The 72,089-nt window shown below is 44.5% G+C and overlaps 1 protein-coding gene across 1 annotated transcript; it reads right to left on the bottom strand.

Annotated features, from left to right (window-relative positions):
* Nucleotides 1-24,812: 24,812 nt before the first annotated feature.
* Nucleotides 24,813-69,591, bottom strand: BRDT (bromodomain testis associated). Its single transcript, XM_066595001.1, has 13 exons — nt 69,403-69,591; nt 53,472-53,609; nt 52,893-53,037; nt 51,867-51,872; nt 51,167-51,300; nt 44,719-44,766; nt 42,415-42,774; nt 40,138-40,266; nt 39,280-39,456; nt 35,251-35,447; nt 34,785-35,065; nt 34,585-34,701; nt 24,813-24,946 (listed from the first exon to the last, which is right to left on the bottom strand). The coding sequence occupies exons 1-13, from the start codon at nt 69,589-69,591 to the stop codon at nt 24,813-24,815; spliced, it is 2,055 nt and encodes a 684-aa protein (XP_066451098.1).
* Nucleotides 69,592-72,089: the final 2,498 nt, after the last annotated feature.

Below are 72,089 nucleotides of genomic sequence, written 5' to 3'. Positions count from 1 at the left end.
TTAATCCTTCCTTACTTCGGATAAAACCACCTTCCGGTCTTTCCTTTCCCAACGTAGGTTGTAGACGAGGGACATGGAATGAAGGGTCTTTTGGGTGGTCTGATTGCTGGCAGTCCCTGGTTTTTGTCCGCTGCCTTCTCTAGCAGGCGATCCAGGTCTGGTCCAAAGATGCGTGGACCCCGAAAGGGCAGGGCGCACAACTTGTTCTTGGAGGTTATGTCTCCAGACCACTCCTTTACCCAAACTGCTCTTCTTGCAGTATTTGATAGGGCTACCATGCGGGCTCCAAAGTGGACCGTCTCCAAAGAAGCATCCACCAAAAATCCCGTTGCCATCTGGAGCAGAGGGATGCCACCCGCAATTTCTTCCCTGGAAGCTTTCTCGTTGATCAAGGAAGTAAGCTGATCCAGCCAGACAGCCATGGAGCGAGCCATCGAAGTGGCCGCAATGTTCAATTTTATGATAAGGCTGGCGTGGACCGAGCCTTGCGCATGGTCGTATCCACTTTGTTATCCATAGAGTCCTTTAAGTGGGACGTATCCCAACTTCTTAGACACCATGGAGATAGTGGCATCCAATTTTGGGGTCTCCTCAAAGTTCTGCGTACTGCTTTTAGTAGTTGATCCATGTTAGTGGTAGAAAAGAGGTAATCCCCCACCCCCCCTCCCGCGACACTTCATCAAGATCTTCGAACTCAAATTCATCCGCCATGTCAGAGTCAGACTCTGACACTGCCAGAGCAGACCTTCTTGTAACCCCCGAGGGTCCTGCATGGAGGTTTGAAAGGAAGGACTGCACTTCTTCCCAGACGACCGACCGAATCTCAGACATTAGGGAAGTTTTTTTCTTCCTGCAAGATTTTCACTAAACAGGAAGCGCATAAGGTTTTGGTATAGGAGTCGTCTAGTTTTGCTAAGCATACTGGACACTTCCTAGTTCTCCTCCTAGCCTCCCTAGGTTTTTGAGTATCCCAGTCCTGAAATGACAAGGGAGAACTCTGTTAGTAAGGAAGTGTATGTAGTGCAGGTGTCTGTAGGTTGGCCCACAGGACCACTTACAGTTAGAAGATTCTCTGGGTGCTCTCTGGCCAACATCCTGTGCTTGTGAGATGGAGTCCTGTCCTTTGGATCAATCTGCAGCGTGTAGAGAAGCACCAGCGTTTGCCCTGGTGCAGGGAGCTTTAAGCTTTTAGAATCTGGCGCCAGGCCACGCCCCCCGAGCGCTCCATCCGAGGCCATGCCCCCTCAAGAAGCGTCCTGATGTCACTGCTCAGTCGGGATACCCAGAGAAGGCGGCCGCCGCCCGGATGACGGCCGCGGTGGAGCCGAGAAGTTCGTCCTTGGACCCTGGCCCACGCAGTCCCTGGGTAGCCCCCAGATGAGGTCCTTCCCACTGGGGTAATCGGGCTGCCCGAAGAAGACGCCACTGCTGCACGCGGTAAGTATAAAAACCTCCGGCATGTGACAGCATCGCTGGAGCTCTGCCCTGCTGTCCTGTGAGGGACAGGAAAAGCACTGTTGTTAGTGGAGGGGAGGTGCCTTTTATGTTCTGCCTTTTCCTATCCCATCAGGTCAGCAGGGGAGCAACCTCCAAGTGTATGCTGTCATGATGTCGGAGGGAAAACCCCACTACTACTCACATCCCTTCTGCAAGCTTCTCCCCCACCACCGCCATTGCTTCAAACTGCAGCATGTGTCTGGCACATTCAAGAGAAAGGCGATTATAATATAGTATGTAAGGCCGAAAAAAGACACATGTCCATCAGGTTCAGCCTAATACCCCCCAATGTTGATCCAGAGGAAGGCAAAAAAAAACCCCCAAAAAACAAATTTAGAACTGGATTAAAAATTCATGAATGCAGACATGAAGAAAATATCCTATGCTTTTAAAAACACCATACATTGTATTCTTACTCATAGCATTGTGACAGAAAACACTAGGTAAGTAGTTGAATAAATGGCTTTAACCCTTTCCAATTCACTGTCTGACATCTAAAGACATTCTGATTGAAGGCTGTACAGCTCCGATGTCGGAAGACGTCCAGCAGGGTATTCTTACTGTAGATTACTGGCCGCTCTGTTGTCGGGGGCCTCTCCAGCATGTCATATACTGCAGTATTGGCTCTAGCCAGCAGATGGCACCATTGTATAATGGCAGAAAGAGAAAGCCCCCTAGGAAACTCTAAATCCAAAATTGGATTGCAAAGGGTTAAATACTCACCTGGTGTCTTCTGTTACACTGCAATGGAGTAAGAATAATATATACGCTGCTCGAAACGCATAAACCATTTCCATCATTTTAGCACAGAAGACAAACAGCAGGTAATATAACTGCCCCCTCCATCCCAGGACAAAATGTTGCTCCAAAATCAGAATGGTCATTTAAATGGGTTTTACCTAGCCACAAGATCTGGGCTAACTTGCTGATTGGCGGAGGTCTCACCACTGAAATCCCCACTGAGCATGCACAGTCAGCACTCCATTTGCTGTCAATGGGACTGCAGAGATACCAGAATGCCAACCGATCGGGTATTTTCGTCATTTATCTTCTATTTCCATTGCCCTGCTCGGAAAGTGCAGAACAATGAAACAATGGAAATCTAAGATAAATTATAGAAATGTGACCATCAGATAAAATAGTTAAAAAAAATAAACAGATCAATTTGAAATCATGAGATTGTGGCTCCAATGCAAACAGCAGACATCCAAAGTATTTCTGCCAGACATAATTAAAAAGTAAAATCAATACACCGATTACAATGACAAGGGCAGGCATAATTCACTAAAACAAAATTCTGCCGGCTGCAAAAAATCATTTTTTGTCAGATCATTAAAAAATTGCACCATGTACAGCCAAGCGTAGCAGGAAATACAGTATAGCAAACAAATTAAATTATAGTAGTATAAAAGGAGCTTGACATTGTAAATAGCTCACAATATAGTATGGACTGCAAGACATTAAACATTCCTTGGAAGGGACTACCACGCAAGCTAGAATGCCAGCAGAGGCGAAGATATGGAAGAGGTTGAAAGAAGTTGCAGCTGGCCTTTATTGCCTAAGGCTGGGTTTACACGGGGCGGATTTGCCGTGGAAATTCCGTGCGGAATTTCGCCGCGGCAAATCCGCATGCGGCTGCTAATCCCGGGATTAGCCAGCCATGTGGATGAGATTTCTCAGAAATCTCGTCCACATGGGACGGCAAATCCGCTGCGGCTAACTACTGCTTCAAAACCGCCACGGGTTTTGAAGCAGCAGTTCTCCCAGCAGTAATCCCCTTCCCCAGCAGGGATTACTGCTGGGGAAGGGGCTATAAACTTTGAATGTGATTACTGCAGGAGGGTTCTGGATTGGATAATTCTGCAGTGGAAAGGGATGAGTAAGAGCTAGATGTGATTATATTGGGGCAGGGAAAGGTCATAAAGCTCTGCTTATGATTATATTAGGGTGGCGATGGATGGTAAAGACCTGGATGTGATTATACTGCAGCAGGGGAGGGATGATAAAGCTCTAGATATGAATATACTGCAGCGGGGGAGGGATAATAAAGCTCTGGATCTGATTATACCACAGTGGGGGAGGGATAAGAAAGCTCTGCATGGGATTATACTGTGGTGGGAAGCTATGGTAAAGCTCTGTATGCAATTATACTATTGCAGGGACATATGGTGACGCTCTTTATATGATTATACTGTGATAGCGGCATATTTTTGGTTGTATTTTTGTAAAGAAATCATTTAGTAGGGGTTCTCCAAGGAAATATTGTTTTTCCTAGGGATCCCAAGGCTGAAAAGTTTGTGAAACACTACACTCTGCTAATCTTTCATCACTCATTTATCCCAAAACACAATCTACAGGAAAAATGATCATGCACACAACGCAGACAGGGCTAATTGAACTACAAAAATATCAGAGAGGGAAAAAAATGCGCATTTGTAATTACTGCCACCTAAAATGAGATAAGTAAGCAACATTAATCTCAAGAACTATTGGGATCCCAAAGTGGTAACAAATATCTCCAGAAAATCATAAAGCAGCAAGGATTAACGGTAGGATGATTATATAGTAGAAGTATCACACCTAAAAGCAATATAACTGCATATCCCTTTATCCCCACTAAGAAAAGCAACAGCTATATCAAAAGTAAGGACCATATGTGCCTGTTCATAGCCAGGCATATACCTCAAGGTCCTATCATTGTGAACAATGGTGGGGATATTAGTATACTATGACCCATATAAACACCGGCCAATAAAAATACTGCCTCCGTCATAATGCAGTTACTCCCCCCCCCGTTCTGCTAAGACTAACTAGCTGTGCAATTAACACAATCTTTCTGCTGCATTATTGATTACCACAGAGTATAAAAATTTAGCTGGCACTACATTACAATACAAGCTCTGTTCATCTCGCCGCTGTGGCTTCCCTTTACAAGAAAAGTCAAAACGCTCCGCCAGATCCATTTCATGACAGACCCCAGATGCGCTCAATGCACCCCAATGACTAAGGGCGGCTTCACTTGGGCGTATTTGTATACGCAATGCACATAGAATAGAGCCCATTGATGTCAATGGATTGATACACATATCCGTATTTTGTGCGCCCAAAAAAAACAAAGCAGCATGCTCCATGTTTGTGTGTATTTGGGCACTGACGGTCCTCATAGAAGTCTATGGGGAGTGTGCAAATCATATGCAAGCAGTGTAATTAAACTGGAAAACACATCTGGAACTCGAGACTAAGGCCGACTGCAGACGGCCGGCTCGGATCCCCTGTGAGAATTCTCGAGGCGGGATCCAACCTGCACCTCTGCAGGGACCAGTGCGGCTCTCACCTGCTCCCGCGGCTCTGGCTCTGGGATGTGCAGGCTGCCGCCCAGCCGATGCATGCGCAGAGCGGAGCCGATGCGCTGGGAGTGACATCTCTGTGTGGGCCTCTGCGAGACCCGCACAGAAATAGAGCATGCCGTGATTTGCTTTCCGAGTGTATTTTCACGCAGGCAAATTGCGGCCATCTGCATAGGATTGCGTTTTGTAATGCAATCCTATGCAGGCGGGCATGGGCGGAAATTCTGAGGGAAATCCCGCCGCGGAATTTCTGCCCGTGTGCAAGGGGCCTAAATAGCCATTTAAATCAGGGCGTGATTGCCAAGCACAAATTAATATGCCTTAAAGGTGCAAGTTGTACAGAAAAATAAGCTAATACACATGCAAAGAAACCCGTTCACAGCACAAATACATTGCACTTAGGTGTGCGCAATTGCGCATAAATACCGTGTGGAGTTCTTATAATGGGTTCTACCAAAGTGCTCATCATTTTATCAGGAAAGAAAAGAGAATTTGGCACAATTTTTCTAATTAAGTATCACAACACAAATGTGAACAAAATGTCATTGTCATAATGGTATGGTCACTAATTGGGCCAAAAATCATAATATTTCATTATTTACAGGGGTTTCCGGGACTTTTTAGATTTTATTTATTGATCACCTGTCCTCAGGGACAGCTTCTATTGAATTCAGCAGCACTGTAGTATTAACCTGGCCGCTGTGCTATGGTTAGCATAATCTGCTTGTTGCACTGTATGTAGTCATAGTGGCACCGGATGATCTCATAACCCTTGATGTTTGGAGGTACACGTTTTCCCCAAAAATAAGACCTAGCTAGACTACAATAAAAAAAAAAAAAAAATGAATACCTTACCTACCAGGTGTGGTTCGGGTCACTCCAGCTGGTCTGCAAAGTTCCATAGCTCCAACTGGCTTCCTGCACTCCTTGTCCAACAGATCACTTACTGGTTGCAGCATTCATAAATCCCGCATCCAGGAAGCGATGGCTCCGATTGGCCAGCGAACACTGCTCTCAGCCAATCACAGTCGTCACGTTGGTTCAGCGAGAGCTGCATTGATTGGCTGAGAGCAGCGCTCGCTGGCCAATTAGAGTCATCGCTTCCTGGAGGCGGGATTTATGAATGCTGCAACCCGTAAGTGATGTTCTGTCGGTGGCTGAGGAGTGCAGGAAGCCCGGCGGAGTTATGAAACTTTGCAGACCAGTGGGAAGGACCCAGAGCGCGGCTAGTAGGCAAGTATTAACAAGACATCACCCGAAAATAAGAACCTGTGCCTCTTAATAGAAGACAGGGTCTAATTTTCAGGGGAAAACTATGTACAAGTTGGATTGGGTTAATAATGAGTAAATACCACTGTGTGAATCGTTCCCAAGACTTAAACCTGGTGACAGATTGCCTTTAAGCATGCCAGATACAGCGCCACATGGAAACAATCAATTCACGCCTTAACACATAGTGACTATTAGTACGAATAATTATTTTTTCATTGCAATTAAGAAAAACCACCCTGACTGATTAGGTCTTTAATGCGTACATATATATCATTATAAATCCTTTCACACTTGCATCTTAGGTATATAAATCGCATTAGACGGTGCCTGCAGTCTCGCAGGCAGGTGGTGGCACAAATCCGCAAATGTTCTATTCTACATGAACAAATAAACGTAACATTTGCTATTTATTAGGCAAAAATATTCTCCCAGCTCCCATAATGACTGCGCCGCGCATCCGTCTATTCAGAATTAATTGCATTCCGGGGTAGACGTTTGCACAGCAGAAAACAAATAAATTATTCAATTTTAACCAAAACAGTTACAGAGTTTTGTGACATTTTAAAATAAGACTGCAATGCATTTTCCTCCAGCAAGCGGAGGTGCTGACAGCCTTCGTGATAAAGGAGAAAAACGAAAGCAGACACAGCGCAAATTAATAGGGTCAGGCTTGAAATAAATGAAGATGGGGAAATGGGAAAATGAATCAGCAATCATTTTTTATTATCTGTTTGTGCACAGACGTTTGAGAAGACACATTGGTTGCTTAATTAATGACAGTCTATATATGACTGCATTAGTTTTTACACCCTAAGAACACACATTGTTTTACTTTTTCACTCCCCCCACCCCTCCCCGCCCAAATCTTTTAGGGTGGAAAAATGTAAAAAGAGAACTGAAATATGGTTGCATAAATATACACACCCTAACACTAAGGGCTCATGTCCACGGGGAAAAGAAGAATTAAAATCCGCAGCGGATTTTAACTCTTCTCCCGCGCGCGGATCCGCACCCCATAGGGATGCATTGACCACCCGCGGGTAGATAAATACCCGCGGATCGTCAATAAAAGTGATTTAAAAAAAAATGGAGCATGAAAAAATCTGGACCATGCTCCATTTTCATGCGGGTCTCCCGCGGGGACGGCTCCCGCGGGCTTCTATTGAAGCCTATGGAAGCCGTCCGGATCCGCGGGACACAAAAAAAAAAAATCACATTTTACTTACCCGCTCCGGTTCTTCTCTTCGGCGCCGCGCCATCCTCTCTCAGCCGCGGCCGGATCATTTTGCTTCGGCCCGGCGCATGCGCGGGGCACGTCACCGACGTCATCGTGCACATCCGCCGAGCCGAAGAATGAAGATCCGGCCGCGACGAGAGAAGATGACGCCGCCGCGAAGAGAAGAAACGGAGCGGATCGGAGGCAAGTTTATTCTCATTTATTTGTATTTTCAGCGCTCATGTCCGCGGGGCAGGAGGGACCCGCTGCAGATTCTACATGTAGAATCCGTAGCGGGCCCGATTTTCCCCATGGACATGAGGCCTAATACTTTGTTGATGTACCCTTTGACTCTATGACAGAATTCAGCAGTCTTTTTGGCTAGGTGTCTATCAGCATGGCATATCTTGACTTGGCAAGCTTTTCCCATTCATCCTTGCAAAAGCGCTCCCAATCTGTCAGATTCCTTTTGAAATCCTACTGTAAAAGCCCAAACATAAACCCTAGTTGCATAAAGAAAGCAAAAAAAAAAACCCACATACATCACCTAAAAAGCGCTGTAAGCTCCACCCTGCCCTCTGCGAGGTCCCCGACACATCTTCAGACATCTCTTCCTGGTTAGGGATTTGAAAATCCCCGCCTCCGGGAAGTGCTGCTTCTCATTGGCTGAGTGACTCGGAGCTCAGCCAATCAGAGCCATCACTAGATGAACCTATCACAGCAATTCAATGAATGGCTGTTATGGGTTCATCGAGCGCTGGCACAATTAGCTAAACGTCTGTTTCACACGGGCGATATCGCGTCACCCATGTGAAACAGGCCTAAAAAGGGGATTTTTGATCTCTTTAACCACTTAGTCTAAATTATACACTGTGCTGTGTGTATGGAGCTCCTGAGCCAAGTTCGGACCATACCCGACAACTGTCTGCTGTTTTTAACCGCTGCAGTCAAAGCTGGCCATATGTCTAAGCAGGTACCTGGAGAGGGGTAACTCTTTGGTGTCCCATCAACCCACTGCAACACAATTGAGGGGTGACGATGGGTTAACATGGCAATCTGGGGCCTGGTGATGGCTCCCAGAGCTTTCATGATGCAACAGTGAAAGAAGTTTTAAATATTGCAGTATTAAAGGGGTTGTCCCGCGGCAGCAAGTGGGTCTATACACTTCTGTATGGCCATATTAATGCACTTTGTAATGTACATTGTGCATTAATTATGAGCCATACAGAAGTTATAAAAAGTTTTTCACTTACCTGCTCCGCTGCTGGCGTCCTCGTCTCCATGGTTGCCGTCTAATTTTCGCCGTCTAAAATGGTCGAATGGCCAAATTAGACGCGCTTGCGCAGTCCGGGTCTTCTGCTTTTCTGAATGGGGCTCCGTGTAGCTCCGCCCCGTCACGTGCCGATTCCAGCCAATCAGGAGGCTGGAATCGGCAATGGACCGCACAGAAGAGCTGCGGTCCACGGAGGAAGAAGATCCCGGCGGCCATCTTCACCGGTAAGTATAGAAGTCACCGGAGCGCGGGGATTCAGGTAAGCGCTGAGCGGTTTTTATTTTAAGTCCCTGCATCGGGGTTGTCTCGCGCCAAACGGTGGGGGGGGGGTGTTGAAAAAAAAAAACCCGTTTCGGCGCGGGACAATATAAGATACAAGCGATCATGAGTCCCACAGTGAGTAAAATTTGCTTAATCCGCAAGAAAAAATTAAAATTATTAGCTTAATCCCCGAATAATGGTTTGCATTTTTTAACTGGAAAAATTACAAATACCCACATAATTGGTATAGTTTCATCTGTAAAAGTCCAAACTATTAAACTATCACACTATATATTCCGGAATTGTTTTTTTGGGGGCATTCGCTTAATAAATAAATAGGGATCAAAGAGTTGTATGAACCCCAAAATGGTACTAATATAAACTACAGCCCCACCCATAAAAAAGAAGCCTTCTCACAGAACAGATGAAAAAAACTGGTCTTGTATAGGTCAAGAGAAGCTGTTCTCACACATGCGCTCAAGACACTGTGGCCAAAACCGTATTGTTTTCGGATGCATGTTACAGCATTTGAGAGCGTTTAACACACCCCATAATTGTGATGGGTGATGAGGTGCGTTAACAAGCTCTAAAACGCATGAAAATACTGCAGACAGCGTTCGAAAATCATGGCGCTAGAAATGCCGCATTCGAGCGCTGGTCTGCAAAGCCCCATTGAATTCCATTGAGGTGTTGTACCGCGATTAGTGTGGCATTTTAAACGCTGCACTAATCGTGGTAAAAAGTGGTTTGTATGAGAACAGCCAAAAGAAAGGTTTAAAAAAGTTTGTTTGTTTTTAAATAGTAAAACATACAAACTATAAAACTATATGAATTTCAGATCACCATAATCAGTGATCTGCAGAATAAAGGGCAGGTCATTTTTACTGCAATGTGAAAAGGGGCGTAGCTAAAGGCTCATGGGCCCGGGTGCAAAAGTTTATCTTGGGGCCCTCCAAACTTCTCTTAACCCCTTATTAGAGAGGTGCAACTTGAAGCTTCTGGGCCCCAATGCAAAACCTATAAAAGGGCGCCCAACTATGACGCTTTATTCATAGTACTGGGCTCCCTATATGGAGAAGAGAGGCCTTATGGGGCCCATAAGGCTTCTGGGCCCGGGTGCAACTGCATTCTCTATAGTTACACAAGTGCGGATACCAGAAAAAAAAAAATCCCACCAAAAAAAAACAAAAAACAAGCCCTCATACGGCTAGGTTGACGGGAAAATGAAAAAAAACAGTTATGGCTCTTGGAAGGCGGGGAGAAAAAAAAAAAAAGATATAAATCTCTGGCCTTGAAGGAATTAATGTTAAGAGATATTAAATATTGTTGACTGTAGATGAAGAACAATTGGAGTAACTGTGTCCCAATCCACCAATGAAAAAACATAACTAAAAAATCATATAGTCCATTGACTGCAAATAATGTACCTGCCTCTCTGGGATTTACACTTTAGGCCTTTCCTACTTTCATTTCTTAACCCTTTCCAATCCAGTTTGTATCCTGGTTTTCCTAGGGGGCTTACTCTTTTTCTGCCATTATACAACAGTGCTATCTGCTGGCTAAAGCCAGTACTGCATGAGGTGACACGTTGGATAGGCTCCGACAGCAGAGAGGCTGGCAATATACAGTAAGAGAACCCCGACAGATGTCTTCCAACATCGGAGCTGTACAGCCTTAAATCATAATGTCTTTAGACGTCAGACAGTGGATTGGAAAGGGTTAAAGGATTAAGCTCGAAGCTGCATCCACACAGGAGACTTCATCGCGTGATCTTGTTGCTATGCGACAGTGCTACAAAATCACATATATGTAGAGCCCATGCTTTCCTATGGGTACTTCCACATGAATGGTATTTTGTAGCCTGCAACATTACAAAATCAAGGCATGCTCTATACAGCCACAATTTGCGATTTTTTTTGTAGCCCATATTTCCCTATGGAGCCTTCCTTTCTAAAAATGCGTTTTTTGTGCAGTGCAACTTTTACAGTAGGAAATCCTACTGTAAAAGCCCTAAACTAAGCCCCAGCTGCATCAAAAAAAGAAAAAAACAAAAACTATCACCATCACTGCCTCCAGGAAGGGCTAGCTGTGATTGGTTCACGAGCGCTGTGGCTCAGCCAATCACAGCCCTTACTGGTGGCAGGGATTTTTATCCTCCAAACCAGGAAGGACTAGCAGAAACACTTCAGAGAAGAAGACGCACCGGAGATTACAGCACCTCTTAGATGATGTATTTTTTATGCAGGTAGGGCTTATATTTCAAGCCCCCCCCCCCCCCCCCAAAAAAAAAATCTTTACACATGGTGCTACACTTTGTAGCTACATAACATAGCGTTATCGCTGTGATATCGCTGTGATTTTCTCACACTGAAGTCGCATCACCTGTGTGGGTGCGGCCTTATTTTACATACAGAGTGAAATCTCTATAAGTGTGCGTTCACGTGTTGCCGATTTGCTACAGATTTTGGTGTGGATCTCACCACTTCAAATTCAAGGGGTGAAATCTGCTGCAGATCTGCACCAAAATCTACAGCAAGTCAGCAACGTGTAAATGCACCCTGATAGTCCTGCAGAACAGTTTCGCCTTGCCAAGGACACAAAATAAACGGAAATGGATGCAAGTCAGATCATCAGATTGCAGTTTTTAAGTCCTGTTCACATGGGGCGGATTTTCTGTGCAGAATTTCTGCAGCATTTAAAGTAATGAGTGGATAAGATTTTCAAAATCCCATCCACACGCTGCAGAAAAAAATGCACCAAATCAGTGTGCAAATGGATTGTCACCTTATGCTGCCCTAAAGGAGTATTTCCATCTCATAGTACCCCACTGATGTGCTATAGCATTCTGATAAGTTGTGGTCTGCACACTGGGACTCCTAATGATCCCAACTTATTTGGGGAATTATACTACAAGGAGACGCTCTAGTCCACCTACCGCGCAGGAAACTGCTGCACAGCTCCATTGAAGTGAAGCATGCGCCTATGTGGTGGGTGATTGGAAGCCTCGTTGTACAGGGAAAAATCAGTGATGGAGCTGCATCATTTAAAGGGGTGTTCCAGGCACAGACTAACATTCTAAAATCTAATGTACATCAACACAATAAGTCATTCTGTAATAGGTGCACTCTATCTGGCGTAGTTATTTTAATATTCTATGTCACATGACCCGCCACCTAAAAAATATCTCCACTTTCTCTGACATCCTGTCCGCATTTGCTACTTCCTCCCCCAGTGCATAGTCTCCAACATTCAATGGTCATTGCAGAGTGCTGGAAGGCCCTGTGTCTGCTTCGACAGCTCTCTGGCACGCTGAGTGAGAAGGAGGTCGTGGCTAATAAGTTGCAGGACCTGTAATCTGTGGGCGGAGCTACAGTGCTGACCAGTAAACAAGCTCTATGCATGCTGGAAGCCAACAGTCCGTTTCTGTGTTTACTGCAGAAGTGATACATGCAAAGACGGCAGCTGTGCGAGATGAAGAGGACGGTCCAGAGCAGCAGATTTAAAAAAAAAATTAAAAATTAAAAAAAACACAGTACAGGTTGCTGCTATTGAGCTAGACCTCAGATTTCAGTATTTTCAAAATTTCCATTTTTTGCCCGGAAAACCTCTTTAACCCCTTCTCACTCCAAAATGTACATGTACGTCCTGGAGCGTCAGGGTATTAACCCTTTAAATGCTGCTGTCGATTCTGACAGCAGCATTTAAATCCCCCGAACGATGTTCGGGGATCCCGTACGGCTCCCCCCTGAGATCGGGGTGGGGGTGGGGGTGTGAACGTGCAGTTGTCATGGCAGGTGGGGCCTTTAAAAAGGACCCAGGGCTGCCTTGGGAGACTGCCCATCAAGCCATCCGCTTGGAAATGAACCTGTCAATTTACAGGTTTTACCAGTATTTGTAAACATTGGGCTGATGGCAGAGACCGTGTATGGCTGCGAGAGTACTGCGCATCCCTGCATATCACACGCACACATTTATACGCAGTTTCATCTTTTTTTAAATACCCCACTCTGTTTTATAGCGGGGTTGCATATGAAAATGCCGCCCGTACGCAATGTATTGTGTATGGACAGCGTTTCATACGCTGCCCATACAAATATATAGTGTTCACGCTGCGTGGTGTGCAGAGAAATAGAGCATGTGTGTATCTACATGCACATGTTCATGCATCAAGTGAACGTCCTTTGACTTTCATTAACTTTATTCACCGCGTATCACATGCATAATACAGGATGAAAAAACGCCCCTGGACATGAGCCTTTAACCCATTAAGGACCAGACACAGTAAATTTACGGCGCCTCGTCCTAGGCTTAAAGCACCGTGGATAGTAAAATTACGGCGGCGCTTTAAGCCTCCTGTTCGTGACAGCTGATAACCCAGAGAAGACGACAGGATGGGTTATTATTAACCCTTTCTGCCTTCTGCTTACCCGAGTACACAGCACTCAATGAGCACTGTGTACTGAAAGTGAAAGTACATGTAACTGCCGGGGTTCCCTGATACAGCAGAGCTGGAGGGTCATACTAGACCCTGGCCAGCTCTACCAGTAACTAATGTCACTGCAGATGTTGCTTTCCCCTGTAACTGGGGCTCCTATGGATGCCCCAGCTACAGTGGGAAAGTGTCCAATAAAAAAAAATGAATGTCCCCCAGAGGTCTTATATGACGTCATGGGGGATATAGATAGTAAAAAACAATTACATACACAAGTAGAACAATATTACAGAATAAAACAACAATATGTACATAAGAAAGAAAATAACACAAAGCCGACACCAACAAAAACCGTCGCTGTATGCGACCTGTAAACCCAAACCATACATACTATATATCAAAACGTCCGAAATAAATAGAGGAACCCATTGCCATACTTTATTTTAGCACAAATATACTATATAAAAAAATCACTAATTGTTTAAAAAAAAAATCTTTTTTAGCATTTTATCCCCAATAAAATTTTAAAAAGTCAGTGAAAAAAAAAAAAAAAAAAAAAAAAAAAAAAATCGCCTTATATGTCACGGAAGAAAAAATACACAGTAAAAATAATTTAATAGGGCAGTAAAACCACCACATGGGTAAAATCCCTAAGAGGTGTCTGGTCCTTAAGGTACAAAACAGCTTGGTCCTTAAGGGGTTAATGTGCTACTTTATTTTAACCTTGCATCTATGGTGCTGGGCTTCTTAATTTAGCTTTTACCTTCACAATAATTAGTCTTACAAGTACAACGGAAGCTAAATTGGCTTTGAATTAAGATTTATATTACTATAAGGACTCCATCAGTGCTCTAGAAGGAGCCGTCAGTGATGGTCATCAGGAGGCTGGAGGAGGATAGTAATACTGACCGATGCATTAATTTTAGCATTAGATGTTGGCTTTCAAAAGATCTATAAATTAAAAAGCAGTTGTCCGAGATACTGAAGGATTTCACTGAGGGCAGGAAAGGTTATAGCACAAAGGGAGGTGTACTCACCAATTCGATCCCATACCGGTCCAGCTCCATTACTTCAGTCTTCCCACCAGGCTTTGCTTACATGATACACACACACACGGCCACTGTAGCCAATCACTAGCCTCAGTGGGTTATGGCATAAAATCATTATACTAGCCTGAAGGATAGCAAGTTAATACACTCTTTGAGTGGCAAAGTATTTAGAGAGCATGAAGAACATATGCAACTCCGTGTTCTTGTTCGATAACCATGGCGAACTAACTTTAGCCTTCCAATAGTTTCTAACTTAGAAATGCCTGATAACTAAGGAAAGGAGTGGATAACTGGAGGCCCATGGTCAGATATGGCATCCAATTCCCTACGTCTTCCTAAAAAAATAAGGATACGACTGATACCGTTCTAGTCTGTTGCTCACTGAGGCCGCATTCACACAGCTGTCATTCTCAAGTGAGCTCTGTCTATGTCCAAGATGGACAGATCTCGCACGGAAAAATCATGAGCGACTTTTCAATTGAAAAAGTTTCAAAAAAATCAGGGTTTCAAAAAAATTTGCTGCATGCCCTATTTTTTGTGCATGAGAATGAGACCTGTAATGCGTGGCGCCCGTGTGCTGTACAATGCTAGTTGGCACTAGAATCTTGGGCAAAACTCGCTCTTGGCTATGTGAATACCACCTTACTCTGAACAGTCTGCTGCCCAGCATGTGAAACATGCTTTCTTCAGAGACATTGGGGGTGGAACCAGGAAGAGAGGAGATGATAGGCTTGTGATATCTGTCATCAGGTACTTTAGGCAGAGCGAGAGGAGGCAATTATGTTGAGCGTACATACAGGTCACACAAGCGAAACCAAAAGCATGGTTATGCAACTGCTTGCGAGACTGGTTGCAGTGACGCTGTAGCTACAGATAGTACATTGGTAAGTGATGCATCATACCGCAGTTGAACCATGTGCACACTATTTTTTTAAAGCTGGAAAGCCCTTTGCATGCCTTTATGCTTTTAAATCTCCAGACACACACCAACACTGTCCCACTTTTCAAAAGGTAATTTTTTTATGCCTCAGTCAACTTCAAGACCACTTATTGTACAGTTCAAATATCTAGAAGCAAAAACAGCTCAGCTAAGCATGACCTGGTCTACAAGCTTAGAGCCAAGTGCTAAGGATCACCGTAGCGCATCCAAAATAATCTCTTCTTGCTTTTGGCATTCATTACAGAGTCGCTCTACAAACTGTCTTGGCACAAGAACTAGGGCTGCAGAGATTGGGTTTCCATAGCCAGGCAATCACGCACATACCTTAGCTTACTAGCCACTGGCAAATGAAATGGTGGATGCATAATATTTGGTGGATACAAGCAGAATACTTTTTGCCCAAATATGTAATGCCCATTGACATGCATGATAAATAATGGCCTGGAATTATTTTAAGATTTTTGGCTTGGTCTTCAAAACAGTACATTAAGATAAAGCTGATGTTACGAAATATACAAAAATTACAATCAAATTGACTTACAATGACGTTGTAAGAAGTTCAGAGGCGTGCCATTTCTTTCTGTATCACTGCCCTCTATGCAAGGTTCAAAAGGAAAAAGACTGCCCAATGGCGGTGCTGGACTTCAGGAGTGGATACGGCGCTCTCAGGTAGGACTAGTGCTCTAGAAAAAAATCTATCTTCAATAAAGTGATTCTTCAACACTATTTTGAACTATTTCCTGTGATTGTCTTATCCATTCCAGAGGTCCACCATGGCCATTCGGCAAGCTTTTTACTTTGACACTTACAATGAAATTGGATGAAGCTCTGGATACTATGTATTGCCTGGCTGCTTCACTTACACCTGTATCCCTATGCCTTTGTGAGAGTTGTGCCTTCCAAAGCACAACTGAACCAGGAGAGCAAGAGCTTGTCATCCTTTCCTTAGCTTGTGGATCACTACACATGATAGCGCCCCATCTCCCCTTTCGTTTTTGAGCCTCAATATATTGCCCCTTCTGCTAGAACCTGTTCTTGCCATTGTTTTCTATAAATGTCTACAAGTCCCTGACATCAGTTGGGTAACAAATTTTGCTACTCCTGCATGATGAATATTTTTCAGCTATGAAACATTCAGGGGAATTCACAAATCTACAGTCTTTGTTAAATACTTGTACATCATATAGATAGAATTTAGCTGGACTTTGACTTGGCCATGCAAAATGTACCCTCTATTTCCTTTTATCAGCCATTCCTTGTTGGAACTACTATTACAATTAGGATCAGAATCATCTAACAATCTGCACTTTTGGCTGAGCTTCATGGTCTGACATTATCCTCAAGCAGCTTCTGCTACAGTTCAAAGAGGAGTCTATGATGGCGAACGGTCTAGGCCCCGATGCAACAAAGCAGGTTCAGCCCATGGGATTTCAACCACTAGGCTTTACTGTTTGTGAAATGCTCTATTGTTATTTGCCAAACATATCTTTGCTACTGTGGCTAAATTTTTACTTTCTTCATCCTCTGCATACTGTTCTAGCCTTTCTCGTGTTCACGGACAAACATTAGGGCTCACTCCCATGGGTGTATGTTTGCAGCATTTTACACGTGTAATACGCAGTTCGCTGCATAGGCGCATGCAACATGTGTATGTGCGGCATAATTTTCAACTCCCATAGCCTACAAACAATGTAATACGCACCAAAATAGGATATTTTGCAGTTTTATTTCATGAGGTTGATACCCAATGTAAGTCAATGGACTTTTAACAGTGCATATTACATACACCTGTGTGAGTGAGCCCTCAGTCTTTCTGGATATTGTGATATGGACTGGTACTAGAAAATAAAACTACTTTACCTGCAAGTAAAGAGCAACTGCTCTAACTACCAGTTCATTTAACAAAAAGTGTAGTTATGCTGGAATTTATTAAATAAGAAGAGAGAGTCAGAAAACTAAAAAGAGTTAAGGTTGTTTAGGCACAGTCATAAATGAGTTAAGCTGTGACAAGCCCCTGGAGTGAGGTAAAAAGGTGAGGGTTCTGGTTCATTTTGTATTGCGCACTTAGAAATCGATAACAGTGTTAGAAGACGGAAGTAGGGAGTTCGACAGTGAAGAGGTCACTCGGAGGGGAGAGGGGCTGAGATGGACATGGAGGAAGCGGATAGCCATGCAAAGACCCAGCTTCTTCCTTCTTCTCTGTCCTGCTGTAATTAAAGATACGTTATGTAAACTTAACAAATCCTGTGTGGAGCTGCTCATAAATTACCCCAATGCTGCTAGAGACTGTTTGTTTTTTCCAAACTTGATGTCCGTTCAAGCCAGCACTGCTTTCTACTGGATGTCAACTTCAGACAAGAAGTAGAGAATCTTCATGGAAGCTTGCGAGTACTAAAGAAAACTTCTGCACAGTGTTTCAGAAATGGCAAAACTGTTAGTGGGGTTTATAAGGGGTATTTCTTGTTGGTTCTCTTTATAGCTCTTCCTTAGCTCAGATGCTGCTTCTTCAAAGTTTATCTGTGTATAAACAGTAAATGCAATTTCTAGAGCTTAATATTAATACAGACAACCACAGGTCTGAAAGTAAATGGTGTGCCTGTCATTTACCTACATACGTGTGTTAGTCTTATTTCACTACCAAGCACTATTAATCTGGGCATTGGCGTCCTGATCACCCAATTCCATTAGTCGTCCAGATCCTGTTATATACCTTCAATGGGGCACAAGATTACAAAGAGCGTGCTGCACTCATTGCCATTGTGACACGGCTCCTCAGCCACATCTTAGAAACCGCTCAGAAAGTGCAGGCCTCTTCATACATGTCGCTCATTGCATGGATACCAGAGGTTTTCCCCTGTCACACCTTTCATGCACATCTAATATATGGCTTTGTCTCTTGTGCAGACTTTACAGATAACTCAAGTTTTTCCACATCAAAGAGCCTTAGGCCTCCTTTACACGGGCTACAAAATCACCACTACAAAATGCATGTACATGAAGCTCATGGCTTCCAATGGGTTCTTTCACATGAGAGAGGTTTTGTAGCCGGAAAGAACCCATTGCAAACCATGGGCATCACATACATGCGTTTTGTAGTGAAATTTTGTAGCTCATGTGAAACAGGCCTTAACCTTAATCCCAAACTTTATTTTGGGATGAAATGACTGAAATTCAGACCCCCTACCGCCTATGATTATTGCCTACTCTCGCTAATGTTCTTGAAGATAAAATTGAAAAATGCAGCCATGGTGCATAACAGAGTGGAAAGTCTTAAAGGTTGGTGCTATAGCAGAAAAAGGTGAGGACTTCATATTAAAGGGTTTTGAGAAACCTGATACATGGGTACTGGACTTTTAATGCAATACCACTAATGCAGATTCTCAGCAATAGCTGACCGATCTATGGTCATGATAGATCCCAGAACGGGACTTGAATGGTTTATCTGCTTTCTTTGGTTTCAATAAAGTTTGTTGTTACTGAAAGCATACAAGTTGGCTCCTAGACCCTATGTGAGCTATCCCCGGAGCCACCATGCTACCGACACCCTCCCAGATCCCAGGGAAAACCCTGAGCCAGATACCAGGGCTCCCTCACCAAATGCATGGATGAGCCGAAGCTGCACATATGTAGCTACTCTCCATTCAGGCATATACAGGGGGTCTAGAGCAGGGGATGCACTTCTATTACAGCTATCCCTCGAACAGGGCTGGGGATGTTATCCTAAGATCCTTTTAGAGGATCTTTCTACTGACAAACAGAGCAGTCTTCGGGTTTTGATGCTGTAACCAAAGACTTTCTATAGACTTACTGTATGGTTCTGTGATAAAATCCATGGCTTACCTTTTCTCAGTTATTGCATGCTATTCTATGTCTGACCACACATGACCAATCATCTATACAGTCATACATTTTAAATCTCTATTCAAAATACAAGGCAATGTAATAGTAAAAACGTACAAGTAGTTCACTAGCAATTAAATTTTTTTATATATTTATTTTATATTATCTCTTTTCTTCCTATTTCTCCTAACAGTAATGCATGAAGGATGTGATCACCTTAAGTACAACAGATGTTAAAATGATGTCTCAAATCAGAGAATGTCACACGCACATTGAAAAGAAAATTAGCTAATAGCCCCATCTAGAGGCTTGATATGTCTACATCATGTATTGCAAATAGTTCTGCTGCGCAGTGCCTCAGACATTACCTATGGAAGTACCCCCTGCTGTATATTGGAATATTAAGGACATCATCAAGTTCAGTGACCATAAGACAAAGCTGCAGTGCCCATATACAGATGGCTGAATATACAATGCGCTCCAGGCTGTAGACTCTGAAATACTGGCCTAAACTACTTTTTGTATAATAGCGGCTGACATGAAGCGCCACTTTAGGGTACGTTCACAAGAAGACGATTTGCTGCAGATAAAATTTTACCCCTTCAATTTTAATTCAGGTATTTGAATCCAAATCTGGTACAAAATCCGCCAGGCGTGAATGCACCTCTTGTTTTAAAAGACTGTTGGAGTGTAATTTATGACGTTCTGCAGCAGCAGGTGAAACTTGTAGGAAATTCCAGGCTCACAGTAAAACTGAAAAGTAACATAAGCCTATATAATGTAACTTATTCCGTGGCAAATACCTTCCCTCGCACCTCATATCAGTCATTCAGTGACTAAACATTTGTTTGTTTTCTTTATTAGAGTTATTAATTGCAATGTGGGGACACTTATTTTGCAAGGGAACTAAACTGCACTTTATATACGGAAATGGCACTAAGTTTGCAATGGGAAGTACAGGGAAATGGCCCCATTCCTCTCAGGGGGCACAGTGCATGGCCCAACTACACTCAGGGGGCACAGTGCATGGCCCAACTACTCTCAGGGGGCACAGTGCATGGCCCTATTACTCTCAGGGGGCACAGTGCATGGCCCTATTACTCTCAGGGGGCACAGTGCATGGCCCTATTACTCTCAGGGGGCACAGTGCATGGCCCTATTACTCTCAGGGGGCACAGTGCATGGCCCTATTACTCTCAGGGGGCACAGTGCATGGCCCTATTACTCTCAGGGGGCACAGTGCATGGCCCTATTACTCTCAGGGGGCACAGTGCATGGCCCTATTACTCTCAGGGGGCACAGTGCATGGCCCTATTACTCTCAGGGGGCACAGTGCATGGCCCTATTACTCTCAGGGGGCACAGTGCATGGCCCTATTACTCTCAGGGGGCACAGTGCATGGCTCTATTACTCTCAGGGGGCATAGTGCATGGCACTTTTACTCTCAGGGGGCATAGTGCATGGCACTATTACTCTCAGGGGCCATAGTGTATGGCACTACTACTCTCAGGGGGCAGTACAGTGTATGTCATCGTTACTCTCAGGGGGTAGAGTGTATGGCAGTATGAGCAGCTAAAAACCCCTTGGTAGTAAACTTTGCAGGTATGAGCCAAGGCCAGAAGTCACCATGGCAGTCCAAACCAGAGAAGACATGGAAAAAGAACTAAAATCAGAGAAGCCTTCACCTGTGAGTCACTAGAAGAAAAGGTTTATTCTGCCTCTGGCTGCACTGGGATTGGTAATGTATTAGACCTGTATGCTCTGCAGAGAGATCATGGCTGGTATAATTCTTCTTTGTGAAACAACTTACAGGATTCATTTACCATCCATCAGGTCATACTGGGAGCTGTAGTTTCCCGTGGGACAAACGTAACTTACAAAGCTAGATTAACCCTCGTTATATGCTATGAGCTTGGTTCTGGTATCGTACACATGTAGTGAGCTTGGTCGTGGTTCGTGCTGCAGGCTACTCATACTGTATCTACAGATGTAGCAAAATTAACGCGCTAAGATAATTGTGTCACAATTTGCTAAGCCCTTCAATTGCTTTACAATGGCTTTTGTTCCGTTAAGAGAAAACATTTTTAATGGCTTAAAGGCAAATCATTGCCAAATAATAACCACTAAAAAAAACCAAAAACAACACACATTAATCCCACTGGGGTAGGGGTAGGTTTCTGCTGGAGCCTACGTCAGTTTTTGAGATACATTATAATAAACATTATGGGCCACATGTGGCTATGCGCCCAATGGTAGTAGATCTTGCTTACCTTTTTTTTACTCTAAGCAAGCGATTTGAGCCAGCCCATCATAAAAGCCCCTAAAAGCCACAATTTTGGCACGTGCACTAAAATTGCGACTTTTGTAGACCAGAAATCAGGTGATGTACAGGAAAAAATAAACATGCCACAATATTTTTATTTAAGCCCTTAGTGACATTGAAGGCAATGCGTGCATTCCCTATGATGAATGCATGTCCCATCTTTGCAGGCGGAAGCCTGCAAAACACGGACATGTGAACACACCATAGGGAATGCAGTGGTTGTAACAGGCGCATGCACGCACATAAACACACTCGTGTGAAGGCACCCTAAATGAGCAAAGGTGAGGTTTTGACGGTTTTAATATTTTAACTTTTTTTTAAATATACTTTAACTTTTTATTTTTGTCCTACTAAGGGACTTTATGTTCAGCATCTTTTATCATTCTTCTGATACACTACTTCAGTACAATAGTGCATTAAAAAGCCTATGAAGTTCAGCCTGAGCTTGAGCTTCATAGGCCACTGTAGCTGGCAGACCTGGGAGCTATATTCAAGCCTCCAAAGTGCCACAGCTACCCATCGGGACCCCGCGATAACACCGCAGGGTCCAATGGGTAACAGAGGGAGCCCCCCTCCCTTTGTCAGCCTTTTACCTGCTGCATGTAAAGGGTTACACACTGGGGCTCCAAGATATTTTCGGTACCCGGTGTTAGAGCAAGTGTGTGGCTGTCATCTAATAGCTGAGGATCGGCTTCTTCTGGCACAGTAGACCCATGCTGGGCTTCTATTGCAGCAGCGTCGAAAGATGTATGGGCCGTCATTAAGGGGTTAAAATGAACTTTTTGTGACGTTTAATAACTGTAACCACTGACTCTAAACCTGTATTTATCCTGATAAAACTCAGGAGATAATTTTACAACACTCTGCCAATACAAACCATGCTTGCAAGTGTTACAATTTACTTTACAGCCTATATAAATGTTTGAGAATCTAATATAATATAGTTGATATAGTGTAAACCAACAGCTAAAATGAAAGTAAGGACACCAATATGTTGATCATTTTTATTATTAAATGTAGTCACACAGGAAAGAGACCAACAATTAGTGATCAATGTTACGCACTTTCCTTCTACAGATCAACTTCAATTATAAACTAAAAACTAAAAAAAGAGGGAAAAAAATGGATAAATATTGGGAAAATGCAATCAAACCATAATTCATGCCTTGTAGCCGATCCATTGTGATTAGAGATGAGCGAGTATACTCGCTAAAGGCAATTGCTCGAGCGAGCATTGCCTTTAGCGAGTATCTCCCCGCTCGAGATGGAAGGTTCGGGTGCTGGCACGGGGGAGCGGTGAGTAACGGCAGTCAGCAGGAGGGAGCGGGGGCGAGAGAGGGAGAGAGGGATCTCCCCTCCATTCCGCCCCGCTCTCCCCCGCAGCTCCCTGCCGGCACCCGAACCTTCCGTCTGGAGCGGGGAGATACTCACTAAAGGCAATGTTCGCTCGAGCAATTGCCTTTAGCGAGTATACTCGCTCATCTCTAATTGTGATCTTTAAGGCATTTGCTTCCAGCCGGAGGTCACATGACAAATCCTGAGCCATATTAGGAATCATTGGTGCTGTATTGTGACCCATAGGCAATGCACAAATTGATTTTCACAGATATGGGGAAAGTTGGCTTCTACCTCATTGTTTGTTTTATTTTTTTTTCCTTCCTCTGGATCAAGATTGGGGGTAATAGGCTGATCCGGGTTGGACAAATGTCTTTTTTCGACCTTACAAACTAGGTTACTATAAGTAAACCGGATGCTTACCAGAATCTAATGTGGCAGTTGCAAGTCGGATAACCTAAAAAAAATGGGTAGGTTTTGCTGATGATCAAGGGGCAAAACCTTTTACTGTGCACCTGAGAGCTGTAGTTGTGCAAAATCCAGAGAGGCTTTATTTTCAAGGGTTGAGTCGCTCTCTAGCGGCAAGTCTAGAGTTGAGCGAACATACTCTGCCGAGCTTGATGCTCGTTCGAGTATTAGACCAGCGCGCGTCATTGGCAAATTTTTTGTCTGTCTGTCAAGAGAGAGAACGAACCAAGAAAAATAAAAAAAATAAAAAGCTTGGCACCCGGCGTCCCACATACAAAAATGCTCGAGTCTCCAATTGTAGTCAATGAGGTTCGTTACTCGAGTAGAGCTCTCGAATTTTAATAAAAGCTCGACTCGAATAACGCGGACCCGAGCATTTGGGTGCTCGCTCATCTCTAGTCAAGTTGTAAAAATTCTACTTTGCAAAAGTTCACAGTTTCTGATAAGGGATGACTGAATGGCCACCACTGGAGATGCACAATTGCACCCGGACTAATCCAGGGCAAATGTGCAAAACTGTGCAATGATACACACCCCACTTTATTACTTCTGCCATCTCATCGGATTTGTCAACATCTAAATTAGAGTAAAAAAAAAAAAACTAAATGGGAAAGGACATCTGAACTATAACAACTCGTGACTGTTACTTCAGGGTTAATACAGTGTAAGCACACTGGAGACCAGGATGACAACCATAACCTCTTATGGGCACTTATTTTCTGTGCTTCCTTTGGGTCTTTAGTAGAGATGAGCGAGCATACTCGGTTCGGGCGTTTTTGAACTCGAGCACCGCTTTTTCCAAGTAACTCACTACTCGGACGAAAGGATTCGGGGGGCAGGGGGCGGTGTGGTGGAGCGGGGGGTAGCGGGGGGGGGTAGCAGTGGGGAACAGGGGGAAGCTCCGCCCCCTCCCCTCTGCAACCCCCCCCCCCCCCCGGTCACCCCCGGCGCCCCCCGAATCTTTTCGTCCGAGTAGTGAGTTACTCGGAAAAAGCGCTGCTCGAGTTCAAAAACACCCGAACCGAGTATGCTCGCTCATCTCTACTAAAGACCCAAAGGAAGCACAGAAAATAAGTGCCCATAAGAGGTTATGGTTGTCATCCTGGTCTCCAGTGTGCTTACACTGTATTAACCCTGAAGCAGAGTAGATTCGCTCATCTCTAGTCTTTAGGTTTCTAGTTTCTGTTTTTGACCTGCAGAAATTAGATTTTGGTATCATTCAAGAGGTTCTCACCACTATCAGTGTTTCTTTGGCTTACCGTGAATTAAGATCAGTATCACAGTTCAACTAATGGCATCTAGCTTGTGTTGCTAGCAAAAAGCACAACTAAGCTGTAATGAGAAGAATCTGTCCAATATTCATTTACCCTCTGAGACGCCTAAGTTTAATTGAAAACCCAGACCGGCTTAGACAATAGCTGAGCGCTATGTGAATATACAACGATGCAGGTTTGTAACTCCAAACATCTTTAATTAAATGCAACATAAACTTTTTTTCACAAGTAAACCGAAAGTCTGTTACAGACCGGATTACAAAAAAAAAAAAAAAGCCAGGTCACCTAACCTGAGTCGGAATCACTGCTGTCAGAAGAGCTGGAGTCATTGCTGCTATCGGAGGTGGAGGAGGAGCTGCTGCTGCTTTCACTCAGGCGCGTTGCGCCACCAATCGGCTGCGGGATTGATGTCGACTCATCTGTAGAAAATGTCCAACATAGATAATTAATATTATAATGGACACAAACATGTCAGCAAGGTCTAATGGGTCTACACAAAGCCAGTAAATAGTAACTCTCCCTCACTGCAGTCCCATTGCAGACTAATTTCAAAGTATAGAGCAGGATTTCAAAATTTTCCCAGGGAATTGCTTGAATTCATGTAGCTGTCCAGCATAATCTTTAAACGTAACCTGTCATGTCAAACATGGAGTCTGGCCTCAAGCAGCATGTTCTAGAGCAGGAGGGACTGAGCAGATTGATATATGCTGTAGTTTGTGGGGAAAAATTCAGTATAACTTGTAATTTAGTCATTTAAATCCCAGCTTTTTCTAGACTTAGGAGTCCAATGGGTGGTCCCATCTGGGAATAGCAGTCTTCCCTCTATGAAGGTGCATAGAGAGATCGCTGTCAATCACTGATAGGACCGCCCACCCGACTTTTCAGTATAGAAGCAGCAGGGATTTAAATCCATTAAAAAGTAGTAATTAGTCTTCCTGGTAACTGGATTTCCAGAAGTCCATCATGAGAGTACACACAGGAGGAGGTTGTCTCCTTGAATTCTGAAGGGACAGGAAATACAGGATAAAAGGCCCCTCTTAGACCCATCCACCAGTATTTTTTCAATTACCAAACCAGATTAGATGCTTTTATGAATTAATTGTTTTTCTGGTGGCACATCACACACATAGTAGCTTGATTACCACACAAGACAAACACAGCTTGGTTCCTCCCACAGCAGTGACATCATCACAGGTCCTTCAGCCCACCGGATCTCTGTGGTGGAGGTAGACCAGTGTGTTCTGGCAGGACTGCTGAGTTGTGTCTGAGATAATAGCGGTTTAGTTGTATTCCCATTTTGTTATTTTTGTCCTCCCCTTTTCAAGAGCCCTAACTGTGTTGTTCTTCTGTCAGACTCTGTTTTATATATATATATATATATATATATATATATATATATATATATCTCACACACACACACACACACACACACACGTAGTCGTTTGATTAACGCTCAGCGGACTATGATTAATATATATCAAGAAATGAAAGGTCTAAAACAAAAACTATTTTAAAAAAACACCACAACAGCCACCTACGATTGTGAAGGGCTGTTTCCAACCACCTCACCATGTCCAGATATTATGTCAGTCAGTGGAATACCAGTCATCCAACCAAGATCCATATGTTGGGTACTTATATTCACAGACAGCGAAATGGTAGCCTAGCATTCCCAGGTCCACAGTGCTTATTAATTGTACATACATGGAATGGATACATGCAACATGCTTCGGGATGTAGCTTCACCCCTTTCTGAAGCTCATAATGGACTCCTAGAAAAACAATTACCAGTAAGACCAATTCCTACTTTATAGGTTGCTCCTCATGACAACACACACAGGAGTAGCACTAAGTCAGTAGAGTTCAGGGCCCTTTTCAACGGAGCCAACGATGACAGAGTAGTTTGCTCATTTAAACAGACTGCATTTTAAAGCAGTTTAATAAGTTGAATATCTCTCTTTACTAGATGTAGTCACTGTACCACCGAATAGGAACAACTGAACGATCACGGTTTAAACCAAATGTTTTGCAAATATACAATTGAACACTTTTAGGTTTGCATAAAATAAACGAGCAAGCAGCAAACAAATTATGTTCATTGTTCCATTGTTGGCAGTGTTTGCACTGAAGAATTCTAGAGTATCCAACAATTTTCTGAATGATCGTTCTGAGTAGAAGGGCCTTAGGAAGGGCCAATGGCCTGAAGAACTTTTTGCCCCAAGGTTAAATCCCAATTGGCCATTACATCTAGTCTAGGATGTTTAGAAATCATGTGAATGTTTCTCCAAGTAACAACCTTTTACATACCTGTTCTAACAAGGAGTCTGCCTTTCTTTCCTAGGATGAAGTTATAGCTCTTGTTTAATGGGCTTTGATTTGTAAGGGGGATTGAAGGCTTTACAATTTGCATGTCTCATCCATCTAGCAAGAGTGTTTTTTTTCTCAATAGGTTCAGGTCCTTAATTTAGGACAAGTAAATTAAGAAAACAATAGCACTTCTGACAACTGGTGTGCGATATATATAGTCCTTAGAAGTCTTTGAATTCGTAGAGAAAAAGAGTGAAGATTAATTACTTGACAAAGATGGATATGGTAGGAAACTCTCGGCAGAAACGTTGGATCCAGCTTTAGAAATTATTTTATCTTCCAAAATCTTCTGACTGATGTTATAGCTACTAAGAATATCATCTTAAGAGATCATTCCTATACTTGCTTCTGTAAATTGTTCAAATTACTCTCCACTTAGTACATTCAGGACTGTGTTCAATACCCATGGAGGAAGTGGCCTAATTCAAAGGGTTGCCGCTGTGAACCTTTTGACCCACCTATTTCCAATCAATGGACAGTCTAAACAGCTACTAAATGTGGATACTTAAACCTTTACGAAGTCCAGACTGAAGAAACTATTATTGGTATGTTTCTTCTTTAATCAAAGGGAACATAATTTTTTCCATATTTTGGAATAGATTGAGTTGGTGATGGGATTGCAGCTTTCTTGCAAGCTAGAACTTACCTTATCCGATAAAACCTTTCCTTTTTAGGATTATCCTGCGCTAAATGTTTTTGGAGAGGGAATCAACTGCACTTGGGCTAAAAGGGAACCATTAGTATTACTCTCAGGCTACATTTACTTGGGCGAGAATCGTGCAAGCTTTATGCGTTGCGAGACGCACAAACATGAATTCCATTCTTTTGAATGGACTCATTCACATGAGCAATTTTTTCCTCGCAGCCTATTCTATCTTTTAGAGTTTCCTCAGAATGCCTTGTCCATGGTTTACAATGGGACCTTTAAAGACATCGCATGGCACTCTCGTGCCGTACGATGTGCATGCAAGTGCAATGTGACGTTTCCCATTGAAATTAATGGGAAACACGATGCTCTGACATGCATGAAACACGCGCCTGAGGACCACATTTTCACAGAAGTGAAAAGTCTTTTTGAATGAAAAATGCATGTTGGCATGCGCGATATTCGGCCACGTTCCTCGGCCAAATATCGCACTTACCTATTTGAATGTAGCCTACCTTGAGACTCCTGAATATTCTTCTGGACTAGAAGGGGATTAATGGAAATGGTGGAAGTGCATAGGTCAGGGTCATCCCTCAAGGATGGGAGAGGGTATCTACCACCAAATTGTCCTTGTTGTTTAGAGCGAAGAAAGGTTTCAGTTTTAGGTTCTAAATAAGGGAGATGGAATAAATCCTCCACAGTGCCACCTATTGAAAGGCAGCATTCCTTCAAGCCAAAGTCAGACTTTTTATACAAGCCTTGTTACAATGACCAGGAAATAAAAGCAAAGCCAGACTCCATGCACAGACAGCTGTTTCAGGGTTTTTGCCCCTCATCAGTGTACAGTAGGAGTCTGGCTTTGCTAGTGAGAGGCCTGGGACGGGGGTCAAAACGCTATCTTTTCTCCTTAGGGAGAGCAACTCTACCAATAAAAGTTTTAGGTTCTGTCTTGTTGCAAATAAATCTACTTGAAGAGGATCCTGTTTGTGACAAAGTTGGAAGAACACTTACTAGTTTAACCCCTTAGTGACCAACCTATATTGTGCCTTAAAGACAAAGCGATTTTCATTGCCTTGTTGCAAGAGCCATAGCTCACTGTCACAGTCAAAAAAAGGGCTTTTTTTTTTTAAAGTGCACTGTATAACTTTTACTGCATTTTATTTTTAAAGGGGAAGGAGTAAGAGGGTGGGAGACAATGGGAAAGACGTCCAGAAATTCTGCCATGATTTGGGGGGTTTATTTTCAGAATTCAGTAGTTAGTAAAAATAAGTACAATAATTTTCTTATCTGGAATGATTACTGCAATACCAAGATAATATAGATTTGTTTTTTACTACTTTAGAACAATAAAACTCCTTTAAAAAAAAAACAAACGACTGAATCTGCATCATCGCATTCTAAGACTCATAACAGTTTTTTTTTCCAGGCAGCGGAGCCATGTGAAGGCTGTTTTTTTTCGGGATGAGCTGTTTTTATTGGTAGTTTTGAGGAACATATGACCTTTGGATTACTTTTTATTACATTTTTTTGGGAGGCAAACAAAGAAAATTAGAAATTCTGGCAATACTTTAACATTTTTACAGCGTTCACTATGTATAAAATATTTTCATTGTTTGTGTCGTTATGAACGTGGTAATGCCTATTATGTGTCGAATTTTTAAGATTTCTTTTGGCATTTTATCCCTTTAAAAAAATTTTTTTGGGGAAAAAATAGTGTTTTTCCTCAACTGGATTTTTTTTAAATTAAAAACTGAGTTTTTTTGGACAATATTTTTTAATCCCCGAAAAGCACTTGAGGAGGTGATCATTCGATTGCTAGGATAGTATACTGCGTTACTTTTGTGGTTCCTTCTACTAAACCCATTAGACTCTGTGGGAGATGGTGACTAATAGGCTGAGTTACATGGCAGGCATGGAGGCTTTTGTCTGCCTTCCTGCGGTCATAGGAAGCCATTGGTACCTTGAAAAGTGCACTGCGGGGTGGCATTGCTGACCGAAAGACCCCTCCCAGTTATCTGCTTAAAGGCTGCTTTTGCTGTTGAGTGTAGCAAGTAAGGGGATAAACTACCAGAATCCGAGGTTTATCCGTTTAGCCTGGAGATATAGGTCCTCGAATTGGACACCCCAACCTATATGACTTGCATCTGTCGTTTCGAGAATATGGGGAGACAAATTCTCAGAAAGTGGAATTTGGAAGGAATTCTTTACCAGTCTAGAGATCTTTTACCCAGTAAGGAATCCATAGGCTCACATTTAGGCAGCTATGATGAGGATCCCATTTGGAGAGGATAAGAAGTTGGAGTGGTCGAGAACAAAATTGTCTTAATTGAACTGACTAAACGCAGGAGGTTATCAGCCCTAAGATGCTCATGGCCTCTCTTAGAATATAAGCCTAACTTTTCTTCTTGTTGTTGAATTTTCTCTCCGACGGTGGGAGAAAAGACTTGCTGGAAGAATCTAGAAATACTCTTAAGAACCTTTTCCTCAAGTCTGGAATCAGATCAGATTTATAGTGATTTATTATCCAGCCTAAGTGCTCTGGAAGATTTAGAAAATAGTTTAGCTGCACCTGCAGCATCTCTGAAGAATCTGATGTTAAAATGTGATCATCCACATATACTATGAAGAGGGTTCATTGCTCTCTGGGGAGGACCATAATCCTGAATGGGAGGCACAGAAACTGACAAATGATGAAAAGAAAAATCTTAAAATTGGAAACCTGAGATATCTTGATACTTTGCATCAATCAGTATGCAATATGTCTTTTTCAGGTTGATGGACTCATTAACGCAATTGTTTCATCAGCGGTATCATAAATTGGATGGTCCGCATTTTTAATTTTCTGTAAGTTACTCACTTCTTGAGATTTATTATAGTAGAGAAAGTACCATTTGGTTTTCTCATCAGAAACAACTTTTAGTAATGACCCCAGAATAGTTCTGGCTTCAACACGGGTAAAATGACTCTCCATTGTAGTAGTTTATTGATGTATTGACTGGTAATTTGTTACTATCAGTTTTTCTTAGGAAGAGGATTCAAATTCTATTTTGGACCATTTCTTTGACCATTTGAAGAAGTCAAGGAATTTTTGTGTTAACCCTTCCAGAAACCCCTTCTTATCTGAACCTTTTCTAGTACTGGACCAAAGAAGTATTCTTCAAAATAAAGGGATGGAGCATAGTTTATTTTTGGGAAGGGTATCACCTCTGTCCATTACTTTAGCCAGAGTGCTCGTCTTGTGCAGTTGGTTAAGGCTCCATTTTTCGCTGTGAATCTGACTGTCTTAGCTGACGCGTGAGCAATAAACCTTGTCTTCCCATGGTGTTCCTTTATTCTAATTGATTCATCTACAGAAACAGAGATCTTGCTATGGAAGCTTCAACTATATTTGTGTTTATAATAATTCAAAAATATTCCTAGGCCTTTTATAAAGGCTATTGGCTTTGCGATCCATAGGTTACTATAACTGTAAGGAATCTTCAAAAGGAAATAGAGGTCTTTCCACAATTTAGTAAATTTGAATATGTAAAAGTTGTAACAATGCCTCCACAGTGCTACCTATTAGAAAGGTAGCATTCCTGCAAGTCGATGTCAGAACTTTCACTAGCCTTGTAACAATGATTAGAAGTGTGAGCCAAGGCTGGAATCTTCTCCAGAGGAAAAAGAAAACAATGCACAGACTGTTTTGGGGTTTTACCCTCAACAATGGTACTTGCTGGGTTTCAGCTGCAATCTGACAGGGGCGGGCACATTCAGCTTAGAACAGCCATTGACCCCAATTATGATCACAAAGTAATCTAGCAATTTTGCTTCGAATAAGTCCTCAAGTAGAGTGTAGGAGTCGGAATCAGAAACCGACTTGATCCTGGGTCTTTTCCTCTTAAGAGCTGAGGCAATATTTTGCGAGGTAGTCAGACCAGACTCTATGGTTTCAATCTCCTACGGTATCATTAATCTCAATTCCATAAGAAAAAAGGGTTTCTCTCACTTTAATAAGTATACAAGGGTGTACAAAAAAACCCTGGTGCTCCAGTGATTTGGTGTGCAATGGAAGAAAACGTAAGGAGACTTACTTTGTAGGGGTGTCAATGCCTGTGACACCCCTATAATCCTGGTAGACGTGTAGGATTACAGATGGAATACGTATTCATGACGTTCCAAAGGAGTGGTGTTTATTATAAAACATGCAACACGTTTCGGCTATTCAATAGCCTTCATCAAGCATATATAAAGTAACAATAATAGGTCATATTTATATAAGAAGAGAAATACCTTATGGCATGAGGTCAGCTTGTCAAAGAAGTCAGTGGAAGCGAAGCAGTCCCTTCCGGGTCACGTGTTCACTGTCAGTTGTATGAAAGGTATTTCTCTTCTTATATAAATATGACCTATTATTGTTACTTTATATATGCTTGATGAAGGCTATTGAATAGCCGAAACACGTTGCATGTTTTATAATAAACACCACTCCTTTGGAACTTCATGAATACGTATTCCATCTGTAATCCTACACGTCTACCAGGATTATAGGGGTGTCACAGGCATTGACACCCCTACGAAGTAAGTCTCCTTACGTTTTCTTCCATTGCACACCAAATCACTGGAGCACCAGGATTTTTTTGTACACCCTTGTATTCTGCCTTCTCTGGTATATTTTCTACCTAGAGTCACCCTGTGATGCTCTCCCACCTCGGGATGTCCTTCTGACCAGTCCTTTAGATCTACAGTTGATACCACCCGCTACCCAGGATCATTTGGACGATCACCCCCTTGCAGAGTACGGTTACATCTGGGGTGAGTTCTCACGCATCTTACTCCAGTATAGTGCTATTCTCTCCACCTCACATTGGAGCGCCACTAATCTCATTTATTCTATTATCACTTTAATAAGTGATATATACTCTTAATATAATTGATTTTTATAGGAGTCATTTAGTTTTTTTGTTTTTTTTTCAAGCAAAGTAGCACAATTTTCTGGCTCTTTTTTGGATGTCAGATAAGGACTCTTCACAAATTACTGGTATGAACAGAATAGTTACTGTATCAAGACCTGCTAGACTTATAACTCACAGTTTGGGGGAACTGTGTGTTAGTAAGCAGCAGAAACAGTATCGGGCTTCTGGGATGGACAAGCATCCCAGATGCTTGGTGTTCCCTGTTTGGTGCTGTCTTGCCAAACTAATCTGCTGTGTCACTGCTGTTTCTGTGTACATCGAAATCTCATGCCGAAAATGGTGGCACGCATGATGAGGACATGATCTGACTTCCTGTTCTGTGCAGTGACAGTTTCCTCTGCATGGACACTGTTGCAGAGTATGGCTACCAACTACTGTATCCTTCCACCATTCTTTGGCCACATCAAAGAGGACATCAACAGCTGCACCTGATGCAGGGTGGGTTCTCCATGCTGCTGGAACTGGTAAGAAACAGAGTCCAGTTCAATATGGGTTAGGGAACCCCTGTTTGAGAGGTGCTGGCTCTACCTGGAAGCAGGAAGAGAGGCCAATGAACCTCCAATCCATATACCAGCCTTCTATGTAGTTCTTTGTGAAAGAGACAGACTATGCATCCCCGTCTTTGAAAGGACAGGAAACCAATAGAGGGTGGGTGTAGGAGGGGCCCTTTAACCTCTCTGCATTTCCTGTCCCTTCTGGGCTCAAGGACAAAGCCTCCTGTGTTTGCCGTCATGAGGGATGACTTGGAAATACAAGTTAAACTAAATCTTCTCCCACAAAATCATCCATCAATCTGCTCAACCACTCCTGCTCTATACCATACTGACCACAGATGTCAGTTATTTTTAGTTATAACTGACTAACAATTAATATTACCACAGATTATAGGTTGGAGGACTTGACGGACCCAGTTATTTTTTCAACCATAACTATTTAAGGCTCATTGTAGACTGATTGATAGGGATCAAGAGCCCATTCACATCTGCTGTAGGGCTTTCATTTCGGTTGTGTTTTTGGAGCAGAGAAAATGAATTTAAACTAAAATCAGCGGGGGGGGGGGGGATCTGTTAATTTCAAAGGTTTTTTTAAAAAAAATAGCAGGAAGCAAAACTAAAAGCTTTCAGTTTGCTTTTGTTTGGTTCAGTTTTAACTGAACAGATAGCACTGCAGAATGTGTTATTTGTTCATTTAAAGAAAACAAAAACCTATTAGTTAACTTTTTGTTCTTTTGAAAACCCATTGAAATCAGTGGAGAAAAAATGGATAGTTTTAATTCAATTTCTCTACTCCAAAAATGTAACAGAGACAGGAAGCCCTAAGGCTAGGTTCACACCGGGCAGTTGTGGCGTGAAATGTCCGTGCGGAATTTCGCTGCGGCAAATCCGCCTGTGGCGCTTAATCCCGGTATTAGCCAGCCATGTGGTCGAGATTTAGCAAACATCTCGTCCACACGGGGCGGCCAATCAGCGTTGCGGCGCTGATTCAAAATATGCAGCATGTCATTTTTTCTTTTCGTTGCGGCCTCGCTCCTTTCAATGGGAAGAGAAAGGTGCAGTGGAATCCCGGCGGCCAAATCGCTCCAAAACCCACGGCGAAATGCCGCGGGTTTTGAAGCTGCGCTTTTCCAGCAGAATTTCCGCAGTTCTTCGGTGCGGCCAAACCATGGGAATTGCCCCGTGTGAACCCAGCCCAACAGAGCCGTAAAGCAGGTGTGAATGGGCCCTAACTTCTCACAGCAGTATACGCACTCAGCATTATATGCATATAGTATGTTACAGAGTATCACGTTCACTATATACTGTACAGTACATTCTACACATACTCATTATTGCAGTTTTACATTTGCCCAACTGCATGCTGTTGAGAAGATACTGTTTTCGTTGGGCATATTTGCTATTGAAACAGGATGCAACAAGACCCAAATTATACAGGTTCCTTTTTCTGCTCCACTTAACAGCAGTATGTAGATGGTTGGACATCGTGTTTTTAAAACACCCCTTTCTCTAATCTTGGCAAAATATAAATAGTACATTTGAACGTAATGCAGTCTTTTAAATGTCGGAAAGTTTCTTCTAAAAGTCATACCAACCTGCTATTTTAGGCTTCTTAGCAGAGTTAAGTTGCCCGCTGACATTTTGAAGTCTTCTCTCCAGCTCCAGTTTTTTCTCCTTATTTAACTGATCTTTTGATTTTGAGAGTTTTTCGGCTACAAATAAAGCATAAATTATTGTAAGGATTCCTGACTTCACAGAGAAGTCACCCATCAGAACAAGCCATACCAGCACATACCATTGGCTTTTTTGTTTTTCTTTCGCAGACTAGTCATGACATACTGTTGCAAGTGCCTCAAAGTTGACGGCTTCAGGGTCTCAAAATCTATTTCAATTTCTTGAGGGTTAGAATCTTTCAACGACGGCTCTCTGGACTGAATGATATGTACAACGCGACTAAGCTTTTCACCCGGAAGCTTGTTGATGTCCAAACTCAACTGTCTCTTTTCATCGTAAGACATAGGATTAGCCTGATCATCATCAGATACCTCCAGCTTCTTTTTCTTTTTTTTAGAATCCCTAGAAAGATAAACTCAATCGTTGTAAGGCAGCATTTTCTATGGGTCATGAGACAATACTTCAATAGGCCAGTATGTGTAGTATGTCCAGCATTTAAATGACAAGGACAATACCCATCCCTTATGTGTCGCAGCAGTGAATTCTGTAGTGTCATTTGTTGGATTGGACCAGAGATTGTGCCTTACTTGTCTACAGATTTCTTCTTCAGCTCTTTTTGTTTCATTTTCTTCTTCTTCTTCTTATTAAGGCCAGCTTTCTTCTTCATTTTTTTCTTCCCCTTCTCCTTCATTTTCTTTTTCTTTTCCTTGCCCGATTTCTTTTTCTTGGGCTTGGAGGTCGGGTCATCTGCTAAGGCTTTAAGTTGCTCATGTACAACTTTCAGCTTTAAAAAAAAAAAAAAAAAGGAAAACAGTTTAGGACTAGGACTGTTTAGGACTTTCATTTGTGAAAATCTTAGCAAATCACCAAAGTCATGTAAAAAACACAGAAATGGATAGGGCAAGCGAGGAGCAACATGCAGGGCTGCATTTCAGGCTCCGAGGTCTCACTATTAAGCCACAATAGTGGCAAGAGTGAGACCCCCCCCCCCACTGTCAGCATAAGGAACGTTCTCCTCTGCCACAGCTGTAACAACTGTGGCAGAGAATAACGATGTTAGCCCATTGAATTCAATGGAGTCGGCAATACAGCCGGCTCCATTGAAAGCAATTGGTGCCGGCGAGCGTGGGATGAATTTTCGGGAAGGGCTTAAAAATATAAGCCCTTACCTGAAAAAGAAAGATTTTAGTGTAAAAAAGAATAAAAATGCAGGCATTCTCTTCAATGGAGCCGCTGCTGCTGCCGGCGACTCCATTGAAGACAATGGTCTGCTGGCACACCTGAATTCTTTTTCAGGGAAGGGCTTTACATATAAGCCATTCCCTGGAAATGAATTAAAAGTGATTTAAAAAACAAAAAAAATAGATACTCCCCTCCCTTCAGCTGCCAGGGCACAGCTGCCTCTTCTCCTGCTGTCCCCTGCTCTGTGGTGCTGAACTGCTGTCATTCAGCTGAGAGCTGCGCTGAGCCAATCAGAGGCAGCATTCACTCACCCATTCATGAATGGGTGTGAGTGAGATCTGCCTCTGATTGGTCAGGCTGTGACCAATCAGAGGCAGCTCATTCAGCAGGCAGGGATTTAAAATCCCCGGCTGCTGAATACTACAGAGAGCAGTTCAGGATAACTGCCAGCTGGCCGCAGCTGAACTCCGTCTGCCAGGAGCAGGTGAGTATATTTTATTTATTTTTACACATTTCTGGATGAATTGCAGGGAAGGGCTTATATATTTAAGCCTTTCCCAAAAATTCATTGTGCGATCGCCGGCAGCCCATTGCTTTCAATGGAGCCGGCTGTATTGCCGGCTCCATTGAATTCAATGGGCTAACATCATTCTGCCGGGACAAGGTGAGTATATATATTTTTTTTTACTTTTTACACATTTTAGGATGCTTTTCAGGTAAGGGCTTATATTTTTAAGCCCTTCCCGAAAATTCATCCCGCGCTAGCCGGCAGCCCATTGCTTTCAATGGAGCCGGCTGTATTGCCGGCTCCATTGAATTCAATGGTCAGTGCTCGTTTAATCGAGACGAGCACCGCGTGGTGCTCGTCTCCAGTAACGAGCATCTCGAGCACCCTAATACTCGAACGAGCATCAAGCTCGGACGAGTATGCTCGCTCATCTCTATTTAGGACGTTCTTTTGGTGACAAACACTTCCAAACCAAAACTACAACCAATGCATTGAACAAATAGAAGTTTGGATGGTAAAAACGTACAATATAAAGACAAAAGGTTTTGAAAAACAGCAAGAGAAATCTAAGCAAGCAAGCCTGCACTTGTGAATGGGGCAGATATTTCCGATGTATCTAAAGGATGAGCCATAAATGTACAATGGAGTGGTGCTCCAAAGGTTGGAAACACATGGTCTGTCAGCTTGGCATGGCATGGCCACATGTGGCCAGTCACCACTAAATGTTTCCAGCCTAACACAATCAGGTGCCCACTGTGCTTAGTGGAGAGGCGACTAAGTATATAAAAGATTGCATGCTTGAAAGTCAAGGAGAGAGGCATTAAGCTTGCTTGTCTGTTTACTTATAGCTGATTCACTATAAAGGGAGAGTGATTGCTAACATGAAGCTACCTTCCTCTGGGATAATGACATGGGCATATCTGTATTCAGGTCAGAGCTAGTGCCAAGCGTATTCCCATTAATAAGATGTTCTATATCCAACTTGTAGTATTGGGAAAGAAATATAACATGGTTGCCCATTCATTTGAAAGGACACTATTCAATCCCTGATTGGATCAAGTTAAACAGAATAGGAGCTGCTCTTTGTTAAAAGGGTTTGTGCCAAGTTATAAAGTTTCCCCTCTCTGCAGGATAGGGGATGACTTTATGATCAGAGGGAGTCCAACCGTTGGGACCCCCACTGATCCCAAGTACAGGGCTCAAATAGGTCACCAAATGAATGGAGTGGAGGTCGCGTAGCCATGCCATCACTCCATTCACTTCAACGACAGTGCGAGAGATTACTAGGTTCGAGCACTTACACAGTAACTTTATAACTTGGCACAACCCCTTTAAGGAAGCACCACTTTTTTATCATTGACCTATGTTGTGAAAAATCCAGTTCTGTAGCTCATACCCTTCCCAGGCGGTGTATTCTGCACTTTTTCTTCCAGCCTCCAGGTCACACGACCAACACTCTAGTAACTCTGTGTCCTGCAGTTAATGGGCCAGACATATGACAACTGTCAAAGAAAAACTGTCTTTCTTCTTCATAGCAACCACAGAGGGCTTTTATTTTTATATTTTGCTCTTCAAAATAAAAGCTGCTCTGTGATTAGTTGCTACGAATAGGAAAGACAGTTTTGCTTTATGATTTAAGAATAAAGTTATGGCAGTTTTGCTTTACTGCGTATGCCGTACAAACAATACACCCCAAAGATGCTAAAATTGCATTTTTTCTTTCCATTTCACTCCACTTAGAAGCATCTATAGATTTCTCAGTATATTAACCCCTTAACAGAGGACGTAGAGTTACGTCTTGCACTTTCAGGGTATGTATGGAGAGGGAGTGCTGGTTGACCTTGCTCCATACAATGCGGGTGCCGACACTTGCCTGCAACAGCTCCAATAAGCTGCGCTGCTTAATAATTCTGACAGCAGCATTTAAATGCCCTGGCCGATGTTTGGGGGTCCCGTACAGTCCCCCCGTGATGAGATCGCGGGTTGCCATGTGGTAGTCATGGCAGCCAGGGACCTTCTGAAAGGGCCCCAGGGTAGCCATTGCAGAGTGCCTATCAAGCCATGGCATGGCTTGATAGAATGCCTGTCAGAATGCGGTATAATGTAATGCTATGACATTATATCATACTGTGGGAACGATCAAAGCATTCCAAGTTCTTGTCTTCTGGGGGGTTGAGGGAGGAGTAAAAAAAGATTTTAAAAAGATAATAGAAGGTAAAAAACCAAAATCCTTTTACCATATTCATAATAAAAGAACCCAAATAATAGTGTCTGCTAAACTCTGATCTATCAAAGTAGCGAATTATTTACCCCGCATGGTGAACGTCAGAAGATAAAATAAGCAACACAAGAATTGCGCTTTTTTGGTCACCATATCTCCAATAAAAAATGTATAAGAAAAGTGATCAAAAAGTGGTATGTAGTCAAAAATGGCACCATTAGAAACTACAGGACGTCCTGCAAAAAAATGAGCCCTCACACAACTCTGTGGACGGAAAAAAAGAAAAATTTATGGCTGTCAAGACAGCAGTAGAAAATGTGAAAAAACAAAAACAAAACACAACTACATTTGGTATGGTGGTAATCATACTGACCCATAGAAAATAGTTATGTCAAAAATACAATTTGTTCCGTAAAAAACAAAGTGGGGAGGGAAAACCCAAAAATCTTCAGAAAAAAAGGGCCTGCATCACTAAGGCATTAAGTAACCTCCTTTCAATAAATAGGTTTCCCCCTAGTCATCAACCGATCAGCGCCCATGTAATGCACAGTTGCACAGAGGGAGCGTTACATTTGCTTGAGTTCTCCACTTCGACTAACAGGGTTAGGTTTCCGATATGGGCAAAAACCCAACACATAAAGGTATAAGGAGGAGTTTTATGCTTAAGTAGGTATGAAAGTTTACTTTCCCAGAGTATAGACTCACCTGTTGTTGTAACAAGGCAAGCTGCCGGGCTCTGGCATCCTCCGAATCACTAGAGCTCTCGGAAGAGCTTGTACTGCTGCCGTCACTGGACGTTGACTTATATCTAGTCACATTTTGTGCATTCATAGCATCAACAGGTTCATCTGGGATTTTAGCAAACAGTAACTCAAAGACATCCTGAAATGTAAAAGACATAAAAAAGCACTAAAAACAAATTCCATCAGGTGACCACTAGCCATAAAATCAACCAAGTGTGCAGTTTTTCTCTAGAAAATGATTGTCTTTACGTAGTTCTATTGCAGAACAATGTAACAGGTAGCACAGATTAGGAGATTTTATATATATTTTTATAACTCCAAAGTCACCTACAACTTAAAGAGCCCATAAACGCTCAGGATGATCCGCTGTAACTCCGAGCTGATCACCATTAATTGACAGACAGAACCTGGACATGCTATTGAGTCCAGGTGCCACCCAGCAAATAGAGGTCATCCATATGCACTTAGCATGGACACCCGCAGCATCTATGGGCACCCTTGCAAAGGACTCAATTTTTTTTTTTTTTTTTAAAGAATGCACAAGCGGTGATATTAGGAGCTACTATTAAGAGCATACATAAGCCAGCATATTTGGGTTCAATAATAGAATTCAGAAATGAGGGTCAATATAGTCAGGAACTTCGTGCTTCCATTAAAATGGTATACTTACTCACTTACTGTTGCCACCACCCCTCATAGAAAAGGGTGGTCTGGACCCACTGAACATGCAGCATTGCAGTGGTAAGGAGCCCGGTCTGAAAACAAGACGTGGTCTCATATACTACAGGCATCGGAGTGCAGTGCCACAAGAACCACATACCTGCAACTTTCGTGCCAGGTTTACCACTTCGTTGTCAGGTGAATTGTGTTTATAGCAATTCATGAACATTAATCGAACATCAGAGGCAAATTCCCGTGTGTCCTTATACTGCCCATTCTCCATCTTATCCTGAAAATAGAAATAGAACACTTAGCAAAAGCCATAAACAAGTGTATTTCAATCTGAAAACTATGTACCTAACCTACCAAAAAATTCAGTCAGTCAGTCTTAGGCCCCCTATCCACAGCAGTGATTTCGCTGGCGGTAAAAATCGCTGGCGAATCACGCTGGCTGAAGCTTTCCGTAGCGTTGCTATGGAAAGCGCCGGCCCCGTGTCCACGAGCAGAGAATCATTGCGATTCTCTGCTCCGTCAGATAGGCTGACCTGCGGAGAAGAGTCTGCCGGCTTCTGCTCCCGCGGCTGAAATTCGCCGCGGGATACCGCAACCCCCACGGACAGGGGACCTTAGGCTATGTTCACACAAAACGCATACGCTGTGGAATTTCCGCAGGGGAGTTGATAAACCGCCCTGAAATCCGTAAGACAAAGTGGCTATTTGTTGCAGATTTCACGGGGTTTTTCTCAGCTTATGATGCTTTTTTTTTCTGCGCAGATTTTAGTGCGATTTTGATTAGTTTATGCAGCGTTTCCTTTGTTACTATGTTCTTCTATATTACCTCAATGTTAAATTCTGCTGCAGAAACATGCAGAAAAGGCTGCTTAAATGTGGCTTTTCTGCAACATTAAAATCAGCAGCGGATATTTTCTGCACCATTTAGATGAAAAAAAAAAAATCACAAACTCAATAATTTAGCCGGAATTTCAGAACGCTGCGGATTGTAATTCTGCAGCATACCCACCCATTAGGAACATTAAGAAAAAAAAAAAATTGTATAAACACCCCATTCATACTTCTGTATTGAAATATCTCCCAAATACAAAAATTCTGACCATTAGGTCTGTATTTAGCTTCATATTTGTAGAATTATTAGTTTCTCCACTACAATTTTTTACCCTTTCTGTGCCACACTGCAAATGCAAAAAGTGATGGCAAAAAAATTGCTACAACAGCGGGGATTGGTGAGCACACCAATTCCTGCTGTTAACACTTTACATGCCAGGATTAACGTCAATTGCGGCCTGTAAAGGACTCCGGAGGTTGGGCCCTCCACCATGTAAATCGTAAAGGGCCAATGAATTGCTATAGCAACCGAACACCAGACAATGGCCCTGAGTCTGCTATGGCCTGTGAAGTACTGCAATTATCAGAGTGATCACTGTTTCAAGTATCCTATAGGGCCATAAAAAGGTAATGAAAAAGAAAAAAATTAAAGAAAAAAAAAAAAAAGGTGAAAAAACAACACTTTTTGCACACATTCCCCTCATTGTTTTTTCTTTAAACAATAGGAAAAAAAATATTTAGTATCACCGCATCCGTAACAACCTGTACAATAAATTCAACACATTTGAACCTGCATGGCAAATGCTGTAAAAAAAGAAAACTAAACCAAAATGTATTCATTTCAGGCAGGGGCGTAACTAAAGGCTCAGGGGCCCTGATGCAAAATGTGAGCTGGGGCCCCCCCTCTATCTGTACCCGTACCCATACCTAAACAATGCTGCACAGAGGCGTAACTTGAAGCTCCTGGGCCCCAATGCAAAACCTAGAACGGGGCCCCCAACTATAATGCTTTATTCATAGTACTGGGCTCCCTATATGGAGAAGAGAGGCCTTATGGGCCCCCTAAGGCTCCTGGGTCCGGGTGCAACCACATCCCCTGCATCCTCTATAGTTACACCCCTGATTTCTGGCTATATTGATGTATTAAATATTGGGTCCGGCCACAGACGATCGTATTACCGCCACATTTCTGAGTCCCTAATACAGCCATGTGTATTACCGTGGGATTTACAGAGCTGAACTACCAGCATCATAGGGACCCATGATGCTGGTACTTACGGTCAGTAAACCCCACGGTTCGGCAGATTTAACACGCTCGTCTTTGGGCAGTCTAAAACTGAAGAAAAACTGAACTTCCCAATATTGAACATTTCAATTCAGTGATAATTTAAGAGTAAAACTGAACACTCATCATTACTTTATAGATAGAAGATAGGCCCTCAGAATCCGTTCCTCTGGTGGGCCCTAGGTACCCCAGTCTGACACTGAACATATCAATTTAAGTATTGTATGCTAGAGTGGAAATCTCCGTATTCTAATCTCCCAACAGCCCCCGCAGCAATCTTAGAACGCCCCGGTATCCTGCTGGACTTACTCGGATGGTTCCCAGGTCAATGGGACAGTTTAGAATGCCACTAAAGCCAGGCAAGTTGGCGCAAGCAGAGTCGTCCGGCTTGTAGAAAGGCCAGGCATAGCTAGTATGTTTTTTAGACATCATCTCATTAAGTATATTATGACAGTGCTTCAGCTGTTCAGATAGTGGATTATGAATATCTGCTTCAACTTGATGCTGAGAGTCGGGAAGATCTCTGATGGACGGGTCAGCTTGTGGCTTTTGAGAACTTGATGGTATCTGGATTGGTGTTGGTCCAGGTACCAAAGGAGAGGATTCACAGGAGGTAGAAATAAGAGAGACAGCAGGAGTTGTAGTATCGGCTTTCCGCTTTATGCCTCTCTTGGCCTAATAAAACACAGGAACACAAATTCAACTGAGTTAATGCAGCTAATACATTGTGTATATATCCAAGCAAAATAGATCCCATGCAAAGCAACTTGACCAAACCATATCACACAGTCCCAACATAGTACACTTATTTAATATCCATCCAGCCATCCGGGCTGAGCGATTTGACCAAAAATTAAAATCTCAATCTCATCCCGATTTTAATTTCCATTTGTTGTTTGTTGCTAAATAGAGATGAGCGAACGTACTCGTCCGAGCTTGATACTCATTCGAGTATTAGGGTGTTCGAGATGCTCGTTACTTGTAACGAGTACCACGCGATGTTCGAGTTACTTTCACTTTAATCTCTGAGACGCTAGCGCGCTTTTCTGGCCAATAGAAAGACAGGGAAGGCATTACAACTTCCCCCTGCGACGTTCAAGCCCTATACCACCCCCCTGCAGTGAGTGGCTGGCGAGATCAGGTGTCACCCGAGTATATAAATCGGCCCCTCCCGCGGCTCGCCACAGATGCATTCTGACAGAGATCAGGGAAAGTGCTGCTGATGCCGGAGCTGCTATAGGGAGAGTGTTAGGATTGATTTTAGGCTTCAAGAACCCCAACGGTCCTTCTTAGGGCCATATCTGACCGTGTGCAGTAGTGTGGAGGCTGCTTTTTGCAGTGTTGCACTTTTTTTTTTTTGTATATCGGCCGTGCAGAGCATTGCGTCCAGAGCATTGCGTCCTGCAGTAATTTTACATAGTCCAGGGCCAGTAGTGGTGAGGCAGGGACAGTGAAAGACATATACAGTCTATATAGGCAGTGGGCTTTTCCAAAAAAATTTGGGAAAAAAAATCTATTTGGGCTGCCTGTGACCATCCTCAGTGTACTGCGTCTCTGCTGGGGGTAGTTGTCCTTATTCATACGCAGCCAGCTAAGTGTTACAGCAGGCTTGCGCAAAATTCTTTCCTTGCTCTGCGTTGCCTCTTAGATCACCGCTGTATTCCTGTCCAGAGTGAAACAGTCTGCAGTAATTTTACATAGTCCAGGGCCAGTAGTGGTGAGGCAGGGACAGTGAAAGACATATCCAGTCTATATAGGCAGTGGGCTTTTCCAAAGAAAAAAATTGGGAAAAAAAATCTATTTGGGCTGCCTGTGACCATCCTCAGTGTACTGCGTCTCTGCTGGGGGTAGTTGTCCTAATTCATACGCAGGCTTGCGCAAAATTCTTTCTTGGCTCTGCTGTGCGTTCTGTAAGCGAAATCAGCCTCCAACCACAGGCCAATAAGCGGCACATTTAATTACAGCATTCTGTTTCTGCACTACTGGTAATACAGCATGCTGAGGGGTAGAGGGAAGGCCTAGAGGACGTGGACGCGGGCGAGGACGCGGAGGCCCAAGTCAGGGTGTGAACACAGGCCGAGCTCCTGATCCAGGTGTATCGCAGCCGACTGCTGCGGGATTAGGAGAGAGGCACGTTTCTGGCGTCCCCACATTCATCTCACAATTAATGGGTCCACGCGGTAGACCTTTATTAGAAAATGAGCAGTGTGAGCAGGTCCTGTCGTGGATGGCAGAAAGTGCATCCAGCAATCTATCGACCACCCAGAATTCTGCGCCGTCGAATGCTGCAACTCTGAATCCTCTGGCTGCTGCTCCTCCTTCCTCCCAGCCTCCTCACTCCATTACAATGACACATTCTGAGGAGCAGGCAGACTCTCAGGAACTGTGCTCGGGCCCCTGCCCAGAATGGGCAGCAATGGTTCCTCTCCCACCGGAGGAGTTTGTCGTGACCGATGCCCAACCTTTGGAAAGTTCCCGGGGTCCGGGGGATGAGGCTGGGGACTTCCGGCAAGTGTCTCAAGACCTTTCAGTGGGTGAGGACGATGACGATGAGACACAGTTGTCTATCAGTGAGGTAGTAGTAAGGGCAGTAAGTCCGAGGGAGGAGCGCACAGAGGATTCGGAGGAAGAGCAGCTGGACGATGAGGTGACTGACCCCACCTCTTTTGCTAAGCCTACTGAGGACAGGTCTTCAGAGAGGGAGGCAAGGGCAGCAGCAGGGCAGGTTGGAAGAGGCAGTGAGGTGGCCAGGGGTAGAGGCAGGGCCAGACCGAATAATCCACCAACTGTTTCCCAAAGCGCCCCCTCACGCCATGCCACCCTGCAGAGGCCGAGGTGCTGAAAGGTCTGGCAGTTTTTCACTGAGAGTGCAGACGACCGACGAACAGTGGTGTGCAACCTTTGTCGCGCCAAGATCAGCCGGGGAGCCACCACCACCAGCATGCGCAAGCATATGATGGCCAAGCACCCGACAAGGTGGGACGAAGGCCGTTCGGCGCCTCCGGTTTGCACCACTGCCTCTCCCCCTGTACCCCAACCTGCCACTGAGATCCAACCCCTCTCAGGACACAGGCACTACCGTCTCCTGGCCTGCACCCACACCCTCACCTCCGCTGTCCTCGGCCCCATCCACCAATGTCTGTCAGCGCACCGTCCAACCGTCGCTAGCGCAAGTGTTTGAGCACAAGCGCAAGTACGACGCCACACACCCGCACGCTCAAGCGTTAAACATGCACATAGCCAAATTTATCAGCCTGGAGATGCTGCCGTATAGGGTTGTGGAAACGGAGGCTTTCAAACACATGATGGCGGCGGCGGCCCCGCGCTACTCAGTTCCCAGTCACCACTACTTTTCCCCCATGTGCCATCCCATCCCAGCCCTGCACAACCACATGTCCCGCAACATTGTACGCGCCCTCACCAACGCGGTTACTGCCAAGGTCCACTTAACAACGGACACGTGGACAAGCACAGGCGGGCAGGGCCACTATATCTCCCTGACGGCACATTGGGTGAAATTAGTGGAGGCTGGGACCGAGTCAGAGCCTGGGACCGCTTACGTCCTACCCACCCCCAGAATTGCGGGCTCCAGCTTGGTGCTGGTATCTGCGGCGGTGTATGCTTCCTCCCCTAAACCACCCTCCTCCTCCTCCTCCAACGCAACCTCTGTCTCGCAATCAAGATGTGTCAGCAGCAGCAGCACGTTGCAAGCAGTCGGTGTCGCGCAGCACAGCGGTGGGCAAGCGCCAGCAGGCCGTGCTGAAACTACTCGGCTTAGGAGAGAAGAGGCACACGGCCCACGAACTGCTGCAGGGTCTGACAGAGCAGACCGACCGCAGGCTTGTGCCGCTGAGCCTCTAACTGGGCATGGTCGTGTGTGACAACGGCCGTAACCTGGTGGCGGCTTTGTAGCTCGGCAGCCTCACGCACGTGCCATGCCTGGCCCATGTCTTTAATTTGGTGGTTCAGCGCTTTCTGAAAAGCTACCCACACTTGTCAGACCTGCTCGGAAAGGTGCGCCGGGTCAGCGCACATTTCCGCAAGTCCAAGACGGACGCTGCCACCCTGCGGACCCTGCAACATCGGTTTAATCTGCCAGTGCACCAACTGCTGTGCGACGTGCCCACACGGTGGAACTCTACGCTCCACATGTTGGCCAGACTCTATGAGCAGCGTAGAGCTATAGTGGAATACCAACACCAACATGGGCGGCGTAGTGGGAGTCAGCCTCCTCAATCCTTTACAGAAGAGTGGGCCTGGTTGGCAGCCATCTGCCAGGTCCTTGGAAACTTTGAGGAGTCTACCCAGATGGTGAGCGGGGATGCTGCAATCATTAGCGTCACCATTCCTCTGCTATGCTAGGAGGAGGAGGAGGAGGAGGAGGAGGGGGAGGAGCATGAGGAGGAGGGGGAAGAGACAGCTTGGCCCACTGCTGAGGGTACCCATGCTGCTTGCCTGTCATCCTTTCAGCATGTATGGCCTGAGGAGGAGGAGGAGGAGGATCCTGAAAGTGATCTTCCTAGTGAGGACAGCCATGTGTTGCGTACAGGTACCCTGGCACACATGGCTGACTTCATGTTAGGATGCCTTTCTCGTGACCCTTGCAGTACATGCATTCTGGCCACTACGGATTACTGGGTGTACACACTGCTCGACCCACGGTATAAGGAGAACCTTTCCACTCTCATACCCGAAAAGGAAAGGGGTTCGAGAGTGATGCTATACCACAGGACCCTGGCGGACAAACTAATGGTAACATTCCCATCCGACAGTGCTAGAGGCAGAAGGCGCAGTTCCGAGGGCCAGGTAGCAGGGAAGGCGCGGAGATCAGGCAGCATGTACAGCGCAGGCAGGGGAACACTCTCCAAGGCCTTTGCCAGCTTTATGGCTCCCCAGCAAGACTGTGTCACTGCTCCCCAGTCAAGGCTGAGTGGGCCGGAGCACTGTAAAAGGATGGTGAGGGAGTACGTAGCCGATCGCACGACTGTCTTCGGTGACGCCTCTGCCCCCTACAACTACTGGGTGTCGAAGCTGGACACGTGACCTGAACTCGTGCTGTATGCCCTGGAGGTGCTTGCTTGTCCTGCGGCTAGCGTCTTGTCAGAGAGGGTGTTTAGTGCGGCTGGGGGAATCATCATGGATAAGCGTACCCGCCTGTCAACCGACAGTGCCGACAGGCTTACACTCATAAAGATAAACAAAGCCTGGATTTCCCCAGACTTCTCTTCTCCACCAGCGGACAGCAGCGATACCTAAACAATATGTAGGCTGCACCCGCGGATGGAAGCATCGTTCTCTATCACCATCAAAAACGGGGACCTTTTAGCTTCAATCAATCTGTGTATTATATTCATCCTCCTCCTCCTGAAACCTCACGTAATCACGCCGAACGGTCAATTTTTCTTAGGCCCATAAGGCTCAGTCATATAATTTTTGTAAACAATTTTTATACGTTTCAATGCTCATTAAAGCGTTGAAACTTGCACCTGAACCAATTTTAATTTTAAACTGGGCTGCCTCCAGGCCTAGTTACAAATTAAGCCACATTAACCAAAGCGATTAATGGGTTTCACCTGCCCTCTTGGTTGGGCATGGGCAATTTTTCTGAGGTACATTAGTACTGTTGGTACACCAATTTTTTTGGGCCCTCGCCTACAGTGTAATCCTATTAATTTTTAGCCCACCTGCATTAAACCTGACATTACCTCAGCTGTGCTGCGCACTGCAATGGGATATATTTATGTACCGCCAGTGGGTTCCAGGGAGCCACCCATGCTGTTGGTCCACACGGAGTTGTAACTGCATGTGTCCACTTCTAAAGAACCCCAGTCTGACTGGGGCATGCAGTGTGGGCCGAAGCCCACCTGCATTAAATATGACATTACCTCAGCTGTGCTGGGCACTGCAATGGGATATATTTATGTACCGCCGGTGGCTTCCTGGGACCCTCCCATGCTGTCGGTCCACACGGAGTTGTAACTGCATGTGTCCACTTCTAAAGAACCCCAGTCTGACTGGGGCATGCAGTGTGGGCCCAAGCCCACCTGTATTAAACCTGACATCAGCTTTGCTGTCCAGGGCACTGCAATGAGATATATTTATGTACCGCCAGCGGGTTCCAGGGAGCTACCCATGCTGTCGGTCCACACGGAGTTGTAACTGCATGTGTCCACTTCTAAAGAACCCCAGTCTGACTGGGGCATGCAGTGTGGGCCCAAGCCCACCTGTATTAAACCTGACATCAGCTTTGCTGTCCAGGGCACTGCAATGGGATACATTTATGTACAGCCGGTGGGTTCCAGGGAGCCACCCATGCTGTGGGTGCACACGGATTTCCCATTATGGAGTTGTACCTGCCTGTGACTATTTATAAAAAAACGCGGTCTGACTGGGGCATGCAGACACCTTGACAGAATGAATAGTGTGTGGCACATAGGTTCCCCATTGCTATGCCCACGTGTGCAGCTCCTGATGGAGGAGGCACAGGATTATATTTCTCATTGCTTCTGTACAGCATTGTGGGCTATCGCCCCGCCCCTTTTAAAGATGGTCGCTGCCTAGCCGTGCCAACCCTCTGCAGTGTGTGCCTGCGGTTCCTCCTCATGGCAGACGCACTTATAAATAGACATGAGGGTGGTGTGGCATGAGGGCAGCTTAAGGCTGCGCAGGGACACTTTGGTGTGCGCTGTGGACACTGCGTCGTGCGGGGGGGGGGGGGGGTGTTGGGCAGCATGTAACCCAGGAGAAGTGGCAGCGGAGTGTCATGCAGGCAGTGATTGTGCTTTGTTGGAGGTAGTGTGGTGCTTAGCTAAGGTATGCATTGCTAATGAGGGCTTTTCAGAAGTAAAAATTGTTGGGAGGGGGGGGCCCACTCTTGCCGCTATTGTGGCTTAATAGTGGGACCTGGGAACTTGAGATGCAGCCCAACATGTAGCCCCTCGCCTGCCCTATCAGTTGCTGTGTCGTTCCCATCACTTTCTTGAATTGCCCAGATTTTCACAAATGGAAACCTTAGCGAGCATCGGCGATATACAAAAATGCTCGGGTCGCCCATTGAGTTCAATGGGGTTCGTTACTCGAAACGAACCCTTGAGCATCGCGAAAATTTCGTCCCGAGTAACGAGCACCCGAGCATTTTGGTGCTCGCTCATCTCTATTGCTAAACAAAATTCTCATAAATCAGTACTTATCAAGTTCTATTTCTCCTTCCTGCTGGATCCACTTCTGGTTTTGGCTCAAAAACATCCACTGAAAGCAGCATGTTTTCCAGCCTTAAACATAAGATCTTGGAACTCCCCTCAGAGTCCTGAGCTACTCTACGACTGTAACACTATGGATTGATCTTAAAGGCGTTTTCTGGGACCAAGGTCATGGTGAACTATCCTCCGCTGATCAGCTGATTAAAGGTATGGCACTTTGCTACTTCAAAGGCTAGAGACACTTTTGGGGGGGGGGGGGGGGGGATGCTTTGTCCGCTCAAAATACATTCATTTTAAGTGAAGATCATTTTTGCAATATAGTTTTCATTCCAAAATTTTGCAGTTTCTAATATCACTGTATGTAGAAACTGTAATCGGCATCTCAATAGATCTCTCAGGAAAGCTGATCTGATTGCTTAGTTCTCTCAGCTCTTCCTCCTCCTGCACCTTCCTACCAGCTTATTTATAACCACAACATATTTTCCTTGTGGTAGTCATAAATTAGTTGATAGAAAGTGCAGGAGAGAAGAGAGAGGTGCTGAAAACCAAGCTGTCAGCCCAGCATTATTGACAGATCTCCTACGAAGACTGGGGGTACTTTTACATGCAGCGATAATACTTTGCCCAAGCGAATGATGTCACAGTTTGCTAGTTCATTCAGGTGGTCAGTTTAAACACAAAAGATGAAAGAAAAAAAAAAAATTAAAACAGGATAATTTAGTCATTCAGTCAGTCATTCTTATTTACTAGTACAGCGAACTGAATGGTTGGTGTTAATGATTTTCATTCTTCTATGAAAAGAACAAAGGGAGATAAGCAAACAAATGATCGTTTAATCATTAGCAGTGTTTACACTGAGCGATAATACTTTCAAATTCGAACAATTTTTTTAATAATTGATAATAATCATCAATTCGTGTAAAAGGATCTTTAAACTGCAGTGTGCATATACAGCAATATGTAGAAGCTGCAGAAGACCAAAACTGCAAAATTTGTAATCAAAACACATAGCAAAAATGATTAGCTCAAAATACATGCATTTAAGCAGAAAAAAAAATCTCCCTCCAAAAAAGTAACCATGGCCTTTAAGGCTGGGAGAATTCCTGTGCATGCTTTCTGCACGGACATACTGCCCGCGGCTTTTTATCCCGGGATTAGCCAGCAAAGGGGACAAGATTTGCAAAAGTCTCAACCACATGCTGCGGCAATGCCGCACTGAAATTGACATGTTGCGCGGAATTCAAAGACACAGCAAGTCAATTCTTTCCCCGTTTCCGCAGCTGCCTCTCTCCTCTCTATGGGGAGAGATGGCCACCACAGCAAAATACAGGTGGCAAAGCTGCTCCAAAATCCTGCGGAAATCTCGCCGTATTTCAGTGCGGTTATTCTGCAAGATTTCGGTCCCATGTGACCCCAGCCTTAGTGTATATTGCATTTTATAGAACATGATTCAGTGTAGCTTAAATGCTGCCAAGACTTGTAGAGAAAATCTGCAAGACCTAGTTCCCCTGGATATAGGAAAAGCTGTAACTCCCTGTGAGTGTGGCAGGAGCTGTAGGGCTTACGGGTCTTCTCTATGAGCAATGATATTTAAAACGGAATTAAACTATAGAAAACAAATATATCTGCACTCTCAGCAGCTTCCCCTCCATCCTATATTGCCTTCAGAAGAGCAGAGAAGACCAGAAAGACTCACTTTAAAAAAAACACAAACAGACTGCGTGACATGAAGATTATCTGTTTTATGCGATAGTTACAGCAACGCAAAAGGTTGTGTTAAGTTATGAAACAAAAAAAAAAAAAATGAAGCCATTGCTTACTTTGGTTACAGGGCTGGTGGGTGCAGTCTGTATAGGCTGGACAATAGATAAAGGAACAAGGGTAGTTTTCTGTGGCATTATTGCAATAACAGGCCGCGGAAATGGATTTCTGTGCAGTTTTTGAGAAGGTGCTTTTTTCTTGGGAACAGACGTGTGCTCTGTATCATCTTTGGACTCTGAAATAAACATAGAAGAGGATAATTATACCAAATCTTTCAGGCAGGGGACGTGTCGCATGCCTTCCATTCTGCCAGTATCTCACTGTCCTGCACTTACTTTCCCTCACTTCCCATTCTTTATTACTCTGTCTCTGGTCCAATGAGCAGGGAGAGAGTATCTGAATGCCCACCCTCCTGCTTTTCCAAGAGGATTGCAGAAGTCAGGCATTCAGACATTTTCTGGCCAAATAGTTATTAAACCCAATATAATTTGCACACAGACACACATGCAGTGGCCCAGAACACCATTCTGGTCCCCTCCATAAATGTCTTACATGTTTTGTCCTATGTAGATGCATTGTGCAAAGCTTGTCCTGTCATATCCAGTGTGAGTGTTGCACAGCTGCAACACTCACACTCAGGGCTTGAGAGGTTAATGTTAATAAAATCATGCCTGCATGCAAATGTAGCAGTTTGTCTTGTCATGTGGTATGACAGAAGGTATAAATAGGAGTGATTGAGAGTGGGAAGAGAGATCCATCTTGCCTGCTACAGAGTGCTAACACAAACCCACATGGAAGCACCTTCAGCTTCCATGTAGGTGAAGATGGAGGAAGAGGAGCGACATCCCGGGGGGAAAGAGAGAGAGAAACAAAGACCGAGACAGAGAGATCACTCAGTGACAGAGCGGAAAATATAAAGAAAAGGTGTACTGCGCACGACCACCTGTGTGAGTACATAGTCTAACCACATTAAATGCAAGGTTCTTGGTATATAATTCGATCGAATTACACTGGCAACCAAGCTCTGAAAGGAGGAAAGTTCTGGGAATTAGCTCCGCCCCATCCAGGAGCTTAGAGCACTGCTCCCGGCTCTTCCAGCCTTTTCCCCCCGCAGATGAGAGAAACCGTATATCGGTCGGCGTGAATACCCGGCCGATATACAGTCGTCTGAATGCACCCTAAAGTTTGTGCTTCCAGAATAAAGTAAACAGATGGAAATATATATTTTATCATAAATGTGTACAGTATGTTTGGACCTATTTGAGATATTGCAGTTCAAAATGTGAAAACTTTTTTTCTTTTAATTTTCCCAATTGTGGCGCTTTCAATAAATATGCACAAATTCTATTGGTCTGTTTTTACCACCTAAATGAAGTACCATATGGGGCAAAAAAAACAATGTCAGAATCACTTGGATATGCAAAACCTTTACAGAGTTATTCTATGTTAAAGTGACACGTCAGATTTCCAAAATTTGGCTTAGACACTAAGGCGCAAACAGGCTTGGTCACTAAGGGGTTAATCATACACCTGTAGGTTGAAATATTGTCATTAACTAAAACAGAAAGATGTAGGATTCTTGAAACTGGATGAGGAACTCCCAAACTCTGCTACAAAAGGTGAAGTTCTGGAAGAAAATTTCATGTCACAGGCCATACAGCATGGCAAGCCTGAGCAGAGCAACAAGACACAAGGTAGTTACACTGCATCAGTCAGGTCTCTTGCAGGCAGCGATTTCAAAGCAGATGGGTTTCAAGATCTGCTGTGAAGCTCAATGTTTTCGCCTCACTTCAGATGATTACCTACCTCCTTCAGATGATTACCTACCTCCTTCAGATGATGTTCGGATCTTGCTATTAACGCTCCTGTTTCCAACAACAGATAATTCAATTTCTTCATGGGGCATTTCAGCAATTTTCTCCATGCACACTTTTTCCAGTTCTTGAGCCATTAAGACAATATCATCTCCAGGCTGCAATATATTGCATGTGTGGATATTCATTCCAGAACATAAATAAAAAGTTTAACATTGCCTATGGTTCTGGCAAACCAACATGTAGCTCTAACACAGGGGCGTAACTAAAAGCTCAGGGGCCCGGATACAAAAGGTGAGCTGGGGCCCCCCCTCTATCTGTATCGGTACCCGTACCCATACCTAAACCATGCTGCACAGAGGCATAACTTGAAGCTTCTGGGCCCCAATGCAAAACCTGTAACAGGGCCCCCAACTATAATGCTTTATTCATAGTACTGGGCTCCCTATATGGAGAAGAGAGGCCCTATGGGCGCCCTAAGGTTCCTGGGCCCGGCACCCTCTATAGTTACACCCCTGCTCTAACAGGCACCAAATGGCTAAAATGTCTTGTCTTCATGAGGTGCACAATAACTTCTTTAGGAGGACTTTACCTTATTATAGACATAGCAATTCGTAAACATGGTATTGAAATCTTGCATGCAGTCCTGAGCCCTTGGGTAATAATTATATTCCAGTCTCTTCCTTATTGTGCTCAAGTCCATTGGATGCTTTATAATTTGATAATAATCCTGCAAATAGAGTAATAAACATGATATAACAACGATCTGGCCCGGTTGCAGATACCGGTCTATCGAATACTCTGGATGGCCGGGAGGGAGTAACAAACTTTTACATAATCATACACTTTATTATACGGTAATATAGCATTAAAGAAATTGTTGGGGTGGTAAGTAGGCATCTAATAAGGTTCGTACAGACAACCAACTTCAAAATGGATATTTAATGTTCACCAGTTGTGTTCCCATTTTGTGGCGAGAGCTGCTCTTCGCAGGACTTATGGATCTGCTGATTGGGCAACCACTTTAAAAAAGTTTAGCTATAGAAAACATCCCATCACACACAGTTTCTGTTGTCTTTTATGGACCTCAAAAGGCAAGAGAACAGGGAGTCCAGGGAGGCATATTTCATACTCCTCGAGTGGTCAGTGTGCGCCAGCTGCTGAACTCTTTCTGCGCACTCAATTCCCATAGAGATGAATGGGAGATGTCTGTGCAGAATGTATCAAGCTGCTAGCGCACGTTGATTGCGCGGGGACAAGGTGCTGGAATGGGGCGCTCAGTGAGTATGAAAGATACCGCCCTGGACACCCATTCCCTCAACTTTGAGCCTAATAACTTAGTTTATGGGGCTCAAAAGCCAAGGTTTGTATAAATTCTATATTTAGGACTTAAAAAAACAAAAATAGCTTTGTTTTGCCATATTCTAAAGACCAAAAACTATATTTTTCAACTGAAAATGGTCAATGTCAGGGCTTGCTTTTTCTAGGCAGACTGTAGTTTTTATCAATACCATATGAATTTGGGATAACTTTTTATTTCTTTTTTTTATTTATATGTTTGGAGATAAGATGGCAAGTTTATGCCATTTCTGTACCAAACAGCATAACATCCTGTAGCATGCCTACGTTATTAACACAGCAAGCCAGCTGTAGGGTTTGTCACTGCTACATCTGTACAGTTATTGCTTAAAAGAAGTTGCTCCCCCTGGGCATCCCCTGTCCATATAGTCCATTAGAGCATACGCAAATCCCCTGCTCTGATGGCCATTCTATTTGCAAGCAGAGCATTGCTTCAATGTGGTTGCATTGACAGTCTTGGTTGGCTATGTATTAGGTCTATGTGGTTCCTAATGGATTATATACACTTTTTGTTTTAATATAAAAAGTAAATTTATATAACAAGAACAAAACAGCAGCCCTAGTTTTGCATACATTAAATATGAAGTCTGTAAGACTGTAGTCCATTGTTTTTCTCGTGTGATTAGCAGAACCAAAGTTCACTACTAGAGATGAGCGAGTATACTCGCTAAGGCACATTACTCGAGCGAGTAGTGCCTTAGCCGAGTATCTCCCCCGCTCGTCTCTAAAGATTCAGGGGCCGGCGGGGGAGAGAGGGGCGGAACGGAGATCTCTCTCTCCCCCCCCCCCCCCCCCCCGCTCCCCACCGCAACTCACCTGTAACCCGCGCCGGTCCCGAATCTTTAGAGACGAGCGGGGAGATACTCGGCTAAGGCACTACTCGCTCGAGTAATGTACCTTAGTGAGTATACTTGCTCACCTCTATTCACTATACTCTACTTAGGCAACTCTCACACACACACACAATGTCGGCAAAACGCAGAGATTATGATTGCAGTGTTTTGCCGCAATGCTAACTCTGTTCTCGGACACAAGTTACCGCGTCCGACAATGGTCTTTAACGCACCCGTCATTGTGATGGGCGATGGAGTGCGTTAAAGTGCAAAAACTCAGCAAAATATGCTCAAAAATCGCAGCGTTTTTCCAACTCATGTCTGCAAGGCCCCATTGAAATCAATGGGAGCGCTCTACCGCAATTACGTGGCGATCAAAGCACCGAGGTAAAAAGCACATGTGTGATAGTGGCCATATGGATATTACTGAGTACCATGCAGCTTCCCTGGTAAGATCAGCTGATGGTATACCACCTTTAGGCCACTCTCACACAGGCGCTTGTAAAAACGCTGCGTAGACAGGCATTTTTGACAGCGCTCATTATAGTCATAACAATAGGCGCAACGCATTTAAAAAACGCTGAAATGACTGAAAATAGAACAAGCAGTGCTGGAAAAACACGGCGTTAAAAGCGCTGCGTTTAAACGCTCGTCTGAGAAGCCCTATTAAAATCAATGGAGGCGGTTTACAGCATTTAGCGCTGTGCTTAAGACGCAGCGTTAAACTCTGAAAAAAATAGTGTATGCGAGAGGCCTCAGGCCACACCCACAGATCTGTTTTTTTACCGTGATTACTGCGGCGTTCAAAGCACCGCGGTAATCGCAGTACAAGGCTACCATTGATTTCAATGGAGCCTCGCAGACCTGCGCTTGATTGCAGTGTTTTCTAATGCCGAGATTATTGTGCGCTTTCTGCTCTATTGTACCGCGATTAGCGCACCTCATCACCCATCAGAATGCGTTAAAACCCGCTATCGGAGGCGGTAACCTACGTCCAAATACGGCAGTAATATGTTCTGCCAAATACAAAAGAAGTTGGGTCTTGTAACCCAATGTAATCTATACACAATCCAAGTATACCCGAGTGCAAGGGCGTAACTATAGAGGGTGCATGGGATGTGGTTGCACCCGGGCCCAGGAGCCTTAGGGGGCCCATAAGGCCTTTCTTCTCCTGTTACAGGTTTTGCATCAGGGCCCGGGAGCTTCAAGTTACGCCTCTGCCCGAGTGTGTACCATTATATATATTCCTATATTATTGAAGGATTTGGACTGGCTTTGCTGAACAAGACCCCAACTACCAGATATGGACACAACTGGCAGGGTCCTCAAAAAGTAGTCTGCAGGGAAAGCCATAACTCTGTAGTTCTAATGTCTCATCTACAATATGCAAGCCAAAAGATACTGTAGCTAGGGAAGAACTTGTTGTCACTCTCTGGTAGAAGACTAGCCAGCTACACAACTTGGCCAAATGTAGACCGAAGATAATGAATGGGTTATACCAATAAGAGGCATTTACATTCATGGTCTAGGCACTTGTATATCACAAATGTCCGATTACACACCGGGAACACCCATCCACCTGTAGAAGAGCACCATATATGAGGTCAAGTGCTTGAATTCCAGCATTATGGTTATTCCTGTATTGGTTATTACCAGGTTATATAGATAAGGAATCCAATCATGGTACATTAAGAAAACATACAGTAGTCCCTTTAAATAACCTATAAAGTGGTAGCTGTCACTTTGAATAACTTCATTCAATTGAAACATATACATGGCTTGTTCTTCACTGGTGATCAGGATTAAAGGACTCCCACACTAAATAGTGGCCAGGACCAGACAACTATAGTATATCTATGGGGACCTCACAAGATGTTGCGGAGCAGGGCAGAGGGGGCGGTGGAGGTCAAGCATATCAAAGCTTCAACCACTGATCCTTTAATCCGCGCTGGAGATAAGCTGCTTCCAGAGCTTTCTGGGTGCCGCTTTCTTCACTATTCCCATGTAAAACACAATAACGTGGCCAAACTGAGTGTTCATGTATATGGAGAAACCAGGAGAAATAACTGCAAGACGACTAAGTGTTTGGCTGACAGCTACATAAAGATGTATGGGTACTTTAAAAAATGTGCCTGTTTTGGGGATAGATGAGGGTCCCAGCAGCCATATCCCACCATAACATGTTCTATCATCAACTTTGGTGGATATTTTTCCACGAGAAAGAAACAAAAACCCTATCGTAACACATGCCTAGGTCCAGGTTGTAGTATTATAGTATTTACATGAAGAGCGCTGTCCGAGTAGAGATGTACCTTACTTCCGAGGTCTTTATTTGTCTGTATTTTGCGCTATACTGATTTATGTGGTCACGCAGCAAAAAAATTTTTTTAATTTCCATCGGAAAAAACAGACATGAATGAGCCTTACAGTTCAACTGAAAGCTGCCAAGTAACTTACATTAACATTTTCTGCACAAGTAAATTATTAACTTTTCTGCAGTCAGGTAGCAACCTTGATTGAAAGCGTATGGCATCTGTAGGGCTCTGTACATAGCGTTATGTAAATTAGTTGGATTTGGAAAAGCAAGTGTTCTAGTGGAAATGTGGTCTTTGCTGGTTAGGAAGGCTTGCCAAGAATGTTCCATCCCTACAAGCCCTCCACCACCCTTTCCTCAGGATAGGAACAACTGGGAAGCGCTCCAGCGCCTGCTCCACTCCCCACCAGTATTTATCGCTGGCCTACAGCTTGGATTCACAGATGGAAGTCCTGTCGGGAAGTATTGAAAAACTGCTTAGGACTACAAACCTGCCTTCAATTGATTGCAGGCAAGAACTGTGTCTTTTTTGCCTCTGGTTTTAATTAAGTCTTAAAAAATGTTATTAATGCTCACCGAATTGGATTAGTAAACCTGATGCCAAATATATTTAAAGTGAAAATCCGCCTAAAGTCACTCTCAGACATTTTACTCATGCCTATTCTGCACCACTTGCGTTAGGCTCTGTCCCTATTGGAATTTACAATCTATATCTCCCTATTGGAATGTTTTTGAAGTCTGAGAAGAAGCCAGATTTCTCAGAGGAAACCCACACAAACACAGGGAGAACACAAAAATTCCATGCCTTGCTCAGAATTTGAACCCAAGACTCTAGTGGTGCAAGGCAACAGTGCGACCCACTGAGCCACCATGCTGCTCCAATATGTCCTTTTCTAACAGATTAGAGGTTGTTTCACAGATTTTTTTTTTTTTTTTTTAAAGGTGCTATAATTTCATGTTGGAAATCTCCAGTGACCGGAATCTGAACAGCACTGAAGGAGTCCGGTCACCCTACAGAGCCCAATTTCTCAAAACTTGCTTTTGAAATCTACAAGTTTAAAAACTGGAGAGATGAATTTTCCTTTTAACAGTGTAAATGACGCCCATTCAAGTTGGTATACATATAGTACTATTATGTTGTGCCTAATACTTTATATAGTTTCAGCCTCTGGACTCTAACGTTTATATGCATGGGTGGTTTAATTGGTCATTAATAGTTTCCAGCACCATTTGCCCCTTCCATTGTCAATATAGGCCTACTGCAATTCTATTCCTCACTTTAGCTCTACAGTTGGAAAGGAGTGCAGGAGATCCTGTACATTAGAGGGCAATTCTGAAGATTTCCCACAACCATCTTTTCTGCTAACAAGATGCTCCATTATTTGTATATAGCTGCACAACAATTTCTTACATACAGTTTGTATTCTTGGTAAACAATACTGTAATACATTCTAATTAGAGATGAGCGAACGTACTCGTCCGAGCTTGATGCTCGTTCGAGTATTAGCGTGTTCGAGATGCTCGTTATTCGAAACGAGCACCACGCGATGTTCGAGTTACTTTCACTTTCATCTCTGAGACGTTAGCGCGCTTTTCTGGCCAATAGAAAGACAGGGAAGGCATTACAACTTCCCCCTGCGACGTTCAAGCCCTATACCACCTCCCTGCAGTGAGTGGCTGGCGAGATCAGGTGTCCCCCGAGTATATAAATCGGCCCCTCCCGCGGCTCGCCACAGATGCATTCTGACATAGAGGAGGGAAAGTGCTGCTGGTGCCAGAGCTGCTATAGGGAGAGCGTTAGGAGTGATTTTAGGCTTCAAGAACCCCAACGGTCCTTCTTAGGGCCACATCTAACTGCTTTTAGCAGTGTTTCACATTTTTTTTTTTTGTATATCGGCCGTGCAGAGCATTGCGTCCTGCAGTAATTTTACATAGTCCAGGGCCAGTAGTGGTGAGGCAGGGACAGAAGACATATTTAGTGTATATAGGCAGTGGGCCTTTCCAAAAAAATTTGGGAAAAAAAATCTATTTGGGCTGCCTGTGACCGTCCTCAGTGTACTGGGTCTCTGCTGGGGGTAGTTGTCCTAATTCATACGCAGCCAGCTAAGTGTTACAGCAGGCTTGCGCAAAATTCTTTCCTGGCTCTGCTGTGCGTTCCGTAAGCGAAGTCAGCCTCCAACCACAGGCCAATAAGCGGCACATTTAATTACAGCGTTCTGTTTCTGCACTACTGGTAATACAGCATGCTGAGGGGTAGGGGTAGGCCTAGAGGACGTGGACGCGGGCGAGGACGCGGAGGCCCAAGTCAGGGTGTGGGCACAGGCCGAGCCAGTGCGGTGGCCAGGGGCAGAGGCAGGGCCAGACCGAATAATCCACCAACTGTTTCCCAAAGCGCCCCCTCGCGCCATGCCACCCTGCAGAGGCCAAGGTGCTCTAAGGTGTGGCAGTTTTTCACAGAGACGCCTGACGACCGACGAACAGTGGTGTGTAACCTTTGTCGCGCCAAGATCACCCGGGGAGCCACCACCACCAGCATGCGCAGGCATATGATGGCCAAGCACCCCACAAGGTGGGACGATGCCCGTTCACCGCCTCCGGTTTGCACCACTGCCTTTCCCCCTGTGCCCCAACCTGCCACTGAGATCCAACCCCCCTCTGAGGACACAGGCACGAGTGCCTACCGGCCTGCACCCTCACCTCCGCTGTCCTCGGCCCCATCCAGCAATGTCTCTCAGCGCAACGTCCAGACGTCGCTAGCGCAACTATTTGAGCGCAAGTACGCCGCCACGCACCCGCACGCTCAAGCGTTAAACGTGCACATAGCCAAATTGATCAGCCTGGAGATGCTGCCGTATAGGCTTGTGGAAACGGAGGCTTTCAAAAGCATGATGGCGGCGGTGGCCCCGCGCTACTCGGTTCCCAGTCGCCACTACTTTTCCCGATGTGCCGTCCCAGCCCTGCACGACCACGTCTCCCGCAACATTGTACGCGCCCTCACCAACGCGGTTACTCCGAAGGTCCACTTAACAACGGACACGTGGACAAGCACAGGTGGGCAGCGCCACTATATCTCCCTGACGGCACATTGGGTGAATTTAGTGGAGGCTGGGACAGAGTCAGAGCCTGGGACCGCTCACGTCCTACCCACCCCCAGAATTGCAGGCCCCAGCTCGGTGCTGGTATCTGCGGCGGTGTATGCTTCCTCCACTAAACCACCCTCCTCCTCCTCCTCCAACGCAACCTCTGTCTCGCAATCAAGATGTGTCAGCAGCAGCACGTCGCCAGCAGTTGGTGTCGCGCGGCGTGGCAGCACAGCGGTGGGCAAGCGTCAGCAGGCCGTGCTGAAACTACTCAGCTTAGGAGAGAAGAGGCACACTGCCCACGAACTGCTGCAGGGTCTGACAGAGCAGACCGACCGCTGGCTTTCGCCGCTGAGCCTCCAACCGGGCATGGTCGTGTGTGACAACGGCCGTAACCTGGTGGCGGCTCTGCAGCTCAGCAGCCTCACGCACATGCCATGCCTGGCCCATGTCTTTAATTTGGTGGTTCAGCGCTTTCTGAAAAGCTACCCACACTTGTCATACCTGCTCGGAAAGGTGCGCCGGGTCAGCGCACATTTCCGCAAGTCCAAGACGGATGCTGCCACCCTGCGGACCCTGCAACATCGGTTTAATCTGCCAGTGCACCGACTGCTGTGCGACATGCCCACACGGTGGAACTCTACGCTCCACATGTTGGCCAGCCTCTATGAGCAGCGTAGAGCTATAGTGGAATACCAACTCCAACATGGGCGGCGTAGTGGGAGTCAGCCTCCTCAATTCTTTACAGAAGAGTGGGCCTGGTTGGCAGCCATCTGCCAGGTCCTTGGAAACTTTGAGGGGTCGACCCAGATGGTGAGCGGGGATGCTGCAATCATTAGCGTCACCATTCCTCTGCTATGCCTCTTGAGAAGTTCCCTGCAAAGCATAAAGGCAGACGCTTTGCACTCTGAAACGGAGGCGGGGGAAGACAGTATGTCGCTGGATAGTCAGAGCACCCTCATGTCGATATCTCAGCGCGTTGAGGAGGAGGGGGGAGGAGCATGAGGAGGAGGGGGAAGAGACAGCTTGGCCCACTGCTAAGGGTACCCATGCTGCTTGCCTGTCATCCTTTCAGCGTGTATGGCCTGAGGAGGAGGAGGAGTATCCTGAAAGCGATCTTCCTAGTGAGGACAGCCATGTGTTGCGTACAGGTACCATGGCACACATGGCTGACTTCATGTTAGGATACCTTTCTCGAGACCCTCGCGTTACACGCATTCTGGCCACTACGGATTACTGGGTGTACACACTGCTCGACCCACGGTATAAGGAGGACCTTTCCACTCTCATACCCGAAGAGGAAAGGGGTTCGAGAGTGATGCTATACCACAGGACCCTGGCGGACAAACTGATGGTAACATTCCCATCCGACAGCGCTAGTGGCAGAAGGTGCAGTTCCGAGGGCCAGGTAGCAGGAGAGGCGCAGAGATCAGGCAGCATGTACAGCGCAGGCAGGGGAACATTCTCCAAGGCCTTTGCCAGCTTTATGGCTCCCCAGCAAGACTGTGTCACCGCTCCCCAGTCAAGGCTGAGTCGGCGGGAGCACTGTAAAAGGATGGTGGGGGAGTACGTAGCCGATCGCACGACCGTCCTCCGTGACGCCTCTGCCCCCTACAACTACTGGGTGTCGAAGCTTGACACGTGGCCTGAACTCGCGCTGTATGCCCTGGAGGTGCTTGCTTATCCTGCGGCTAGCGTCTTGTCAGAGAGGGTGTTTAGTGCCGCTGGGGGAATCATCACAGATAAGCGTACCCGCCTGCCAACCGACAGTGCCGACAGGCTTACACTCATCACGATGAACAAAGCCTGGATTTCCCCAGACTTCTCTTCTCCACCAGCGGACAGCAGCGATACCTAAACAATACGTAGGCTGCACCCGCGGATGGAAGCATCGTTCTCTATCACCATCAAACACGGGGACCTTTTTGCCTCATCAATCTGTGTATTCTATTCATCCTCCTCCTCCTGCTCCTCCTCTTGAAACCTGACGTAATCACGCCGAACGGGCAATTTTTCTTAGGCCCACAAGGCTCAGTCATATAATTTTTGTAAACAATTTTTATACGTTTCAATGCTCATTAAAGCGTTGAAACTTGCACCTGAACCAATTTTAATTTTAACTGGGCTGCCTCCAGGCCTAGTTACCAATTAAGCCACATTAACCAAAGCGATTAATGGGTTTCACCTGCCCTCTTGGTTGGGCATGGGCAATTTTTCTGACGTACATTAGTACTGTTGGTACACCAATTTTTTTGGGCCCTCGCCTACAGTGTAATCCAATTAATTTTTTGCCCACCTGCATTAAAGCTGACGTTACGTTACATCAGCTGTGCTGGGCACTGCAATGGGATATATTTATGTACCGCCAGTGGCTTCCTGGGACCCACCCATGCTGTGGGTCCACATGGACTTCCCATTAGGGAGATGTACGTGCCTGTGTATACTTATAAAAAACACGAGCCTCACTGGGACATGCAGTTTGGGCCGAAGCCCACCTGCATTTAATCGGACGTTACCTCAGCTGTGATGGGCACTGCAATGGGATACATTTATGTACAGCCGGTGGGTTCCAGGGAGCCACCCATGCTATGGGTGCACACGGATTTCCCATTGCGGAGTTGTACCTGCCTGTGACTATTTATAAAAAACCGCAGTCTGACTGGGGCATGCAGACACCTTGACAGAATGAATAGTGTGTGGCACATAGGTTCCCCATTGCTATGCCCACGTGTGCAGCTCCTGATGGTGGTGGCACAGGATTATATTTCTCATTGCTTCTGTACAGCATTGTGGGCTATCGTCCTGCCCCTTTTAAAGAGGGTCGCTGCCTAGCCGTGCCAACCCTCTGCAGTGTGTGCCTGCGGTTCCTCCTCATGGCAGACGCACTTATAAATAGACATGAGTGTGGCGTGGCATGAGGGCAGCTGAAGGCTGCGCAGGGACACTTTGGTGTGTGCTGTGGACACTGGGACGTGCGGGGGGGGGGGGGTTGGGCAGCATGTAACCCAGGAGAAGTGGCAGCGGAGTGTCATGCAGGCAGTGATTGTGCTTTGTTGGAGGTAGTGTGGTGCTTAGCTAAGGTATGCATTGCTAATGAGGGCTTTTCAGAAGTAAAAATTGTTGGGGGGGGGGGGGGCACTCTTGCCGCTATTGTGGCTTAATAGTGGGACCTGGGAACTTGAGATGCAGCCCAACATGTAGCCCCTCGCCTGCCCTATCCGTTGCTGTGTCGTTCCCATCACTTTCTTGAATTGCCCAGTTTTCACAAATGGAAACCTTAGCGAGCATCGGCGATATACAAAAATGCTCGGGTCGCCCATTGACTTCAATGGGGTTCGTTATTCGAAACGAACCCTCGAGCATCGCGAAATTTTCGTCCCGAGTAACGAGCACCCGAGCATTTTGGTGCTCGCTCATCTCTAATTCTAATATAATGCGCAGTTCCCATTGTTTTTTTCCCCTCACTTTTGTGGAGTTTTTTTGGGTTCATTGTCTTATTTATGTATTTTTTAAACTCGGCAATCATTTTTTCCCTATCCATTTCTCTACAGGCCTGGAAAAACACAGGGAACAAAAACCCTGCTTGAAGGAAAAGACATACCACCTTAAAATTTGGGGGCAAATATGGAATGTGCCAAAATCTAACAAATGCATAGATAGTTTCCCCTTAGGTGTAAAGGAGGCTAGGGCTACACAATGACTGTCTATGAGACAAGTTGCACCAGAGACTTCAGTATTGCCATGCTACATTGAAACGTCATTGTGTTGCATCTTACAAGTTCCCACAACCCAACAATTGCAAGAAATGTAGCAAGTTCGGAATTCTTAGGATGGTTGGGTGACAGAAACCTGCAAGTCACAATGCAACCCCATTTCTTTACATTAGGTTGCGATGTGGCATGCCGATACTTGAGTCTTTGGCCATACAACAGTTGCCATGGCCAAAGATGCTACGTAGCCTTGGCTTAAAAGAGATTCTATACATTAATTTGAAAACAAAATCTCACACTGCTATAGGCTGAAACGGGGCGATACCCTGGAACGGTTGGTTACTGCCAAACTGTGCACGACTCCCTTAAGTTCTTTATACCTTATTGCCACAATGTCATTCACATCACATTTTTACAAATATAACTTTAGCTAGAAAACCCAAGTATTGGTGGCATATCGAGATTCCATTACTATGTAATTTGCTGGGTTTGAAAACTACCAGTGTTTAGAATGATCTATGAAACAGAAAACGTGCGCCAACATGCCGTGATAATGTGATTGGATGGCGCCGCTCACTGTTTGGTAACTGACCTGTCCAAGGTGCCATTCTGGTACAAAAATGTATTTCCTAGTAAATGTGAATCCTCAACACATCTGGTTTACGGTCTGAGTAGTGCCAGCTTTACCCTCCCATCTCTCGAATCCTAATCTAATGTCCAAATGCAGGAGCCTCACCACTTTCATTGTTTGGCGGGCAGTGGGACTATCAGGAGTTACAATACCACCCCATTAAAGTGAAAGAGAACACGCTGCAATTCCAACACAACACTGGGTTCACACAGGGCGAATTTGCTGCGGTTTTGCTGCAGAAAGAAATGCTTCTGCGGCAAAACCGCTTCAAAGGTTAATTTTGGCTTGCGGATTTTCCTGCGTTTTTTTCCGCAGCGTTTTTTACTTTTTGCTGCGGATTTTGCTGCGTCCATAGAGGTCTATGGACAAAAAAAGCGCTGCGGAAAAGACAGAAGAATGGACATGCTGCATCTGTGAAAACCGCGCCGCAGTTGCTTTTTCACACTGCTGCTGTGCGGAAAAAATCCGCCCTGTGAGAACAGCTGTTTTGCAAAACTCATTTGTGCTACATTGCACTGCAAACGCAGCGGTTTTGTCGCAGTGCGGATATGCAACGGCAATCCGCTGCAAAACCGCAGCAAATCCGCCCTGTGTAAACCCAGGCTAAGTCAGCAGAGTAGTGTTTTTGGAAAGTAGCAAAAAGGTGTCACTCAGATATTATTGTGCCATCAATGCTCATGGAAAGAAAACCATTTTAACAATAATTGGTAAAAGTCATTTAAAATAATGGTAATTATTAAAATTAATTTTAAGATTCTCAGACTTGGTAGCTCGTGATGAAATACTTCAGCTGCTCCAAGACTGATAGTGATCTTTCCATCTTTACGCCTTGGGTCAATTATTCCTCACATCTGGGATAAACAGACTAATTGGGTTTAGTTGTCAAAAACGAGACAATTCATGTGTCTTGCATAATCTCTACAGACAAGTTATGGCTTTAATAAGACACTTAAACGCTGGTTCCAGTTGGACCACGAGATTCAGTATTGGGAGTAATGTTGTGCAGACCTTTCACACGCATACGCCCCATACAACTAGAAAAAACAAACTTTTCTAGAATATGATTGGCAGGCCTGGTAGCTAGAATTGCACATAAAGCTTAAGAATGTGACATGTATTAAAGAGCCAATCAAAATTATAAAATGGGATTAAGAGTTGAACTAGGGGGTCACCTCTGTATACTATAAAAGCCAATTACTACTAGAGTAGAAATGAAATGTATAATTGGGTATTATCTGGATATTGAGTTTATAGTGCCAACTAATTAGTTACAGTGTCGGAAAAATTTGTATAGAAGAATAGATCAAGACATTTAAAAAATAATTTTGAGGTTACGGTCCACCTCTATACATAGGGCTAGTAATTATTACATGCATGTCATACACAGCACTGCTACATGTACATGACATACAGCTCTGCTACATACATTCTTCATGCAACAGGGATCAAAAGCAGCACAGCAAAGTGCTGATCACCCCCAATCATGTGACCCCTGGACTCCTCCCAGAGGTGAATGATCACACCATTGTGACACCATCACAGTTGCTGTAAGCAGAGGCATAACTTGAAGCTCCTGGGCCCCAATGCAAAATCTGGAACGGGGCCCCCAACTATAATGCTTTATTCATAGTACTGGGCTCCCTATATGGAAAAGAGAGGCCTAATGGGCCCCCCAAGACTCCTGGGCCCGGATGCAACTGCATCCCCTGCACCCTCTATAGTTACGCCCCTGGCTGTAAGCACACAGCTGCTGTAGGTGTTCATTAGTATTCCATCCCCTACAAACCCCCTGCGGCCTCAGTTACTATGGAATACTAACGAACACCCAGCCGGACAACAGCCACGTGCTTACAGGACCTGTGATGACGTCACCGTTATGTGATTGGGGGTGGAGCAGGTAACTCACTCGGGATGAAGGATCTTTGATGACATAACTGTCATGTGATCAGGGTCGGAGCATGTAACTCACACACAGACGGACAGGTGGTCGTTAGTAGCTTGATTGCTTCTAGCAGGATTGTGGTAAACATACTACTCCTGCCACAGACTGGCAGTTTTCCGAACAATACCAATGTTAGCTTGTCCAATCTATGTCAAACGATTGACTATGATTTTATACACAGAACCTCCTGGTCCGAAATACAGAAACTAGACCTGAGCTGACAATAGCAACTCTTGCACGAGATGCAGCAAAAAATGCGCCAGTACTCCGAGGGTCCCATTGGACTGTCACTGCAAATTTACAGTGTAAAGAGACTATGCTAAATATCACATTACATGTTCATACAAAGCATTTTTTATATCTCCATACTATGTGGCTTGGTCCAGTAACCAGATAGCCATGATCTGTGGATTGTGTTTAAGTGCTGGGTAGGTAAGCTAGTAAAGCAGTTGCCTGGGACATTTACGACTGATGACCTATCCTCATGATAGTCATCAACAGTTAATCGGTCAGGGTCCAACCCCCTCAGGATCCTAGTTGATCAGCTGATCTCCAGACCCAATGCTGGTGGCCTGGTTTGGAAGCTGTGTCTGCAGTACCAACTTGGGCTACTGGAATACGGACAGTGCTATCTGCTTCCAGCATTGTATACACCAATAGCACGTCTGGGGAATCAGGCGATTGGCAGGGATCCAGAACGATGGACTCCCACCCCACTCCCCCACAATAACTATTGATAACCTATCTTCACCATAGGTTGCACTGGCCTACAAAGTAAACCTCTTTCTTTCACAAGAATATGTAATGGCGATTCTAGTAGTATTTCACCTCCTAAATTCAAATATGTTGTAAGAATTTTTCCAGCAGGAGGTTTTTTTGTGACACACATTTAAAGTTTTATAAAATTAGTATTTATGTAAGTCACCATTATGTGAAATAAAGTTTACCTAGAAAGTTTTTCATGATTGATGGAAATATTTTGCTTCTCGGATGTCTTTTAATTTACCAACATCGCAGCTACAACAGGGGCGTTTTTTTTGCGGGACGAGCTGTATTGCGTAATTGTACCATTTAACATATCATAATAGATTGGAAAATTTTTTTAAAATTATAAAACGGGGGAAATGGAAGACGCAATAGTGCTGTTTTTGAGGGGCCTTTGTCCCTACAACATCTGCAGTGTAGCAAAAATGATAGGTTATCTTTATTCTGTAGGTCTGTACAATTACGGGGCTATCAAATTTATATACAGTATACACTCGGGTATAAGCTGACCCGCGTGTAAGCTGAGGCACCTAATTTTACCACAAAAAAAACTGATTACTAGGTGCCTCGAGCATAAGCCTAGTGTATGAATCTATCACAGCCGGCGCTCGATCATTCACAGCCATTCAGTGAATGACATCACTGAATGGCTGTGATTGGTTCATTGAGCGCCAGGTGTGATTGGCTGGCGCTCGATGCAATCACAGTGCTTACTTGCTGACGGCGAAGGAATTCAAAGCCGAGCAGAGAGATGACAGCAGGGAGGATTAGAGAGCAGCTTGTCGCACCGCCGGGGAGACCATCGCATCGGGAACACAGATGCCGGCTGGGAGGCGAGTATTGTAGGTTTTTTTTTACCTAGTCCCTTACTCGAGTATAAGCTGGGGCGGACTTTTTCAGCATAAAAAATGTGCTGAAAAAGTCGGCTTATGCTCGAGTATGTATGGTAGCTTTCTTTATGTAGTACTACTGAAAAAAAAATTAATACTTTTCTTTAAAAAAAAAAAATAAATAAATAAATAGCTTTCTGTTGTCATAACTTTTTTTTTTGTCAGCGTGTGAGGGTTTTTTTTTTCTATCCCCAAGGTGACCTGTAGTTTTTATTGATACGATTTTGGGGTACATATGACTTTTTGACCTTTTTTCTTTATTTTTATACTCTCACATCTGTGAACTGTCTCACCAATTTAGCAAGAGTGGTCCCTTAAAGGGGTTATCTCATCAAAAATATTTAGCACATACCGACAGGATAGATGATAAATGTACTATTGCTGGGAATCTGACTACAAGGACTCTTCGTGATCACAAGAATGGTACACCCTCAATCCCTCTAGTGAATGAAGCAGTAGTGTGCGCGTTTGACCACCGCTCTCACCACTAACACAGTAACATAGTATGTAAGGCTAACAAAAAGACATATGTCCATCCAGTTCAGTCTATTATCCCCCATTGTTGATCCAGAAGAAAACAAAAGAAACCCCCCAATGAGGTAGAAGCCAATTTTCCTCATTTAACGAAAAAAAAATAATTCCTTCCTGACTCTAATCTGGCAATCAAAATAATTCACTGGATCACCGACCCTTCTGAAGTGATTAATGATTATAACATAATATTGTATCGTTCAAGAAAAGCATCCAGGCCCCTCTTGTACTCTGTTAGTGATTTTGCCATCACCATCGTCAGGCACGGAGTTCCATAGCCTCAGTGCTCTTACAGCCAAGATGTGCTCGGTTAACTCCAAATTCAATAGAAGTAAGTTAATGAAATCCTAGCAAATGAACCCCCAACAATCACATATTTATCGCCTATCCAGTAATCGGTTAGTTTTTTTGTGGGATAACCCCTTTAACCAGTGATAAGTAGCAGAAGTGATAGGTTTACGGCCTTACAGGGAGGTTCAGCTTCGCAGCATCGACAGGCAGTTGGAATGGCCAGGAAAAGTCGTGTTTCCATAATGTTTTCAACACCACCTTCTCCAGGTACTGAAGCTGGTTAGTCAGACGTCCGGTTTTCTTGCGATTAATGTATTCTGGCGGAGGCGGATTAACAATTGGTGACTGCAACTGTCTGCTCGACATAATGGTACATCAAGGTTACTTCATGGGTACACATTCACCTGGAAGAAACAGACATAAGTGTAAATATAAGGGCATGCTATAATACCTGTAGTGGTATTATGTATTGTAAGGTCATGTAGTGAATGCCTAGTATATAAGCACATAGAAGCAGTAGTGTGCTGCCTATAGAGGCAACCATGCGACTGCTATGGGGCCCTGCTTCTTTATTTGTGTAACCTTTATCCCCCAAATCACTGTCCGACAGTGAAAATGTTCTTCCATACTCTCACACCGACACCAGCTGGAGTGCTCTGTGCACCATTTGACTCCTCCCATCCCTGCTGTCTGTGTGCGGGAGACTGGGGGAGGAGTCAGATCAGAGGAGTAACTATAGAGGGTGCAGGGGATGCGGTTGCACCCGGGCCCAGGAGCCTTAGTACTGTGGTACTTTTCACTTGTAACCCTAAAGATAAGGGATATCTGCCTACTGTCCAGTTGGTAAGTAATAGGCGCACCCTAGTAGCCTTTACCAGCTTACTTTACACACGGTCGGCAACTGTAACAGGGAATATATATTAATACTTTTATATGTCGGCATCGTGTAGCTACATACCATTGTGGATACATATATATAGTTATGAGACTTCCATATGCCCTCCATGGTTACATACACGCCCGCAGAGGACTGCTTCTTGAGCACAGCCCCTCCCTGCTGTTTACCTGGAGGATTGCAGTTGCACAGTGCCAGTTACAACAGTAGCGTGCGGCCCGGCACGTTTCTATAGTGATGACAAGCCCACCTGGTAGAGGAACATGTTAGAATGGCGCCAGGCGGTGCTGCGCACGATGGGGTGACGTTTTCTTTGGTTGCGCTATTCGTCAGTACAGTGAATGCAGCAAACGTCCGGATCTACCGCAGCCACACACAGCAACAGCTGCAGCTCTGTCGGCAGGGTTGGGTTTTTGGGGTTTTTTCCCTCCGTTTTTGTTTTTTTCTACCCCCTACATACAATATATATATATATATATATATATATATATATATATATATATACAGCCGGGCCCCTGCTGCAACAGTAGGGATCAGCGAATCCTGATGTTAACCCCTTACATGCAATCAGTCATTGTTGATTGCAGCATGTAAAGCATTCACAAAGGGAGGGTGCTCCTTCTGCGACGTCATCAGCCATCCACCATGTAATCAAGGAGGGCCGAGGGGTTGCCATGGTAACCGTACACCAGACAATGGCATCCTTATCAGCCATGCCCTCTGATTGCTATAGAAATTAATGCATTACAGTCAAACTATCAGTATGATCATAGCATCGCAGGTTCAAGTTCCCAACAGGGACATAAAAGGAGTAAAATAAATAAAAATTATATATACACATTTTTTTAAAACCCATGTACGTATAATAAAGTAAAAAAAAAAAAACGGCAAAAAAACATTGCAAAAAGAGAACACCGCTATGTGCGCTCTTTCACCTCATAGTAAGGGCACCTTCACAAAGCCGCGCGATGCAAGAGTGAGTGAAAACGCAGAATTATGAAACCAGTGATTTTCAAAGGTTCCCTTCACATCTGCGGCGGTTTCACTCATGCGATGTTGCGAGATAGTAAATCGCACCATATCCTTTTTTTTTTACCCCCTTGTTTTTCTATGAAACCTTTTTATCGCATCGCAAAACACAAACTTGCATTTTTTGTGCGATGGGTATTTCACATTAGAAAGTCCTATTGACTTTTGCGTTTAAAAAAAAAAAAAAAAAAAAAGAAGATCAAGCCAAAAATCGTGTGGGGAAAAAAAAAAGGGAGAAAAATCACAAGTGGCAGCGATGTTTATGCATCAAAAAGCACCGCTGATGCTCAAACATCTCGTGAACATAATTGTGATTTTGCTGCGACGAGATCTTGATCGTTACTACTGTAACGACCTGAACAATAGTCTGAACACACTTTTTATCCTGCAGGGCAGAGAGCTCCAACAATGGAGAATAAAAAAAAGTTATGTGGGTGCGGAGGGCAGGCGAGACCGCACAAGAGCACAGCAAACGTAGAGATAGCGAGGGCGACCTCGCCCCATACAACTATATATCCATCTGCTCAGCTCTAGACCCTGATGCCTGCAGTTTGGACACCATGTTCGGGCTGACAGACCCTTTATTGCAGCATTTTGGGCCCCACGTTCTCTAGAAGCGGCTAGACTGCACAGCGGAGACCTCCAGGGTGCCCCAGGTAATCAGGTGAGAGGGAAGAGGTTTTCCCCGCGGTGGCCCTTTAAACTGTGGCTGAACTAGAGACATTATTTGCTGCTAATAAACACCCTCTTACAGATAAACCCTGCGGCCTTATACACAGTGCAGTAGTTACAGCAGTATATGTAATCCCCCTATATAAGAAGATGGGACTGCAGCCATACAACCTCCGTCTGCAGACACCAGTCAACGTGTGTCAGCCTCAGCCTGTCCCCAGGTAAGATTTGTCCCACCTGCAGAGGGCCGGGGGAAAACTACTGCTTA

This window comes from Eleutherodactylus coqui, chromosome 3, assembly GCF_035609145.1.
Source record: "Eleutherodactylus coqui strain aEleCoq1 chromosome 3, aEleCoq1.hap1, whole genome shotgun sequence".
In the NCBI taxonomy this organism is placed as follows: domain Eukaryota; kingdom Metazoa; phylum Chordata; class Amphibia; order Anura; family Eleutherodactylidae; genus Eleutherodactylus; species Eleutherodactylus coqui.
Note: the sequence above shows the minus strand (reverse complement) of the source record. Positions and strands in the feature narration are given on the sequence as shown.

What these genes read in the sequence shown, in the direction of transcription:
- BRDT (XM_066595001.1), bottom strand. Translation starts at nt 69,591, where the DNA reads ATGTCGAGCAGACAGTTGCAGTCACCAATTGTTAATCCGCCTCCGCCA. An exon ending in TTGACCTGGGAACCATCCGA is followed by an intron (nt 40,267 to 42,414) that starts GTAAGTCCAGCA and finishes TTCTATTTTCAG; the next exon opens with GATAAGATGGAGAATGGGCA. An exon ending in GAAAAACAAAAAAGCCAATG is followed by an intron (nt 34,702 to 34,784) that starts GTATGTGCTGGT and finishes CTTTATTTGTAG; the next exon opens with CCGAAAAACTCTCAAAATCA.